At 42.3% G+C, this 68,710-nt stretch overlaps 7 protein-coding genes and 1 long non-coding RNA gene across 14 annotated transcripts in view; 3 read left to right on the top strand and 5 right to left on the bottom strand.

The window, feature by feature from the left end:
* Positions 1 to 22,601: 22,601 nt before the first annotated feature.
* ndufa4a (NDUFA4 mitochondrial complex associated a) lies at positions 22,602 to 24,279 on the bottom strand. The gene is made up of 4 exons (XM_015948776.3): positions 24,120 to 24,279; positions 23,383 to 23,471; positions 23,234 to 23,294; positions 22,602 to 22,839 (listed from the first exon to the last, which is right to left on the bottom strand). Exons 1-4 carry the CDS (start codon positions 24,159 to 24,161, stop codon positions 22,783 to 22,785), a joined length of 249 nt encoding a protein of 82 aa, XP_015804262.1. The 5' UTR covers positions 24,162 to 24,279; the 3' UTR covers positions 22,602 to 22,782.
* A 1,230-nt stretch (positions 24,280 to 25,509) lies between these two features.
* On the bottom strand, positions 25,510 to 30,212 carry slc35b1 (solute carrier family 35 member B1). The gene is made up of 9 exons (XM_015948777.3): positions 29,918 to 30,212; positions 29,442 to 29,533; positions 29,022 to 29,152; positions 28,888 to 28,918; positions 28,142 to 28,302; positions 27,912 to 28,038; positions 26,567 to 26,673; positions 26,282 to 26,435; positions 25,510 to 26,149 (listed from the first exon to the last, which is right to left on the bottom strand). Exons 1-9 carry the CDS (start codon positions 30,040 to 30,042, stop codon positions 26,097 to 26,099), a joined length of 981 nt encoding a protein of 326 aa, XP_015804263.1. The 5' UTR covers positions 30,043 to 30,212; the 3' UTR covers positions 25,510 to 26,096.
* Positions 30,213 to 31,271: 1,059 nt separating this feature from the next.
* fam117aa (family with sequence similarity 117 member Aa) lies at positions 31,272 to 40,201 on the bottom strand. Of its 3 annotated transcripts, none has more exons than XM_054740235.2 (8): positions 39,922 to 40,201; positions 39,043 to 39,173; positions 35,432 to 35,527; positions 35,166 to 35,279; positions 34,791 to 34,907; positions 34,319 to 34,544; positions 34,032 to 34,218; positions 31,272 to 31,973 (listed from the first exon to the last, which is right to left on the bottom strand). In XM_054740235.2, the coding sequence occupies exons 1-8, from the start codon at positions 40,052 to 40,054 to the stop codon at positions 31,760 to 31,762; spliced, it is 1,218 nt and encodes a 405-aa protein (XP_054596210.2). In that variant the 5' UTR covers positions 40,055 to 40,201; the 3' UTR covers positions 31,272 to 31,759. The 3 variants fall into 3 exon arrangements, with proteins under 3 accessions (XP_054596210.2, XP_015804264.3, XP_054596211.2); XM_015948778.3 differs by having other exon boundaries at positions 39,043 to 39,176; XM_054740236.2 differs by lacking the exons at positions 39,043 to 39,173; positions 39,922 to 40,201 and adding an exon at positions 35,946 to 36,261.
* A 2,678-nt stretch (positions 40,202 to 42,879) lies between these two features.
* On the bottom strand, positions 42,880 to 59,564 carry rundc3aa (RUN domain containing 3Aa). 3 transcript variants are annotated; one of them, XM_015948781.3, is made up of 11 exons: positions 59,293 to 59,564; positions 48,284 to 48,399; positions 47,955 to 48,088; positions 47,779 to 47,864; positions 47,556 to 47,645; positions 46,033 to 46,113; positions 45,791 to 45,956; positions 45,568 to 45,725; positions 45,207 to 45,320; positions 44,985 to 45,091; positions 42,880 to 43,156 (listed from the first exon to the last, which is right to left on the bottom strand). In XM_015948781.3, the coding sequence occupies exons 1-11, from the start codon at positions 59,397 to 59,399 to the stop codon at positions 43,014 to 43,016; spliced, it is 1,302 nt and encodes a 433-aa protein (XP_015804267.3). In that variant the 5' UTR covers positions 59,400 to 59,564; the 3' UTR covers positions 42,880 to 43,013. The 3 variants fall into 3 exon arrangements, with proteins under 3 accessions (XP_015804267.3, XP_015804266.3, XP_015804265.3); XM_015948780.3 differs by having other exon boundaries at positions 44,985 to 45,088; positions 48,272 to 48,399; XM_015948779.3 differs by having other exon boundaries at positions 48,272 to 48,399.
* zwi (zwilling) lies at positions 48,857 to 49,473 on the top strand. The gene has a single exon (XM_070551410.1). It carries the CDS (start codon positions 48,992 to 48,994, stop codon positions 49,238 to 49,240), a length of 249 nt encoding a protein of 82 aa, XP_070407511.1. The 5' UTR covers positions 48,857 to 48,991; the 3' UTR covers positions 49,241 to 49,473.
* LOC107378528 (uncharacterized) lies at positions 51,102 to 52,864 on the top strand. The gene is made up of 3 exons (XR_011520622.1): positions 51,102 to 51,259; positions 52,080 to 52,247; positions 52,726 to 52,864. It is a non-coding gene; the product is annotated as an uncharacterized lncRNA (long non-coding RNA).
* Positions 59,565 to 61,355: 1,791 nt separating the features above from the next.
* Positions 61,356 to 63,558, top strand: rnf113a (ring finger protein 113A). The gene is made up of 10 exons (XM_015948789.3): positions 61,356 to 61,515; positions 61,816 to 61,895; positions 61,968 to 62,066; positions 62,322 to 62,429; positions 62,520 to 62,629; positions 62,712 to 62,818; positions 62,909 to 62,998; positions 63,071 to 63,164; positions 63,234 to 63,340; positions 63,427 to 63,558. The coding sequence occupies exons 1-10, from the start codon at positions 61,410 to 61,412 to the stop codon at positions 63,492 to 63,494; spliced, it is 969 nt and encodes a 322-aa protein (XP_015804275.1). The 5' UTR covers positions 61,356 to 61,409; the 3' UTR covers positions 63,495 to 63,558.
* Positions 63,559 to 64,038: 480 nt separating this feature from the next.
* strada (STE20 related adaptor alpha) overlaps positions 64,039 to 68,710 on the bottom strand; it is an 8,163-nt gene continuing 3,491 nt past the window's right edge. For all 3 annotated transcript variants that reach the window (XM_015948785.3, XM_015948784.3, XM_015948786.3), the window contains 9 exons: positions 67,522 to 67,624; positions 67,264 to 67,385; positions 67,013 to 67,121; positions 66,810 to 66,933; positions 66,319 to 66,490; positions 66,101 to 66,205; positions 65,509 to 65,762; positions 65,395 to 65,437; positions 64,039 to 64,409 (listed from right to left, as the gene is read on the bottom strand). In XM_015948785.3, the coding sequence (XP_015804271.1) occupies positions 64,254 to 64,409; positions 65,395 to 65,437; positions 65,509 to 65,762; positions 66,101 to 66,205; positions 66,319 to 66,490; positions 66,810 to 66,933; positions 67,013 to 67,121; positions 67,264 to 67,385; positions 67,522 to 67,624 (1,188 nt within the window). In that variant the 3' untranslated portion in view covers positions 64,039 to 64,253. The remainder of the gene's footprint in view (positions 64,410 to 65,394; positions 65,438 to 65,508; positions 65,763 to 66,100; positions 66,206 to 66,318; positions 66,491 to 66,809; positions 66,934 to 67,012; positions 67,122 to 67,263; positions 67,386 to 67,521; positions 67,625 to 68,710) is intronic.

Genomic DNA, 68,710 nt, shown 5'->3' on the forward strand with positions numbered 1-68,710 from the left:
CACCTTCTTGAAGGAGGACTCCACCCACGCTAACATTACTTGCATCGACTTCGAGCTTGAAAGGCACAGAAAGATTGGGAGCAGCAAGAACAGGAGCATAGCACAACAACTGTTTCAGGGAATCAAAAGAAATCTGACACTCTGTTGTCCACTTAAACTTTCGATTTATGCTAAACATGTCCGTAAGCAGTTTTGCAACTGATGAGAAATTTCTGCAAAAACACCGGTAACCATGCCCAAAAGCCTCCGTAACTCTTTGCGGGTGGACGGAGAAGGAAAGGAACGCATTGCCTGAAGTTTGTCTTGTAGCATAGGAACCTGGCCCTGGCCTACTTCCTTGCCTAAATATTTCACGGTAGCTTTTCCGAAGTCACAAAGGTGGAGTGTTCAGAGGCTCGCGGGGTTAATGGGACTTGCCAATACCCCTTCAGGAGGTCCAAACGAGTGACATACTCAGCTGACCCAACACTATCAATGCAATTGTCCACTCTAGGAAGAGGAAATTAATCTGGTACCTTGATTGAATTTAGTTTCCAGTAATCAGTCACAAACCTGAATGAGCCATCAGACTTGTCCTCTAACAGACATGGAGAACTCCACGCACTTGTACTGGGTGTAGCCAAACCATATTTCAACAAATATTGAGTTTCTTTCTTCATCAGTTCTCTCTTAAGGAGGCCGAGCCGATAAGGATGCAGCCTAACCGAGGTCAGAGAGGATAATTTGATGTCATGAGTAATCAGATGTGTCCTAGACCTAGATGGAACATTCGAGAACAAGGAAGGAAAATATTTAATTAATAGCACCAACTCATCTTTGTGTACAGGAGCTAAATGATTTAAGCCATTTGGAAAATCTAGGAGAGCCTCTGAGTTACATAGCCTGGGCATCACAGGTGTTCTAAACCCCCAGGGAAGTCAGTAACTGTGGCCACAGGGAAGGTGAAGTGACCAACCTTAGGCTGAGGAGACCTTTAAACAGCGTCAGGAGCATTGTAGCGTTTCAACATATTAACATAGCAGAGATGGGTTTTTCTGTGGCGAAGAGGGGTTTTAATAACATAATTGACTTCACTAAGCTTCTTTATAATCTTTTATAATCTTCTTTATAATCTCAAAGGGCCCTTCAAACTTTGAGGACAAGGATGACCCCGCTAAAGGCACTAGCACAAGGACAGAGTCCCTGTTGCTCCATTCCCATCTCACCCGCAATAACCTTTATGAACAGTTTCAGCCTGGCTTCCGTCCCCACCACAGCACAGAAACAGCTCTCATCTAGATCACTAACGACCTACTCATTGCTGCTGATTCTGGTTTAATCTCTATTCTCATTCTCCTCGATCTGAGTGCGGCCTTTGACACCATTTCTCATTCCATCCTCCTCAATAGACTCTCTTCCTTAGGCATCACTCACACCCCCCTCCGCTGGTTTCAGTCTTACCTTACTGGCCGCACTCAGTTCATCCAGTTAAAATCCTTTACCTCAGAACCCTCCCCAGTCAAGTCAGGTGTGCCCCAGGGCTCTGTCCTGGGGCCCCTCCTCTTCATAGTATATCTCCTCCCTATCGGCAAAATCTTCCGCAAATTCAATATCCAGTTTCACTGCTTTGCAGATGACACGCAGCTCTACATTTCCAGTAAGCCCAACTCAACTCTCCCACCATCCTCCCTTACACTCTGCCTCTCTGAAATCAAATCATGGTTCACCTCTAATTTCCTCAAACTCAACGGCAATAAAACTGAACTTCTTCTAGTTGGCACTAAATCCACCCTCTCAACATCTGACAGCTTTTCTTTAACTATTGACAGCGCCATAGTCTCCCCCTCACCTCACGTCAAGAGTCTGGGTGTCATTCTCGACAGTTCACTTTCTTTTCAGGCTCACATTAATAACTTAATTCGGTCAGCATACTTCCATCTACGTTCCATAAACCGTCTCCGTCCCTCACTGACCCCTCACACTGCCGCCATTCTCGTCCACAGCCTCGTCACCTCCCATATCAACTATTGCAATTCACTTCTTTATGGTCTCCCCAACAAACTCCTTCATAAACTGCAACTGGTCCAGAATTCAGCAGCCCGTATTATCACCAGAACCCCTTCCTTTCACCACATCACCCCGGTTCTCCAGCAGCTTCACTGGCTCCCAGTTAAATTCAGGTCCATCTTCAAAATTCTCCTTCATACCTTCAAAGCAATCCATAACCTCTCTCCTCCATATATCTCAGACCTTATAAGTATTCACACCCCATCCCGTTCACTCAGATCTTCTTCTTCCATCCATCTTGTGGTTCCTTCTGCCCGTCTCGCTACCATGGGGAGCAGAGCTTTCAGCCGCTCTGCTCCTCGACTCTGGAACTCACTTCCCCCAGACATCAGGATCATCGACAGTTTTACCCTTTTCAAAACAAAACTCAAAACACACATGTTTAACTCTGCCTACAACCTCTGATTTTATTGAACTGTTTCTCTCTTTGTTTTTTTTTTCTTCTTCTTTGGGTTTTATTATTGTTTTATTGTATTTTATTACGTGTTTTGTGTAAAGTGACCTTGGGTGTCCTGAAAGGCGCTTTTAAATAAAATGTATTATTATTATTATTACTAACCTCAAAACGCCAAGGTTGAGCATTCTTGTCAAATTTTGCTTTCATTTTCAACATTGCTATTTTTAAATGTTCTTTGGCTAAGTGTGGAGGTTCCTCCAGCCATTTCTCAGTGTTAGTATTATTTAAATATTTTTTTCCACACGCTGGTTTATTATATCATTTTGTTGCAATATTGTAAGATGTTTACTAATGGGTGCACACATTTAGTAATTTATCTTATACATAGTTTATTTGATCGTTAACTATTTTCATTTGTTCTGCTGAGATTGGATGAACTAGCAGAGAGAGAGGACACGCCCAGTGTAACTCCAGGCAGGAAGTGGAACATTCCATCTGGCTGCTGGAAGCAGGGGACTTGATAATGAAAAAAACCAGAAACCAGACGTTCTGAAGCTCTAATTGAGTTTACCAGATTTTGTTAGGATGTATTAGTTAAACTTTTGTGGTAGTTAGTATTAGTTAAACTTTTGTGGTAGTTATATTTTGTTGACTTAGTTTCCTAGGTTTATTTACTGTTTGTCTTAGTGTTCCCCCTGTCTCTCCCCCCTCGTTGTCTGTAGGCTAGCCTGTGTGTATAAATTCCCCTGTGTGTCTCAGCTTAGGGAGTCTTGCTTGTTACTTTTAGTTAAGGTTATTTTTGAGGCCATTTTATCCTTTGGGCCCATTTTTGTTTTGATTTTGGTTAATTATTTTTTAAATAAATGGAGAAGATATTCTTTTTATACCATTTTCCTGGAGTTTTACTGCTCGGTCCCTGACACTAAGTTATTAGCTTCTCTTAACCTATTCTGGAAAGATTCCACATATTTGATCACTCTCACTCCAGAAGGTGGCCTAGACCACAAGGGTTGTCCCTTCAGAACCTTAAGGGGGCCCCATGGAACATGCCCAAAAACTAGCTGTGAAGGACTAAAACCAAAAGAATCCTGGACGGCGTCTCGGGCTGCAAAAAGAACAAAAGGTAACCCTTCTTCCCAGGATTGACAAGATAGGCAGTGTTTTTTAACATGTTTTTTAAAGTCTGATGCCATCTTTCTATGACTCCCTGGCTTTCAGGATGATAAGCAGAAGAGGTTATGTGTTCAATGCCCAGGGTTTGAGCTACTTGTCTGAAAAGGTTAGACTTGAAGTTAGACCCTTGGTCGGTCTGCAGTACCTCTGGCAACCCAAATATAGAAAAATATCCAGTGAGCACCTTTATAACAGACTTAGCGGTGATGGAGGATAGAGGGCAACCTCAGGAATCGAGTGGCACTACAGATAATGGTTTATAAAAACCTTTTTCCTGTTTTTGATGGGGAAGAGGGTTGACAGTCTACTACTATTTTCTCAAAAGGAGTAGAAATGATAGGCAAGGGATGCAGCGAAGCAGGTTTTATATTCTGGTTGGGGTTGCCAGTTATTTGACAAACTGGGCAACTCCAACAAAACTTGACAACTTGAGATTTCAAAACGAGCCAGAAAAAGTGTTGGCGTATCAACTTATAGGTTTTGTTTAGCCTTAAATGACCAGACCGGTCACTTTCATGGGCCAAAGAGAGGACCCTCTGTCTGAAACAGGTTGGGACCACTATCTGTTTTACCCCATGTTGCTCCATTTGTGTTGGGTTGATTCCAGCATCTAAACAAAATGTAATTTTCCACATTATATTTCACATTTTGATTTCCTCCAAAGGATGCTTCAACAAGATCAAGATAGGGCTTTGGAGATTCATCATTCATTTGAGCACTTTTCAGGCTTTCCCATGTCAACGGAAAGTCGGAATCAGAAATGAACTTAGTAACCTCCATTTCGCTAGGGGAAGAGAGGCTTTCATGTTCATTATCAGCCAGGAGTGGGTGCAAAACTGTGTCTTCTAAAGAGAAATATGTTGTCTTTCTAGCTTGAGAACACAAGCAGACAACAAATCAAGAGTTTCAGGAACCATGGGTTCAGTGACTACTTCAGGGAGGAGCACAACAGTTCCTCCAGCAAAGTTGTTTCCCAACGGCAAGTCAACACCGGCTATAGGGAGATCATCAACAACAGCTACGTGGACTTCAGACTGTATATAGGAACTAGGGATGCACCGATGGATCGGCATTTGATCCCAATCGGCCGATAGCGCCCCTATCGGTTTTGATCGGAGTTTTCAAAATAGATCAAAGCAGACCGATCAGGTAGGGTTGTCACGGTAACCGGTGTAGCGGTAAACCCCAGTAAAAAAAGTTGACAATAATAATAACCGTCTTGTTTTAAAAAAACTATATTATCTCGGTGGGTTTACCGTGGCTGCGGTGTAGGCACGGTGACCCTTACCAGCCACCGTATCATCTGCTGAAGTTGCCGGCGGCACATGCGCGCTTTGTTGTTTACGACCAAAACTTTCTTGAAGCTAAAGCTGAAATAATGGCCAAAGGAGGAAACGGCAGCGCTCAGGAGGACATTTATTATCCCTCAAAGAAGACAAAGTCGGAAGTATGGGCATCTTTTGGATATTTGAAGAATGCCGAGGGACAGTTTATAGAAGACGGCTATCCTGTTTGCAGCACGTGCAGAAAGAGTCTGTGAAAGGCAGCAACGCTTCAAATCTCATGACACATCTGCGTGACCATCACCCACAACTCTACAGTCAACGCAAGGCAAGCTAATGTTAGCGTTTTAGCTAAAATGCGTGATCCGAGGATATGGGTTGAGAGAGAATGCAACGAGTCGCTATATAAAGCAGCCGCAGCGCCCGCTACCTACATATAAACCGTGTCACGGACACCCCCATATTGAAATAACGCTATGCATTACGGGGCTCCCAGGGGCAGGGGCAGATAAGAGTTGGTCTCTCTCCGAGAATAATTATGAATTTAACAATGATTACTGCCTGATGACATTTTCCCAGATCTGCAAAGCTCACTGGAAGGACACAAACCGAGGACAATATTTTCCTGATATAGGGTTTATTACTCAAGTGAGGGTAAAAAAAGTATCTGATTAGAAGGCTACTATTTTTAAAATGATGACATCAAACAGACATAAAATAAGAAGTTATGGGAAAATATTGGTATTTTAAAGACTAAAGGGAAAAAATGTAAACAAATAAACAACATAATTACAAAATAACACATTTTAGGCAAAATTTAGACACAAACTGAGGACAATATTTCCTGACATACAGGGTTTATTTAATTGTGTGAAAATGTAGCACGTTTAAAAAAAATACCGCGATAATACCGAAAACCGTGGTAATTTTGGTCACAATAACCGTGAGGTTAAATTTTCACGCCGTGACAACCCTAATACAGACCATTTTAGATTAGGTTACATTTCCTTTATTCCCATATTATGTAGTTTGTAGCACTCATTATAATGTTGGAGAAAATTTCTGGCCAATCCACGTGATCGGTATCGGTGATCAGCATTCTTTGATATCGGTGATCAGCAACAAAAAACCTGATCGGTGCATCCCTAATAGGAACAGTCCAAATGTACTTCATGTACTAAAGAAGGAACTAAAGTAATTTCTAATCCTCTTAACCAAACAGAGTATCCAGCACAGCTGGATTCAGAAAAGGGCAAGCTACTCCTGCGAATTAAAGATTGAGAAGCATCTGTGTCTCTAAGTATTTTTATTTTACATTAAGTTTCGCTTCCAGGTAAAGAAACAAATCCAAACGCAAAGGTTCAAAACTTTACCTAATCTGAGGAGGTCTGTCCAGAGTTTTTAATGAGAGCTATTTCTTGGGGAGATTGACGGGATTTGTTCCTTGCATCTTCCTCGTCTCTGATGAGATGTCCCGACTTGTGACAATAGAAATATTCTCTGTCTTCTGTAGGTTTACTAAACTGATAAACCCTGTGTTTTGGGTTTCTCACCTCTTGTACTCCGAGTGAGCAAAAATTCATTAGCCAGAAGGGCAGCAGATGACAAGGTGGAAACCTTCTGTTCGTTTAAATATTGTGTGATTCTGTCAGGGAGATTTCTTTCAAATTCCTCCAATAGCAATAATTCTTTTAGCTCATTTAAAGAGTTAACTTTAGATGCTAAACACCAGTTTTCAAACAAAGTCGTTTTTTCACGAGCATATTCCACATAAGTTTGGTTTATTGGTCTAATTTGTGAGTTCCTAAATCGCTGTCAATAAGCTTTGGCCACTAATTCATGAGCAATCAGAACTGCGGCTTTTACATACTCGTATTTTCAGACAGAGACAAAGCCGAAATTTTCCAGTTAATTTGCACTGCAAGAGGCCACCCAAGAGTCAACGCAATCCGTTCAAAAGCAACAAGATATCCATCCACTTCAGTTTCCCTAAAAGGGGGGAGAAGGGTGATGCACTTACTGATGTCGATCTGGCTTGATAAGACAACCGGAGTCTCGGTTGGGACGTCAAGAACCACAGCCTCAGTCGGGGTTCTCTCCACAATCGTCTCAGACGCAATTTTTTTCTCAGTCTTTATCAAGTCTGTTTGTCTTAGCTGCAGTTCAGTGTCAGCTTTTATTTGAAGTTCCATCCTGCGCATTTCAAACTCACGCCTGAGTTTACGCTCTAGAGAGGGTTCCTCTGCTTCGATTTGAAGTCGAGTCAACCTTACTTTGAGTCGAGCGTGCTCCGTAGTTTCTCCTCTCAAAGATGTGGAAGAGGCTGTCCCAGATGTGTCATGAGCCGGGGTGAGTACTCTTCTCATTCTCACCATCTCTGAGTGTTTGGTTTCAGGAGAGGGAGCGACAGCTGTTCCTCGTTCAGCTAATCAGCGGGCCTGCTTATAAGGTGGATGGTGGACGTGACTCGACGCCGGAAGATTACTACTGACTGGTAGTCCCTAGCCTTCGATTTAACTTGTCTTTAGTTCTTGAACTCTTGTGCTTTGTGTAACCTCGATTAACTTTGGATTTGTTTTGGATCACTCACCTCAGGTTGGATCCACCTCAGGACTTCACCCAACTCTGTATGGATCACTCCCCGGCTCGCTTTTCTGGTTCACCATCCACCCGCTTGACCGTCCCGCTCTCCACCGCTCCTCGCTCCCTCTCCAACCCCTCACCGGTTCGGATTCATTCCTTCTCACCATCTCAACCGCTTTCAGTTCATCACCTGGATTATTACCCTGGCTCACTCCTCCCTAGCCCTCCTGCTCTTCCCGAACCACGCTGCTTCCCGTTTCCTCACCCGCCGGACTTCCAGCACACCTTTAGTTCCTCGTTTTAATAAAATATTTATTTTTTCCTTCAATTTGAGTCCGTCTCCTGATTCTGCATGTCTTGGGTTAGACATTTGCCCCAGAACATGACAAGATGAAGGCGAAGGAAGAAGGTCCACTGCCTCCGGAGGCCCCAGAGGATTAGTCTGTCCCAGTTACTGGGGTGAAGATGGTGGACCACTTGGGTCAGGATCCGAACACGGAAGCAACACCCCTTGGGCTTCAAAATACTCCCCCACAAATTTTCTCAGTTCCTCTTTTGAAAGTTGTTTCGGCACTATAATACTGAAGTGGGCGGCTATCTGTTGTAAATCGGCTTTACGGCAACTCTACAGGAGCTGACAAGACGGGGCCTCCACAAAAGCCTGTGTAACCGGATTACAGGATACAATAAGATAATTAAAAGAAAAAATAAACAAATGGGCCAATAATTAGGTTCGGGGAGAATTGGAGGTTGTTTAAGAATGACTGGAGTCACGGGTATAGCATGAAACGGTTTATATACTAAATTTTAATAATAATGGGAAATATAACACATAAAGATAACACACAAAAACAGATGAAAACAATCGACAATAGTAAAATGGTCGGTATGAGATTTGATCATATGAGTCACAAGTCAGCCGGCGTCAAGTCAAATCCCCACGCTTGGGGTGAAAGTCAGAGTCCGGTGGTGCGATTTTTTCCTACCGCACCGTTGAGATTGTTCACAGAAGAGAGCAGTCTGCTCTTCAGTTACTTGAGATGTCCTGGTTCGTTCAGTGGTTAAGGCTCGCCATCTCCCTCGTCAGGAAGAAATCCAGTTCTCGTTCCAAGTGAGTGATCATAGGAGTCGGGATCAAACCCAAGGAAAAAAAAAAAACCCAGCCTGTAAACAACAGGACTGTTAGCGAGTTGGCATCGACCCTTCTCGTCACATCACAGCATAAAGTCTTACAGACTTAAACAAATGCTTCACTCTATTGGCATAGCCAATCATGTTTGGGTTCACAGTTCAACTAACATAACATCAATTTGATTGTCTATTAAAATAATTCTCAGTAGCTCTGGAAATATAATTACATATGACAACAATTGTTCAGCTCAATAGGCTCAGTTAGATTCTATTACTCTACACTATTCAACAAGAAATACATTCATGACAACAAGGATACATTTAGTTGTGTTTCTATACAGCATTGTGACACCTTGTATATCTGTAACACAATAAATAAATAAATAAATAAATAAATAAATAAAATGTTCTATAACAAAATTCAACAAAATATAAATTCTGGTCCTTTGGTCCACCTTTGTAAAATAATTCCTCCCTAATCAGTTAGCTTTTATTTATTTTTATTTATCTATTTTTTTATTATTAAATGTTTGGTTAAGGGACGCATTGCTAATTCTATGGCGTTAGCTATAACGCCCCTGAGGACCTTGTACATCTAGGCCGTACCACCATTAACTGGCGGTTTGAGCCGTTAACTCCTGGGAATCCCATATGCCCTACCGCCGTTAACTGGCGGTTTGAGCCGTTAACTCCTATATGCCCTACCACCGTTAACTGGTAGTTTGAGATGTTAACTCCTGGGATCTAACGTCTAGCAGCCCACTGCTGTCACCTCGGTTGCTGTAATTAGCTTTTTGAATTTAATAATTTACTGAATTTAATCTCATTCACTCACCAACGCGCTCCAACGGTTCCCTCCTACAGAGGATTGGTTCACTCTGTCGTCTCCACACAAATCTATAAGAATGGAATTAATTTGATAAGCTATTTAAGTTTCCTTTTTTTTTTAAGTTGCATCGTTAGCTTTTTCTCTTCTTTTTTCTTTACTCACCGCGTTGGTTCCAAGTTCCTAGCTCTTATTAGAAGGAGTCAAGTCCGCCTCTCCCTCTATCTATGCGGCACCCAAATCAGGGTTCTTCACGGCCTCGACCGTTGTTTTTTTTTCTCTCTCTCTCTCTCTCTAACCGCTCAGTCTTTGCTTTCTGTATCTGCGTGCTGCACAGCCGTTTGTCTCTCCTCTCGCTCAGCTGCGTCGCACGGTTTTATTTCGCGGAGGCGGGACTTATTTCTCTCAGCCAATGAAATTTCAGATTCCCACCTGGACCAATAGTATACAGCTTTCCTCTTCTGTTTCTGTTAGGGATGTTCAAGATTCTTGTTTTAACCGATGTTTAATATTAAACTCGTTATTTTAGTTATTCACCCTTCCAATAATTCATTATGAAATTATCTATTAGTTAATTAGATATCTATTAATTAGTATTGTTAATTTCCTTAATTTATATTTTATATTTTATCTAAATTGAGGATGGATCATATTAGTAAGCCAATTAGTTAATACCTCATTAAGGTTCTAGCTTCTGGGTTACATCCTCCCCCATTAAATATCATGCACGTCCCTGTGCATTGTTTCTACGGGGTACACAACTTCTTGAGTAAGAGAGTCAATAAAAGCTTTATTAAGTCCTTGGAAAAGGGACCTAACTACGGTCACTAGTGGATTGCCCAATTGAGAGTAAGTTAGTCTTTGAGGAGGCTGACTACTTCGTTCAGATCTCCTGACATACATCTCTGGTTGCACAGTATCATGCTCATCCGTTTCGGTTTGATTCTCAACTGAGACAGGACGAAGTGAGCTCTCTGTTTCCGACAGAGCTGATGAGCTATTCTCTAAGACTTTGGTCTTTTCAGATGTATGTGTCTGATCGTGTATGATGGGTTCAAAACTTACATCACATTGCTGCGACTTTAGGACACCATCCAATTGAGGTAGGTTTGTGTTAGTTTCATCCCCCGTTTCTACGTCAGGTAAGTATACTTCGTTTTTTTTCGTTTTTTCAGGTAAGTATGTTGCTGCTTCTTTCACTCTTTCAGGTAAGAATGTCGCAGTTTCACTCATTCTGTCAGGTAAGAATGTTTCGGTGTTGATGCCTTTGTCAAGTAAGGACAATTCAGCATTTTCATTACCAGCTAAGGTTGGTTCCTTGCGATCCCCTGTGTGTAAGGATAGTGTGTTTTGTTGTTGAATATTATTTACCGGTCCTGAATCTGCTATGAGTTCCCTATTTGGCAAGGTGACCGCTATTTGATAGGATGGTCGGTTTAGCACTTGTGGAAGATCAGAGTAATAAAACTCATCTACCTCTTCGTCAAGTGGCTCATCTGGGTCAGGTTCTAAGGCTGAACTCTGTCTTGTATGAGGTCTGCTAGGTTTCGTAACGCGTTCTGTTTCATTTTCTAATGAAGAGAGAAAACCACAAGGCAGTAAAAGATCTCTGTGGAGTGTTCTGTTGGGTCCTTCTCCGTTCTCTGGTTTTACAGTGTATACTGGCAAGTTTTCCATCTGTTTGAGAACTATATACACTGTTTGCTCCCATTTGTCTGCTAATTTATGCTTTTCTCTTAAGCGAAGATTTCGGACTAAAACACGATCTCCCACACCTAGTGTGGACTCACGAATGTTTCTGTCGAACCGTTCTTTGTTCTTCCTCGCTGTTTTTTGAGAGTTTTTTATGACAATGTCATAACTCTGTTCCAGATGACTCTTCAGTTCTTTAACATACTGAGAATGAGTTATAGAGGGCTTGTTCAAATGCGGTAACCCAAAGGCAATATCTATAGGCAACCGAGGCTGCCTACCGAACATTAGCTCGTAGGGAGAGTATCCCGTCACGTCATTTTTTGTACAATTGTACGAGTGAGTAAGTGGTTTTACAAAATCGCGCCAGTGATGTTTCTCAGTGGCTTGTAAAGTTCCCAACATGCTGAGTAATGTACGATTGTACCGTTCAACGGGGTTGCCACGAGGGTGATAAGGGCTCGTTCTGACTTTACGGATACCAAGTAAAGAACAAAGTTCCTTGATTGTACGTGATTCGAAATCCCGTCCCTGATCACTATGAAGACGCTCAGGAAACCCGTAGTGGACTAAAAAATGTTCCCACAGGTTCTTCGCGACGGTGGTGGCTTTCTGATCTTTGGTTGGGATGGACACTGCATACTTTGTAAAATGGTCTGTAATCACTAAGACATCTTTAGTGTTCTTACTGTCTGGTTCTATGGAGAGAAAATCCATGCAAACTAACTCCATAGGTCTGGTGGTGGTAATACTCACCATTGGAGCAGCTTTGTCAGGGAGGGCCTTCCGACGGATACATCTTTCGCAAGTTTTAACTTTGATTTCGATATCACTAGCCATTCTTGGCCAGTAAAAACGGGACCGAATGAGATCTGTCGTACGTTCAACCCCAAGATGCCCCATATCATCATGTAGGCTTTGCATGACTGTTGAACGTAATGAATCAGGCAAGACTAACTGCAATGATGTCTCTGGTCCTAATTGGCGTCTCCGGTACAGTAAATCATTTTGAAACTCAAACCGTTTCCACTCTCTCAAAAGGTTAAGAACCACCGGGGGTTCTGCAATAGTATCAGTTGGCGGTTTATTGTCAGTCATAAGCAGCTGAATGACTCGGCCAATGGTTGGATCTTTCCTCTGCAAGGAGACAAGGTCAGCATGGTTATACTTGGGCACAGCAAAGAAACTGTCACTATTGTCTTCCAACTGGAATAGGTCTGGAATGGCCGCTGCAGACATGGCAAGTGACTGAACTAAACCACAAGGAGAATCAGTCTCATCCAAGACCATGTGCTTTTGGCATGTTGCCTTCACTGCTTCGGCTTGAAGTTGAAGCTCGACTTCTTTGACAGAGGATAAAAGATGAGATCGGAACTCATCTAGTCGTTGGCATTCCTCAGTGAATTTTGAGTTGTCTTCAGGTTTATCATGCAGCCTCCTAGACAGGCCATCCGCGTCAACGTTCTGTGTACCTGCACGGTATCTGATGTCAAAATTATAGGTGGACAACGCAGCTAGCCAACGATAGCTCGTTGCATCGAGTTTTGCCGTTGTTAAGAGGTAAGTTAACGGATTATTATCAGTAATGACAGTGAATGTGTTCCCATACAAATAGTCATGAAACTTATCTGTTATGGCCCACTTTAAGGCTAGAAACTCCAACTTGTGCGCAGGGTACCTAGTTTCACTGGAGCTTAAACCGCGACTTGCATAAGCGATTACCTGTGTGACACCGTTTTGCACTTGGTATAGCGCTGCACCGAGTCCGGTCGTACTAGCATCTGTGTGTACTAGATATGGGAGTTTTGCGTCAGCGTAGCCAAGAACTGGCGAAGTGGTAAGTTTTTCAATAATAGTTTGAAAGGACTTCTCACAGTCTTGGCTCCAACGATTCCCAAAGGGTTCTTTGGGGTTCAAGTACTTTGATCTACATGGTGGTGTTTTAAAGTTTTTCCGTTTGGGTGGATAACCAGCCGTGAGAGATGTTAGTGGCTTGACAATATTTGAGTAATCTTTAACGAAGCGTCGGTAATAACCGGTAAATCCTAAGAAAGATTGGAGTTCCTTCAAAGTCTGAGGCTTCGGCCATGTTTTGAGTGCTTCCACCTTATCTGGATCGGTTTTTATGCCATCTCGAGATACTATATGTCCAAGATAACGCACAGATGTCTGGAAAAAACGACACTTATCTGGTGATAGCTTGAGTCCGTATTCTCTAAGCCGTTCAAGAACGTGAGAAAGTCTGGTTTCGTGTTCTTCCAAGGAGTTGGAAAAGACGATCAAGTCGTCTAGGAAAACTAACACTTCCTTCAGATTAATGTCCTTCATACACTTTTCCATAACCCGTTGGAAAGTGCTTGGAGCATTTGTTATTCCTTGTGGCATACGGTTAAATTCATAAAACCCAAACGGGCAAACAAAAGCAGTTTTAGGTTTATCCTTTTCACACATCTCTATTTGATAGTAACCTGACTTGAGGTCCATCACAGAAAACCACTGTGATCCAGCGAGAGCAGAAAAGGACTCCTCCAAGTTAGGCAGGGCATATGCGTCGCGAATGGTTTGCAGATTAAGCTTTCTATAGTCTATACATAGACGTACCTCACCATTCTTTTTCCGAACTACCACTATTGGTGAGGCAAATGGAGACTCCGACTCTCTTATTATACCGGTTTCCAAGAGGGCTTCCAAATGTTTTCTCACGGCTTCATAATCATGTGGATGGATCGGCCGAGATTTCTGTTTGAATGGGGTCTCGTCTTTTAAGTTGATGTGATGTCTTATCTGTTGTGTATGACCAAAATCAAGATCGTGGTGCGAAAACACATCGGAGTAAGTGTTAAGTTTGTTGGTGATCCTCCCTTTCCATTCTTCGGACAAGGGCGAAGTACCGAAGTCAAAACTGAGAGGAGGGTTTGAAGGTGAAGTCTGTTGCTGCGAACTACACGCCGCAAGTACTTTCTGATCACTTTTGTCAGGTTCTGGATATGGCATAACACGATCGGCTTTAACTAACTCAGCGATCACACAGTTAGTGGGTAATGTGATGTCATGGTTAGTTTCGTTTCTTAGTACAACAGGTACTTTGTATGGACCATGTGAAGGTAAGGAAATGAGGCAACAGTCTACAATTATACCCCCTGGTAGAGAACCATTGGTGGGTTGTTCAATGAGTGCATAAGGCTCATGCTTGTTTTGGCTGGGTTGCATAAACCCTTCTAGTAACAGTTTTTTATTTGCAGGGAGAACTTCTTGGGTTCTCCCTCGAAGCTTCACCACACCAACTCGTCCATCTTTGCTTTGTTTTTTTCTGACTGCTAAGGCTTTTAGCACGTGTTGGTACCCATAAGAGAGTGCCTTGGAATCAGGTAAGTTATTGGCAGACAATTGCTCATACAAAGGATCGAGTGTGTTTGTGCCAATGAGTAGTGGTGTATCAGAGTTTGAGCTTATATCCGGAACCACTAACGCAAGGGTAGGTAACTCAAGTCCAGACTGATCGAGCTCTTTTGGAAATGTGACACTTATCTCTATGTATCCTAAATAAGGAACTGCTTGACCGTTTGCGCCCTCGACTTCTAACAGATTACTGATGGGTTTAATTGAGAGGTCAGGTAAGTGTTCTTGGTAAAAAGAATTGGCAATGGTGGTTACCTGGGACCCTGAATCCAGTAAACAATTACATTCAACACTGTTAACTGAGACTGTAGCTGTGCATCGCCCACCCACTAATCTTTTGGGAAGTTTTGGCACTGAATGAGCATGAACTGGCTTGCAAAAAAGTCTCTCTGTCCTTTCCTTAGAGGGACTTGGTTCTACTTTAGCACCTATCTGTCCCACGATAGGAGCTTCTACCGGTTTAAAGGAGGAGACTGAGCAATTGGCTTTGACATCTCCCACTCGCGCTGCTTCTGTCTAAGAGCAAGTCTTTTAGTTGCAACTAGTGCTGGATTTGGCTCGTTGCTACAGCTAGAAGCTATGTGCCCATCTTCTCCGCACTTAAAACAGTATCCAGGCTTTGGTCTGGGCACCACTGCTGTTATCTGCTGAATCTGTTTGGGCTCATCTGGAATTTTAGTCCCCACACGGGGTTTTGACTCTTTTTGAGTTTTCTTTGCCTTTTTATCTGTGTTGTTAACCTTAAGCTGTGCAATTTGGCTCCTGAGCTCAGCGATTTGTTTGCGTAAGTCATCACAGTTATCATCTATTTCCAGTTCACAAGTGTTTTTACTCTGAGAGCATGTTGTTTGCACATTTGAATACACTCTAGTTCGTTGTGCCCCTAAGTGTTGTTTCATGCGTGCTGCTTTAGTAGCCTGTTTGTCTTCTTCAGTGCGCAGTTTGAGGAGAAGTGCTGTAAAATGAGGCGGGTTGTCTTTCTTTTGTTCGAGTTGCAGGTTTGAAATCAGCGAGCTGTCCCAACAGCCTCTGCAAAACTGCTTGAGCAGCTGCTGGTCGGCGTCACTGGAGGAAATTCCATTCCTCTGAATAACTAGGTTTAACAAGGTGTATAACCTCTGAAAGTAATCGGAAGGTTTTTCACCACTATCCTGGTTTGTGTTTAAGAAGCGAGCAAAGAGCTCGTCGCCGTCTTCGACAGCTGCGTAAGCTGAATCGAGATGTTCAAGGTACGTTTCCGGGTCGGATTTTGGACTAAGAGCTTTAACGATGCTCGCTGCTGGGGCTGACAGACTCTCCACGATTCTTCGTACAATTTGGGACTTGGTGAGTGAAGGATCATTTATGCATAACACTACACTACTACGCCAAGTATCATAGTCAGTTTCAAAAGAAGGGTGTGGAACTCGCCCTGAGAACGGTTTTAGTCTGTATTGTGAAGTAGGCGGAGGGATAACCTCACTGCTTTTAACAATGTGTTCCACAATAACTCGCTGAACCTCAGGTGTGTTTAAAAGATTTGGTGGAATGCAAGGGTTTTGTTTTCCAGTCTCTGTAGGTGGACAATTGTCCTTTGAGTTGTTCATATAGTTAACTTCTGGTGTTAAAGGCAGGGAATATGTAAGTTGGTCACTATGGAGCATTGGCTCTAGTTCAGTGACTGGTTCAGATGCATGGGTATCCCTTCCTAAAGATTCCCCAATTTTTGCCAGTTCCTCCATTAGAAGGTCTTTAAATGATTGATTGCTACGCGCAGCTATGTCCCTGAGCTCTGACAGATAGGCATCAGTGGCAGATGTGCTAGTTTCTAGACTGTACGCGCTGGCTAGGTCTTGAATATGAAAGAAAACATCTGGGTTCCTAGTACAAGGTTTGTCATAGGGTAAACATTGTTTCTTTAATTCCTTAACAGTGGCTTCATGTTGAAACTCCACAATAATCTGATCACAGTTTGGTAACTTAATGCGCCTGTTAACTGGTCCGAATCCTTCCATAAACCCAAAGACTTCGTTATCAAGGTCTGTATCAGTTAACCCACTGATTAAAACAGCATTTGAAACTTTGACCTTTTCTGTTTTCACAACTTCCATTTTAAAACACTCAAAAGTACCAATAATGCCAAAATGGCAAACCACTGTGACCTCCAGGCACTCTTATGATGTCAGTCAATGGTTAGCTAAGGTAACAACTCTACAATTCTCCTGGCTGGCTCGCCAAGTTTTATGTAACCGGATTACAGGATACAATAAGATAATTAAAAGAAAAAATAAACAAATGGGCCAATAATTAGGTTCGGGGAGAATTGGAGGTTGTTTAAGAATGACTGGAGTCACGGGTATAGCATGAAACGGTTTATATACTAAATTTTAATAATAATGGGAAATATAACACATAAAGATAACACACAAAAACAGATGAAAACAATCGACAATAGTAAAATGGTCGGTATGAGATTTGATCATATGAGTCACAAGTCAGCCGGCGTCAAGTCAAATCCCCACGCTTGGGGTGAAAGTCAGAGTCCGGTGGTGCGATTTTTTCCTACCGCACCGTTGAGATTGTTCACAGAAGAGAGCAGTCTGCTCTTCAGTTACTTGAGATGTCCTGGTTCGTTCAGTGGTTAAGGCTCGCCATCTCCCTCGTCAGGAAGAAATCCAGTTCTCGTTCCAAGTGAGTGATCATAGGAGTCGGGATCAAACCCAAGGAAAAAAAAAAACCCAGCCTGTAAACAACAGGACTGTTAGCGAGTTGGCATCGACCCTTCTCGTCACATCACAGCATAAAGTCTTACAGACTTAAACAAATGCTTCACTCTATTGGCATAGCCAATCATGTTTGGGTTCACAGTTCAACTAACATAACATCAATTTGATTGTCTATTAAAATAATTCTCAGTAGCTCTGGAAATATAATTACATATGACAACAATTGTTCAGCTCAATAGGCTCAGTTAGATTCTATTACTCTACACTATTCAACAAGAAATACATTCATGACAACAAGGATACATTTAGTTGTGTTTCTATACAGCATTGTGACACCTTGTATATCTGTAACACAATAAATAAATAAATAAATAAATAAATAAATAAAATGTTCTATAACAAAATTCAACAAAATATAAATTCTGGTCCTTTGGTCCACCTTTGTAAAATAATTCCTCCCTAATCAGTTAGCTTTTATTTATTTTTATTTATCTATTTTTTTATTATTAAATGTTTGGTTAAGGGACGCATTGCTAATTCTATGGCGTTAGCTATAACGCCCCTGAGGACCTTGTACATCTAGGCCGTACCACCATTAACTGGCGGTTTGAGCCGTTAACTCCTGGGAATCCCATATGCCCTACCGCCGTTAACTGGCGGTTTGAGCCGTTAACTCCTATATGCCCTACCACCGTTAACTGGTAGTTTGAGATGTTAACTCCTGGGATCTAACGTCTAGCAGCCCACTGCTGTCACCTCGGTTGCTGTAATTAGCTTTTTGAATTTAATAATTTACTGAATTTAATCTCATTCACTCACCAACGCGCTCCAACGGTTCCCTCCTACAGAGGATTGGTTCACTCTGTCGTCTCCACACAAATCTATAAGAATGGAATTAATTTGATAAGCTATTTAAGTTTCCTTTTTTTTTTAAGTTGCATCGTTAGCTTTTTCTCTTCTTTTTTCTTTACTCACCGCGTTGGTTCCAAGTTCCTAGCTCTTATTAGAAGGAGTCAAGTCCGCCTCTCCCTCTATCTATGCGGCACCCAAATCAGGGTTCTTCACGGCCTCGACCGTTGTTTTTTTTTCTCTCTCTCTCTCTCTCTAACCGCTCAGTCTTTGCTTTCTGTATCTGCGTGCTGCACAGCCGTTTGTCTCTCCTCTCGCTCAGCTGCGTCGCACGGTTTTATTTCGCGGAGGCGGGACTTATTTCTCTCAGCCAATGAAATTTCAGATTCCCACCTGGACCAATAGTATACAGCTTTCCTCTTCTGTTTCTGTTAGGGATGTTCAAGATTCTTGTTTTAACCGATGTTTAATATTAAACTCGTTATTTTAGTTATTCACCCTTCCAATAATTCATTATGAAATTATCTATTAGTTAATTAGATATCTATTAATTAGTATTGTTAATTTCCTTAATTTATATTTTATATTTTATCTAAATTGAGGATGGATCATATTAGTAAGCCAATTAGTTAATACCTCATTAAGGTTCTAGCTTCTGGGTTACATCTGCAAATCAAAAGGAGCCCTTACAGGAACCAGACTATGACTCTGAAAGATAAACCCAAAATGTTTTGCTTTGGGAATTTTAATTTCCTTACCACACCACAAGGAACATAGAGAATATATCCCGGACGAGCCCCCATGTATGTTACGTCCCGGTAGAGGAATCTGTGTGGTCGGGGCGTAACACCCCTTGTGTTTAAAGGACTCAACCCTTGCGCTTGTCGTAAAAGGGTAAAAAGAGGTTTATTATGCAAGGTTTATAAGAGAAATAAGGAACAAAAGGAGCTGTCTTGTCTCATCTTGTCTTGGAATTGTTGTGAAAATAATGTTTAGTGTCATGTTAATAAACAAAGTGTTCAGTTGTGTTGCACAATGCAGAACTGGATTTTCACAGCAGAAAATAAATTTTTTGAGCTTTAAAACACTTTTGGAAAAGACATTGACGATTCTACTAAAACTTTAACAGTAATGAGTATCCTACTGTTCTGCTCAGTATGAACATAAAAGGTCAAGATTCATGGGATGCTCTCTGTCCTCATCAACCCTCCTGCACAATCACCAATCGTGTCTGCACACATGACGGGCACCGACTTTGTTTTGGATATGTCTGTGTGTGTGTGTGTGTGTGTGTGTGTGTGTGTGTGTGTGTGTGTGTGTGTGTGTGTGTGTGTGTGTGTGTGTGTGTGTGTGTGTGTGTGTGTGTTGTTTTGGACTGTTTGTGATGTAGCTGATGGTGTGTGGATAAGCTCTTGGTTGAGTGTATTGGTGGTGTGTGTGAATGCTGTTAGGTTCTGGTTGCTGGTGTCAGCGTGGCTCTAATCAACTGTTGGCAGGCGGATGAGCCGGCGGTCTCTCCCTGTGGCGGCACCCTGGGTCGAAAGCCGGTTTGAAGTTTAATGATGCCAGCTGCCATCTCCGCCAGGCTTTGAGCGCTAATGAGCTGGCACTAGCGGCAGACCAGGCCACAGCAGCAGCACCTGGAAATGTAGCACACGTTTCAGAGGGGTGGGGCTCCGGCGGGGCTGCTGAGGGGCCTGCTGGAGACCCAGGACGGCAATAAGAGGCCCGCATCTCTTTGATGAGCGCCCCAATTTCCATATTTCATTACGCACTGCTGACTGACAAGGCCCTTCCAGATGTTCTATTTTCAGCTATTTAAATTTTGACCTGCTTTCCCACCATGCTAAAAAAAAAGCAGATTTCCTCAGGATGATAGGAAGTTGGATCTGTTGTGTATGCTTGTTTTTGTCATCGTACTTTGTGTCTTTGTACCCTGACCGAACAATCACATTAATCACACTTTAACCTGCACATCCTTTGTTAGACATTTTGTCCTGAGGGCTTTACCGTCTTCCTCAAGGACAAGACTCATTCTCTGTTTCAGGAATCAAATCTGAGACCTTGTATTTATGAGACCGTCTCTAACCATGCAGCCATTCCAGCTCTGAACTGGCCCCAAAGTGAGTGATGCATGCCCTGGAACACCACATAAAGCACGCTCACACCGCCTCTGTCCCTGAGATATCGGACATGATTAATTCCTGTGGTATTCCTGCTGAAATGGCTCTTAAATTGCAGCATCCATACTCAATCCCTCATGCAAAAATACATTGACAACCCTGACCTTTTTGTGCATCTGCTGCCGATCCACTTTGTCATCCTCAGTGAGCAGGCTCAAGGATCAATACGATCTGGTAGGAATAAAACTTCTATGTCAAACTCTGTGTGCGTGTGTGTGTGTGTGCGTGTGTGTGTGCGTGCGTGCGTGTGTGTGTGTGTGTAATGAAAGTAAAAAATTCTTGAGAAAGAACGAAGGACAAATAAGTTTGCCAATGAATGACAAAGACTGAGTCACTCAAAATCAGGGTGAGAAATGGTTACATTTTTTCACACGGCTAATGTTAGTGAAAAAGGTGATTAATTTCTTTATTTCTTCATTTTCCATGCATTAATAAGTATGTTTTGTCTGAAAATACAAAGATAATTGAACAATACCCTATAGACAAGCCCGACACAAAGAAGAAAATGGAAAAAAAAATTTATTAGTCATTCTACCACGTCCATGCTATGAGACAACACTGAGGACTGCAGAAAGATGTTTTGGTCAGGGCTTTGCTGCTCTAACTGCTGCTTGATTCTCTGCACTCCCACGTTACTTGACTGCCTGACCGAAGGTAAAAGCCTTCACCAAGTCTTTGCTGCTGCTGCTACCCCACACCTCTAATTATTTTTTCATTATTATATTTTTCTGTTACTTTTACAGCCTGGCACTAAAAGGCTTGATGCAACAGGATCAGGGGTCACAGCGAGGTGGAGGGGTTTAAGATGCTGGTCAGTTCAGCTGGATTCCTCAGACTGCAATAAAACCATTTGAACTGGTACCCCCTCAGCTGTCCAAACGCTGACTTTTGATACCTCCTGTTCTCTGAGCTTCGAGAAGCTGATCCACCAGCTATTATGGGTCTGACCACATGGACCTAATATCAAGTTATTTATGTTTTCACATTTAGATCTGAAACTTTAAATAAGCACTGATGAAGTACTTCACATATGAAATTATCGTAAAAACCTTTTAAAATAGACCAACTTGAGGATTTCTAAAATGAAATGATTCAGAACTACCAACATAAAACAAAAACTAGTGATCCCGGTGTAAATGTATCCTCTCAGGATGTTATTTGGCTCAGACATCAACAAGAACTTGTTTTTGTGGTTGTAAATTAAAGTTAGAACAGTTGAACTTGAGCATAATTAAAAATTATGACAACAGTTTGTGGATTTGTTTTATTGATAAATGTTGAAATACAAAATGATTTATCAGATTTTATTTAATGTATTTTTGGAAAACTGAAGCCCTTGTCTATTACTTATGAAATTGTAAAAAAAAACAAGGTTTATTTATCCTGTCCTGATTTAAAGTAAAATCTCCCGAGTCCAGCTACATCTATTCAAATTGTTCTCTAGAAGCCATCTTGTGTTCCCTATCCCAACTCACACCACTTTCACTTTGCTATTAATGTCCTCCCTTAAACCAGGTTGTTTTAACCTAAGTGATGAATCAGTAGGAAGAAGCTGAGTCAACATTTTGTCCACAACAACTGTTTCTCTCATTTAATCTGTTGAATTCTGCACTGGAAAATAACTCCCAATTCCCCAAGCTAAAGAGGAATATAAAAATACGTTAGTGTGGAGCATTCCCGCTACGAAGAGGATGGGTTGAGCCTCAGACGTGGGCTTCTATTCAAATATGAAGTTCTACTTGACATCTTCTGCAAAGCACCGTTTGCTCATCCCTGACGCCTCTCCAAGCTGCAGAAGGAACAACACGACCCTGTGACATTTACAAAGTCATCTGGCTGAGGGAGATAACGTCCTTTTAAGAAAAAAAGCACTTCCAAAATCCCACATCCTGACGTCTCTGTATCATACAAACATGCGGCTTTGCAACATGTCAAGTTTTTGCATTAAGAGTAACTGAAGCTGACAAGTTTGAGACACTAATGCAAAGTTTATACATGTTAAAACTAAAAATTATTTTTCTCTGATCACATCTTGTGTTCCCTATAGGCACAGCTTCCACCAGAGGGAACCTAGCGTTGAGATGGAGTCAATTTCAAGTCTAATCTTTTTCATCCTGATAAAAATTTAGATAAAAGCCAAGATTTGTGTAAATAGTAGCAGGGGTAAGATAGGGCAAATGTTAATTAGGGTGAAAGCAAAGCATAAGATGTAATTAGCAAAGCATGGTGCAAATAAATACAAGCACAAACAGAAAAGTGTGAAAAGTGATGTCATAAGTTTGTGCAGCATGCTCAAGAGCAACACGATGCAAAATGAGATGGTTTTACTCTGAATGGAGTTGGAAAACTCTTTATTTGAATAAACAAATGAAAATAAATGATCAGTCTCAAAAGCCATGGGTTTAATGAAGAAGCTTAAATATGAGCTGTGCGGATTTAGCTTCTAATTCTCAGATCCTGTTCACCGTGGGATCATTTGTGCAGTTTAACCGACGGCTGGGCTTCTTGTTGATCTTTAGAAATCTGGCCGGTCCTTCTTCAGTTTGCTGTAGTCCATGTTTACTGTAAAGAACTAAGGACAAACAAGTTTTAGCTCAAACAAGCACATCTCACAGAAAATACAAAAAATAAGTTTTTACAGCTTGTTCAGAGACAACTCCACAAAATTACATAAATTATGAACATTACTCCAGTTACTTTTAAATATAGCTTCCCTTTTTGTAGAAAAACTATTTTTGATCAGGCTTCAGCAGTTAATGAGTTTATCAGATTTGTTAGCACTGGTCAGCATTAACCAGATTAGGCACTTTGATCAATCCCGTTGAAAGGCTTATCTACAGATTTGCAGCGCCGCTGGCAAAGATTCATGAAAGAGCAAATATATAACCTGTACTGTTACTCCAGAGAATTAACACATCAAAACATTATAATTAGTGTGAATTTTACTTGCATGGCACTACACATACCTTGTACTGATCAGTTGGACTCATTTTGTTCCAGGGCTCAGAGTTGTTCTTGCGATCCCAACTGCAGGGAGCAACAAAACATCAGTTAGAAGGTCATGAGTGCAACTTGAGCCTAGTTAATTATTTTGGTTGCCCCACAGAATTCTCACCAAACATCAGGGTTTCTCAAGGCCAGCCGAGCCAGGTACAGCATGGACATGGTTGCTCCTCCACCAATGAAGAAGAAAAGGGGAATCAGCTAAAACACAACAAACAGAAATCATTAATACCAGTGTTAAATTGCAAAAGAAGAGTACTAAATTTAAATCATATAACACAATTTACAACACATAACCACACAAATAGGATTGCAGGTTTGTCAACAGACTGGAGTCTCTGACAAGAAGCCAAACACACAACCCGGAGTATTTGTCCTTGAGAGTTTGTGTCCTACATTTAAAAAGGCCTATTCGCCATGTGCGCAGTTTATCATCAGTAACAACAGTATTATTGTTTACACTAATTAAACATTAGTTTAAGTAAAACGATGAGCAGCCTTGAACATATTAAAAGGAAGGTTACAACTTCCATAGAAACAGTAGGTTTCTACAACATTTAGCTACGCATGTAGCTGTTAGGAAATAGATTTTTACACAACCGACTTTAGCCCATAAATGCAGCTAAAACGAGCCTCTACTGGTTAGCGGATAGGTTATTAAAGTGCAACGTTATGCAATGTTATGCGTAATTTTAATAGATAACATTCATATGCGGTCACATGATCGGTTAGCGTTGCTAACCTGTCCAGCTAAGCTAAATTAGCAACGCAACAAAATGTTCACGGCCCCCGTTTGAGAACGAATCGTGGAAAACGAGTGTTCACTGAATAAAATGCGTGTGTACTTACAGCTGGATGGCTCCTTAACTGTTTCCGAACAATGGCGAGCATTCTGGCACCTGAAGAGGTCGATTTGTGTGAGAAAAATATTACACGCAGATATTTCCCAAAACGATGCGCAACTTAATCTGTGAGGTTGGGGGCGGAAGAAAAGACATAAAACCACGTAGGAAGCTACGCATAGTGCCTGATAAAACTTGGGATTTTGAATAAATAATTTTTGTTACTATACACATTATGAAAAACAGTTATTTCTTCTGATGGTAATAAATATTGAGGAAAGTCGTTAGATTTAATAATATGATTTTATGTCGCTTCAATTTTTATTTTAATGTAGTATTTTACTCTGGCAAAATTAGTGACTTAAATACATGGCGCTGCCTCTCTGCTCTAAACGAGTCCCTGCTCCCACGGTAAATTGATGTTCAGGTATTTTTTTTAATCCCATTTTAAACGTCTACAATATTGAATAAATTAGATTTTTTTCGAACACATTATAAGTATTTTAACGTCTTGTTAAATTGTTAGAATATTTCTGCTTTTGAATTTTAGTTTAAAAGTTTATGTATTTCTAAATAAGTTTTCTTTTAATTTGTTTATGCGGGTTAGCTAAGGGCTTTTTTTCCTTCCCTACCCTTAAGATTGCATCCTAGATGTTTTGTTATCAGTCTTCTATGTATAGTAACGGAAATTAACATTATTGGTTAGAATTTGCTTAGTCCAAGTATATTTTAATTATTACAGTAGTGTGTTTAATAGGGATGTGTATTGGTGAAATTCTGGTGATACGATACTTATCACGATACAGGGGAGACAATACGATATATGACGATATATTGCAATACATTCAGCCGGACAATATTAGCGATTTTTTTAGACTAAAATTATTGTAGGACAATTCAATAAATGGTCCAAACTGATACTTAACATGATTAACATGAGGTATCTGAACCATAATAGAGGGATTAACATTTCAGTGGTGGAAACAAACTCCATTCACACTACTGCTGACTAGCAGACGGCATTTGATTTGCACCAAAAGAAAAGAAAGTACACAAATGTTTGCACATAAATTCTTCCAAAAAAATTGATACACAGCTTTTGAACATCGATATATCACAGGAAAAAATATTGCGATATATTGCTATATCGATATTTTCTTACATTCCTAGTGTTTGATCTATAGTCTGTGCAGCATGTGAGATCTTTTAGACTGACCGTCAGAGCTGGTCATGTATCAGTAGCTCTAAACCAAGCCAGCCGAACTATCAATAACCTCACTATTAATGCAAAGGTGTTTTCTTCATATAATAATACAGATAATCATGATTTAGATTCATAACTGATGTAAAGCAAGTTTAAAAGGAGTTAAAATGGAAAAAATGAAAACCACAACAGATTATAAGAATGTCCCTTTATGGTAAGGTTTTTTTGTTGTTTTAAGAAAATAAAAGTAGAAACAATATAATAGTAAGACTGGACAAACAGGCTACATACAACTGTTTACATTTCTTCCAACAACAGACTTTGCTGTTTTCAAAGTAATAAACAAAATGTGATGGTTGCACACATTCGAGACTGGATTTGTAAAACTTTCTTTTTAGTTCAATGCTGGAAATGTATTTGTAGGCCTACTTAACTCATACAGATGTTCAGAGGTTGAGCTTAAGTCAGCTGGATTCAGTTGTACAATCTGTGTGGAACAGCCAGTTTAATTCTTCCACATACATTTAGAGGCTTGTGGTTGGCATGGTGATGGCTCATCACAGTTCCCTCTGGGCTTGATCCGATGTATCACACGTCTCTTCAGCTCATCAGCTAACAAATCAAAGTTGAAAACAAACTGTCTCTTAAGAACAGTTAAATATGAGACCACTATTTAACAAAACAAGCAGTTATTCTGGATACGAGATCTTCTGGAAATAGGATTCTAGTAAGAGTTTTTCTTGCAGTGTTCACTTGTTGCTCCTGTGTGCTGCAAGTTTCTTAGTGTGTGGTTTTCTTTGGGGCTTTTCCAAACTTTGCATCCAAACCAAGACCTGAAGTGAGAAATCCAGAGATGTTAACAATGATCTAAGGGACTTACACACCACTGAATAAATTGATATAAAAAAACCACCAAAGCAATACATCCACAGAGAACTAAGAGCCTAAGTAAAACCAAATCTCACCAAGGAACACCAGGATGGTGCCGAGCCATTGCATCCCACTCATGACGTTACCAAACAAAATAACAGAGCCGAGAATGGTGAAGAACTTCCTTGTGGTGGTGACAATGGAGCAGGTCAGAGGTCCAAAGTACACGACAGTCATAAAGATGAAGGTCTGACAAAGCAATGAAAGTAAGCAATCATCATATATCTTTAATTAAAACGATGCATGTTATTATCAAACATGGCATAGGACTTTTAAAATTCTTTGAATGACCTCATCCCCCCTTTGTCTCCTCCACCCACCTGACCCAAAGCACTGGTCAAACCAAACAAAAGAATGTTGTAGAAGATGCTCGGGTGGTGTTCAGCAAAAGTCAGGAACTTCCACACTTCTCCGGTCCACAACACAGCTGAAGGTGGAGAAAGACAGAAAATCAATGCCATTAAAAAATATAAATAAAGCCTGGTATTGATTAGAATGTCACAACATAATTTTAAAATGTGAGGAGGAAAAATATCATCTGGGTTCGGGGTTCACGAACCAAGTGCACAGCACCCCCATGTGGTTTAATTGGATAACAACAGTCAAACACGTGTGTGTGTGAGAGGGGGGGGGGGGGGGGGGGGTAAGGCATTGGCTAAACCTGCAGGACCTGTCTCCAAAAAGCATTAGGAGGAAACTCTTCCTCATACTAAGGATACCGTTACTTGCTTTAAGGGAAGAAAAATACTAAACTTGGACTCGAACTGCACTTTTGGGGAAATCAAGGTTGTTGTGAAACCTAAAGAATAATTTTCTAACACACTTTAACTGAAAAAAGAGGCAAACACTGATTAATGATGGAAAATGACTCCGAGATATCATTCAGCTGGTTAGTCGGTTTAAGGAGGAAAAGCCTCATTTCTCATCCCGACTGTGACCTTCTGATCCTTAACTTGCAGCTTATTAGTGACCAAGTTTAAAAAGCTCATCATTAAAACAGTTTGTTTTATCTGTGTTGCTCTTCAGCATATTATAGTTATCTCTTCACAGAACCGAGGGCTTTGATCTGCAGGATTTCCTGTCTTTTTAACGATAAAACTCAACACTTTGCCTTGACTGAGTTAATGAGATTTGGCTGCACAGATATTGGGCTCATTTTCAGCATCAAATGCTGCTGCTTTTGGTTTGTTTTTATTTATATAAATCACCGTAGATCAAAGCAAAACTCGTCCCAGAGTTGATTCACTCTGTCGTTACAAAGTTGAACAAGTTAACTGGCGTTGGCTTTTAGAAAACAGCCCATTGCATCAACAGCAACATCATTTTGATGATGCAAAATTGTTGCAAATGAGTGAAAAAGCAACATGTTAACGGAACTCGTCATATTTGGGAAATGGTAACTATTTAGGCCTAAGTGCAAATAATACATTTATTCTATCATTGTTAAATTGTTAGAAGAAATTATAAAAGCTTAATTTCAAAATGTTTTTCTTTTGAAAAATGTAAATATGAGCAGGAAATGCTTCTGTTTGATGTTGGTAGTTCTTAAGCATTCCAAGGTGATTCTGCTCATTAGTGTCTGTTCTTTCACAGAAATCAGAGAGGTGATTAATTCATTTGATGTGACTAAGGCAAAAGGAAAATAAAAAAAACAAGAGGACTCACCTAATCCCAGTATCAGAATGGACCACATGTTGATATTGAGCATCATGTGGTTGGCACTGGTCTGAAAGCGAGCCCTCATGTGGTCCTGGGCCACACCAGTCAGGCCGTCCAGTGTCAGAGAGACCAGCTGTAGCAGAGACGAACAAGCGAGACGTGAGAACAGAGAGGTCACAGTGACCTCAACAAAAGGCAGATACGTGTGACAATCAGTGAGACAAAAAAAACCTCACAAGCAGAATCTCTCCAAAGCCAAAAATATGGTCATCAGTCACAGCTGAGCCGTTGTTGGGTTTGTAGAGAAAGAGAGCAACACCACTCACGATCAGCAGCACACACAGGTACTTAGCCAGGGGATATTTCTTCCTTAGTATCGTTACGCCGAGAATCATCACTGCAACAAGAAGAAAAAAAAATGGTGGATCATGTGGATTTTACTTTAATACAGAACTAGGCCGTTTAACCCTGAGAGTGAAGCATATGGGACAGAGTGAAGTGTGTGCTTTGAATGCAACAAGAGATAACAAAGCTACGAGGGACAGGATATAACCTTCAGTCATCATGTAACCCATAACACGATGTCTCAGATCTGAGTTTGAGAAAAACCTTTTCTAAATGATCAAGGGCACATTTAATGAGCTTAAACTTAAAAACAGAGTTGGGATGCTGGGGAGTTTGAGTAAAGTTGGTCAATGTTGAAAAAGGAACCACTGAAAAGCCTAAAATTTGAGCCTTTTTTTGTTTTGTTTTGTTTTGTTTTTAAATGAAGGCTGACAGAACCAGTGATTATGATTACTACTTGTAATGAGTAAAAAACGCTCACAGAAGACATGAGCATCACACAAGTGTTTTAAAGTATTTGTTTCCCAAGTGATTCAACTTTTATCCCTGCATAAAGAAGCAGATGAGCAGCAGTTTAAACAGAGTATGTTTTTGATGTTCGAAATAGAACACTGACTAAAAGTTAGATGAGATTTACCTGGTATGGGCTTGCAGGACTTCCCCAGCACCTATAAAAACAAGAGAATTTTGTTAATATCTGTGCATAAATGCTTATATACAAATCCACATTAGTCTAAATGAATTAATGATGCTCCTTTTAAAAGCACACACCTGTGTGGGGTAGTTGACGTACAGAAGTGCCGAGTTGCTGGACACCATGGCTCCAAGATAAGAGAGAGAACACAAACCATATAGCCAGTTCGTAGTGTGATCTGGTTTGGAGCTCTCAAAACACTGGATTACTGACAATAAAGATACACATTATTTAAAAAAACATACATCAGCGAGCCACAACATAAGGACAATTTTTTATTTTTATTTATTTATTTATCTCAAACCATCGAAAACATGAAATTGCATATGCACTCCCCCATATTCCTGGTGCATACAATTTTTTTAATGAGGAATACGATAAACATATGCTGTTGAATGAAACAATACAAAACATACAATAACATAAAACCATTTGAGAGGGAACTGGAAGAAGCAAATAAAATAAAGGTGAGGTCTGCATTTCAAGCTCATACTCACAGAGTTTAGCAAAAATAGCACTGATGATGCACTGGATGAAGACTAAAGTACGGGCGAATGTGAATTTCTCTCCTCCATAATCACCCCGAGTGCTGCAGAGGGATAGAACTGCTGTTTAGCACACAATGTCAAAGTCACAGCAAATACGTCACTGACCGTTTCAGTGAATATTTGGCAGGTTCAAAGACTGAACTGTTGAAATTAGAGAAGAAAAGCTGTAAGTATTGTTTAATAACAATGGCTGCTTCACTGCAGTCAACGGGCACGTATGAAACCAGATCCTTGACACCAACAGAAAATACCATATTTTCATGACTGTGTGTGACTATGTAGTTGGATAACCTTTAGGACGTTATTAATATAATTTATTACGTTCTGTGGTGCATTTAGAGCTTGTTTAAAGGGTTGGAGGATTGTAAATTGGAGGACTAGCGAGCTCCAGAATCGTTGTTTAGCCCACACGCTTAGCTACTTACATTGTTTCCTGCAGTATCCCGTAATAAAAATAGCAAACGAAGACTCCAAGGAAGCAAACGATGAACCTTATCCGCATATTGTCCCACAGCGACGCGGGCTTCCCAGCTCCCTTTCCCGCAGCCATGATATCCTCCACCAGCCCGGGTACGAGAACCGACACCGCTCCGCTCCCCGCGCCTCTCACACCGGCGTCCCGCTCCACTATAACCGGTAGCACGAGCCCGAGATAGGTGCTCGTCTGTTCACGCGGACTTGGATTTTGTCCAGCAGCTGAAGATTTTGATGCTATGAGGTCAAATCACTGTTTTGCACTCGGTGATCCTAATTATAAAACCGATTTAAACCGGTGTCTAACTGGACTAGAGAAGCAAAGGTAACAAAGTATCACGCCATTGTTGACATTTTTAGATATTTTCCTCTCAAAAACTCATGGCAGACCGATAAAACGCTGAAAAGGTGTAATAGTCTGTACAGTACGTGTTTTCGTTCAGTATTTATGTTTAGAACCTGAAAAAAAAACCGGCTGAAAAAAATCTGCACAAGGACCCCGGGGTGTGTAAGTTGCGCCTGAATTTTAATCCTAGTTTAAGAACGTAAACACTGATAATAAATAAGTGTTACTTAACTCTATTCTAATTTAACAACTTCAATTTCCCTAGCAAAACAAGCTGTTATTATTTTTTTTCATTCAGCTCGAATAGCCTTTGAAAAGTGCTTCGTATTTAGTTAAACGTCCAGGGGATGTGTGGTCTTTCCTGGAAGTTGTCGCATACCTTTCAGTCGTCCTCGGATGTGGATTAAATTTATTGGTCCATGTAAGGCAGTAAAGAACCAATCACAAAGCAGATTTCTAAGAAGCAGGTGGCGCTGATGTTTGAAACGTAAATCCACGTGTCAAGTGCAGGATTAACCAGACAAGTCAGACTGTAAAATATAAGAAATATGTTGTTGCCAAACAAAAGGACTAAATCACCACCACTAAAATATTTTCATGTAGGTCAAAGTTGTATTTATTACACTGAAATATTCCCACAGATCTGGTGTTTTTGCTTTTAAAATGATAAAAAGCAATTCTTAATTGACACTTTGTGATCGGAACCCGGGCTGTAATAATGACCCAACAAAACAGAGTTTGGTTGCGGTATTACCTGGCAAGTAAAGCTATAAAAATTATTACTGTTTGTAATAAACAAACCAAGTTGACGATTTCTTCAGGAAATACATAAAAGTAACTCCTTACAAAATTACAAAAATAAATATCTTCCCAGTAACATTTTTAGAAAAGTAAGGCATCATAAACTATAAGCCAAAAAACATTTCTTTATATCCAACAGACTTAAGGAAATTTAGTAATTTCTTTTTTCATGTTTTAATCCTGTAACATTATGCTGAGTTATGATCAATAGTAATATTTGTGTCAGCATGAGTTGTAAGCGTCTTGGCTTTTCAAACACCTGTGTCAGATTGTATAAACACTAAAACTAGTTAGTTCATGAAAGCACAAGACAAAAACTCAAATATTTCAGCATTTTCTAAGGCCTTGGCAGCTAGTCTAGTCCGTCTCCTGTAGGGGAAATCTAGCACAGAATAAGTGCTGGTGGGGTTAAATCCCCTGAATCAAACCACCTCGTAGGCAGAAATGATCAAACAAGCTTCATTTTAGGCAACACTTATTCAAGAGTATGCTACCAACAAATGCTCAGTCACACAGTCTTATGATCACAGGTGGACAGTGATGAGACACTGGTCATTGTCATGCTGCATATAAAACGTCCCCATGTTGTTCAGGTCCTGGCAGTGCAATGTCATTTAGTCCTGAAAGACGCCGTTTGTAGACCCACCTACTGCATGCCCAGGTGCCTGGTAGGAGAGGCCTGACCAGAGCAGCCAGTGACCGGAGACACTGACAGGCCACGGAAGAGGAGGTCCATGGAGGGCAGCAGTGGTTTCAGGAGGCTGACGGGGCAGAAAGCAGAGCCTCCATGGGGGGTAAAGTTCACTTTATTGGGGTCTGGGCAGGATGGCTGGAGGAGAGGTTCATCTTGGCAAGCAGACCTGGAAATAAAGAGACATTGAAGTGGGCTTAGCTAATCTTGTTATTTCTATAAATCTACTGTGGTCTCTAGTATGAGTGAATGACTCGTGAGTCAAACTCTGTGGGGGGGGGGAAAAACTCTGGCAATCATGTTACAGGAAGTTGAAGTTATCCAGCAGAGTGGGGGGCCGAAAAAGTCAGGATTTGGAGTCTCACTCATTATTCGTGATATTTGAACAACTCGTCTCTGATTGGCTAACAGCAATACCACTTTCCCACAGGGTCCATTTGCTGTGCAACGTTGATGTTATCCACAAATAACACAAGCCTGAAAGAGTTCAGCTAGCGGTTAGCTTTTACTAGCCTAGACACACTCAGCCCTCTCCTGGACACTAAATCAACAACAGCCCTCTCTTTTATGAGCCAAAATGGGTGAGTCCATGAATTTGTGTTTGCAGTGTGACGTGACTTTTTTTTTTGACTTGGGTATTTTCCTATCTATTTTCTTTCAATGGCTAATGCAGGAAATATGGGCAGAAGACTAGTTTCATGTTCTGCCTGCATGTGAAACTCAGAACTGATATTATTTGTTTCTTAGAGAATTTCACCTTTAAAAAATCCCAAATCATAACAAAAGTTTTAACCACTATTTTGTACATTTCCAAAAACAAAAAAATCAGATTGCAGATTTCTCAAACAAAAAGGTATGTACAACTTCTTACTGTGGTCCAGCCAACCCCCCCCCCCCCCCCCCCCCCCCCTTTTTTTTTTTAACTGTTTGGGTTCAATCTGCCAAACATTCAGTACGGTCTAGTGATAGCTGACGAGCTTCACTGCTTCTTTCTCAAGTTTGAGGCTAAAGTAAAATATACTTTCTTTATTGGCCTCCACACAACTCTGACATCACTCCACTGGAATAGCCAAACATGAGGTGCTCTGTGCGCCGAGGTCAGCGAACCCAAAGAAAGCCACTAGACCAGATGGTCTAGCACTCCAGGCGTGTACTGACCAGCTGGCTGAGGAATTCGAGTAGTTTTTTAACATCACTGTGACACAAGCAGTCGCTCCACTCAGAAGTCCGCCAAACCAGTTGCATTCACACCAGTAATATTTAGGTGTTTTGACAAACTGGTCCTCCACCTTTGACCTCAACAGCCTATGGATCTACTGAGGACACATCAGAGTGGCCACGCTGCGTTGAGTTGCCTGGAAAATTAAAAGTGCTACGTGAGGGCGCTGTTATCAATTTCAGCTCAACATTCAGCACCATCATAACAGACGTTATATTCACAAACTGCTGAACCCAAGTTTGTTGTCCTCCTGGTCCTGAATCAAACATCTCCTCCCTGAAGCCCCAAAGAGTTGTTACCTCTTCTCCATCACTCTCAGCACCATCTGTGTACCTACGAATGCTCACGTATGATAGCAGACTCTAGTGAAAATGTGGCCCAGATCCAGCCACCGTCTTTATTACTGGTAGAGGTAAAAACATTACAACTATTGGCCACCCGTGTTCCACCGTGTTCCAAAACATCTGAATTAGGGAAATTAAAAAGTGCGATAAACTTGTGATCGTGATTTTGCAAAAACAAAATTGTGATATATATATATATATATATATATATATATATATATATATATTTTTTTTTTTTTTTTTTTTTTTCAAATCACCCACCCCTAGGACAAATCTGTGAAAGTGGAGGAAAGAAAAATAAACAGTGCTTCAGAAGGTTAGGGAAATGAGTGAAAACAGGACGGGCAGGGAGTGAGCATATCTTAATAGGGCAAGCCGTTTTAACATTGAATCAGGAATCGGACCTCTCTGTAATTCCTATTATTATAGCAAGTTGCTAATTGAGCTGAAAAAATGGTGCACAATGTGTTTTACAAAATAGAGAGAGCAAAGATTTTTTTTTCTGCTGATCTGTGACTGAAAATTGGTGTTTTTATATGTCGTTACGAATAAATGTGCCTTTTTGTTTTGATTTGAACATGAATTGAATCTCTTCTAACATCTTTTTTTGCACCGTTTGAACTTGTGCGTGCTTTGGTGTGGCATCACAGCAAATCTAATTCACCTAACCACATGCGTTGCTTCCTCGCACACTCGAACTCGCTCACAGGCTTCTGGTGGCTGACGCTGGAAGGAGAAGGTTTTGTTGGGACGAGGGGAGGAAGAGCAGGGCTGCAGCACAGGAAGTTCCAGAGCAAACGAAGGAAGTGATGTAGACGGAGAAGGACAAGAGGTTTCACAGTCCACAGGGTCTGCACAGATGGACAGAGGTATCAGCACTAGAACCTGCACAGTAGGAACCTTAACACGGGCTTCATAGTTAAAGAGGACATCACCGTAGAGACGGCTAACCTGAGACTCCCATGGAAGAGGGTGAGTGAGGGGGAGACAAAAGGGATGAACTCAGAGGACGAGGGGAACCTGAAGGTGACACAATTGATGACTCAAGAGGATACGGAGACTGGGAGGGAGAGAGGAGGGAAGGATCCAACGGTCCAGGTGAGGGCTCGCTTTGAGAACCACTGCTGCATCTCGGAATGGGGACCGGAGCTCTGTGGCCATCTGGGATATCCAAAATCTAAAAGAGGAAACAATAAAAAACGATACAAGGAAAGGCCAAAAGTTTGGATTTTCCTGCTGATGTAATAAACAATTGTCCATTTTGATTAAAAAAAATTAATTATCTGTGTAATGTATGTGAGATGATGCATACAAAACAATAATACATTTTATTAAATAATGTGTAATTTATGCACCCACTGCAAGCATATTCAAGGAAAAACAAAAATGCTTTTATTTTTGTTTTCTTTATGGTTGCTCTGACCTCATGCTGATCATCTGCGTTCTCTGACACAAACACTTCCTCCAACTCCAAGCTGAGGCCCTCAATACTCCTCCTGAGCCGCGGGGCGAGTCTGTTCAGAGGCGTCATGGACATCGTCTGCAGAGGCACGACAAGCACAGTTAGACAACATCTGATTCTTCTCAGGAGCTCGTTTGTGCTTTGGTGTCAGCACGTAATTAAACGGGATGTAATGGAGGTTTCACATCATCATTGTGAGAGAACGGCCGCCACTCAAGAGACTTGGTGCTATAAAAAGAAAATTCACTGAACAAAAATCTCGAGTCGTACCTTGTTTCTTGGTGTTTGCAATCTTTCCACGTTGGTATAATCACGACAAAAGGTGTGAATGGTTACCTGGGTGGTTCCTGCTGCATGTCCTGCTGGCAGGGGGTGGTGTTGGAGCTCATATCCAGCGGAGGGCGGTGCATTTCGGGAACGCTTTTGCAGCTGGTGCCTCAGCTTGGCCACCTGAGGGCAGAGTCGAGATGAAAATGATTTAGGACTCAGGGTTGTTTATTCTGCTCTTTGGTGCTGTAAATATTTGGAGCTAACAGCTGGAGACGGCTGTGAGTTTGAGTGAGAAACAGATCATTATTAAATTCTTTGGAGTGTATACTTACCTCCTTTAGGTGCTCTGCGCTGCCCCAAGATGCAGAGCGCTTGTGGCCACCAGCACTTCTCCTTCCACGAGTGTCCTCTGCCCAGGAACTTGGAGTCTATGAAAACACACATCACAGACGCGTGAATAAAGGATCCTGTGTTTTTTTTTTCTGTCAAAAGGGACACGTTTGGCTCTGGGTCCAAAGGTCAGCAGCAGCATCAACCATTTAGTGGAACTTTCCTTTTTCTGAGCCAGCAAACTCCTGACACTTCTTTAGGGCACCACACACAAGTAAAGCTCCACAGCTGTCTTGAACACCTGCCTCCCAACAGCTGTACAGAGGAAGGCAACAAGAAACCACCAGGAGCTGCGAAACAGCCCCTCTTCCACCCAAACCACACCATCCAAAAGGCTATAAATAGGAATTCAACACCTCACTGCACTTATATTTTACTATTATTCACAAAGTCACAAACTGTGGAGGACAAACAGCCAACAGGTGAGCACCTCTTAAGCCACCTAGATAATCGTACCAATTTCTTCACGTTGACTCTTGATCTTCTGCCATGGTGGTTGATCAGAGCTGTCTGTAAGTTAGGAGAATCCGATGTGTCATTCATCTTCAGAACGATCCCCAGTTAATCAATAGGACTGGATAATTGAAGTCCCGGTACCGCCACGATCCCTGTCCTCTACTCCCCGCACAAAGTGACCCACTCAGCAGCGTCCATTTTCACTAGCTGGTTTCAGCTGGTGACACATGAAGTCATACAGCTCTCTCTCTCTCCGCAGCAGCAGGATCACACGGGAGCTTTCTGTCCCAAGAAACTCAACCTTGTCTCCAGCTTTCAGCTTAACCTTAACTCTAACTTCACAGGGTCTACCGGTGCCTTCAGCAAAATAAAAACAGACACGTCTCTGGTGCAGTTGGCTCAAATGTCCAATTCTCAGCTAAATAAGTCACCGCACAGCATGAGTCAGTCATATGGTATTGGTATAGAGTTACAGCTATCAACCCCCCCCCCCCCCAATCATCTAAATCTAACAGCCCCACCCTCCTCAAAACACAAGCAGTGCATCGTGGGACACTAACCTATAAAAAGATTCTAAGCATTTGGTCTGCAGGGCTAATGACCGCCACTTTTGACTTTTTCCTGTCAAACACTGAAATCCAACATTTTATTAATTTGATGTTGGAAAGACCGATTTCCCAACTGGAGCTTAAAATCACATCAAAGCTTCTGCTTGAGTTCATTTCCATTCTTTTAACTGTTTTGTGTCCTGTAATTTTAATGTGTAATGCCAATAGTTATATTTAGGTATAACATCACATCCCTCCTATCATGCATACTTAAAGCTGTTAGCAAATCTACAGAACAAACACGGTCAGAAAACGCTCACCCCTCCCCTCGGGTATCTTCCCTAGACCCACGTCCACCAGAACCATATTCCCGTGATGCCGGAGGAAACGAGAGAGCGCTAAACACCAGTCCCCATTTTCTAGGTCCAAACGTTTTTTCTTGTCCATGAATTTTAATGGTGTTTTTCTTTTTGGGACTCTGGTAGTTTTATCCTAAAGTTGAAGTGGTAGCAGCCGGCTGTTTCTCCTTCTCTGATGTTACTGAGCCGCCAACCTCTCACACCAGTAGGGTTCTGTTGCTAAATGTGTGAGTGTGTGATGAATGGAGGGCCCAGGGAAGTGACAAACGGGTGGTCCAATCGTGGCTTTTGGTCCAAAACGTGTTACTGGTGCAGGTTTTTAGACAAATGCAAGAGAACAACTTTATTAAATAATTTTTTTCATTTTTTTAAATCTCCACAATATATTTATAGCTATGTTTTGTTAGAGTGATGTTAAGAGGAAAAAAACTGTTTTAAGCAGATTCGTTTTCCAAATTTGCCATCGCAGCTTTAACCTTTAAACATTATATAACTTTTTCAATTTAAGTTCGTCAACAAGTGGCAAACAAACAGAAATATCTCAAAATCTATACTTGGGATCTGTCATATTTTTACATGTTGAGTGAGAAGAGAAGTAGCTGAAGAGTTTGATGTGTAATATGTGCATGGTGTGTAAAGGGTTGGTCATTAATAAAGTAAAAACCGCGACTGATCATTTCCGATTTCTCATTTCAATGCCAACATCGACCAATAATAATGGTAGGCCGATAAGTTTGGACGTCCCTAAATGGAACGTGACATAACCATTTCACTGAAAATAATTAGTAAAATACATTAAATGTTTTATCTGAAAACTGCTTTTTTAATATATTATTTTAACCTTTTTGTTTTTGTGAGTTTAATCTCAAAAGTCCAAGGAATTTATTTTTTACTTTTTTCAAAAATAATTTAAATTAATTCATAACCTTTTTTAATACAGACACATGGTCTCGTTTTAAGGTCATCACAATTAGCCCAATAACAGCAAAATTAGATCAACTATATGCTGTCTAATAAATGCTGATAGAGAGTTTTTAAAATGTTGGTTCTCTGATCCAAAAACCCCTTTTCATTTCTTTTTTCTTCATACAAACATCCACCGATCAGACCGTTCGATCTGCAACTCCTCCACACGTGCTAACGTCCTTCAGCAAACCACTGAACCCCGGCTGCTGCAAGCAACAGGCGAGCCAGCTACGCGGCGGTCCTGCTGCCACTGGTGTGTGAGAGTGTGTTCATGAATGGCTGAATGGGAAACACATATAAAGTGATTCGCAGAACCAGGCTAAGTTTACAAAACGCTGAGCGTGTTCAGACCATTTATGTCATTTATCACTGGTTCTGCTCCCCGTGGACATGTCTGCAAGAGTTTTCAGTCACCAATGTGACTCACTGACAGTTTATTTGGTGCTTTTTTTTAACTTTTAACTACACTGGGTATCCGCAGGAGCAATGGGATGCGTCATCACCATATCAGCGCATAGTTGATTAGTTAATTTCTGATCCTTGCTCAAATCTCACTTTGTTTTCTAACACGGGAACTGAAAAAGTGCAGTAGCGTGCATTAAAAACTGAACTCTCAGGGGAAAAGCTGTAGACAAAATGCAGAGGAACTTTGGCAGAAGGAGCTGGGTTGGTGCTGTGCATGTGTGAATGTGCTTGAGGAGAGTACTGGGGGATGGGGTGCCTCTATAATGAGGTCAGGAGGGGTCTTTTCCTCACAATGGAGGAAAATGGGGGTTCGTGCGGGTTTTAAACTGTGTCAGGAGCGAAGATGAAGACGTGGAGCTTGGTGATGTTGGTCTGGGCTTTGTGCACTAGTTTGGGGGCCGCATACAGTGGAGCGAGGGGGGAGCAAGGGAGGAACAGCAGTTTAAAGAACAAAAACAACTGTTTCCAGTTGGCTGCTTTCCACTCGCTGCATCAAACTGGAACCACCAGACACCTGCAACGCCAACATCAGATATCCCCTCCTCTACATAGAGACTTGGTGTCAGCGGGAGGCAGAGCTGACAAAAACTGGGTCTCAAACCTGTCTGCTGGTTCTTCTCTGTAACACGTAGCAACAGGTTTTATGGGAGTTGGGTTTGTGAAGCAGCAGAAGCTCTGTTATGTTACCAACATGTTTTTTGTTAATCAAGCGAACCATTATCACTAATCTGAATGGATTCTTGACATGTTGGGATTTACCTGAGTAGCTTTGTCATTGACGCAGGTAGCAGCTGTGCTCTCTGCCTCTTTGGGCCAGTGCCCCTGCAGATAGGGTCCGATGATCGTGTCCAAAGAAAGCGTCCGGCGGATGGTGGGTTTTGGAGGGCGAGCTGCTTTTGGGAACAGAAATCGTGCACGTTACATGAAAAATGTAAAAACCTCTTTCTGTTGCAGAGGTGTGTGAGCACATGCAGTTTTCAGTGCCTCTGGCAGGTGAGGAGCATGCCTTTGACCTGGAGCGGAGTCACCAAGCTGCACAACCCCCAAAAACTCCCCAAAGGCTGCAAGTTTATTTACCACAAACCTGAAAGCACATCCAAAGTCTGCTGTCTTCAGCCAGCGTTTCAGGGCAGACGGAACATATAAATAACCCACAGATGTGGTCAAGGAACAGAAACAAAGAGCTCTTTAGCTGCGTTAGCGTCAAAAGCATGCAGCAGAAATCCCTCAGGTCACAGTGCAAAGGGGCAGCTGAGCGTCCAAATAACATTATGAGACGAGCGTTGTGCTTCAGGGTTCACAACCTTCAGTGTTGACTCAACTTTCACAGAGTGTTGGAATTGTAGTTTTCAGATCAAAGCCAAGCCAAAGAAACAATTAGTCAAACTGAACCTGCTCCGTTATTACACCGCTGTTTTGTTTTCTAGCATGAGGCTTCAGCCCAAAATTAGTCAATTCTGAACCTGTTTAGACACAAACACTGTACTTCTCATGATATTATGGCTCTTTTGTAAAGAGCCTTGGGGGGTTGTAGAACCCTAGAATGCCCTACAGCCCATATCAAATACAGTCCTTTTAACATTTCAGAGTGATCAGAAGCAGATAGAGGTGAATGTGGTTCTCTGTGGGTGTATTTACCCGTTTTGAGCTCCCTGCAGAGCAGAGCAGAGCTCTTCTGGAGCTGATAGGGAATGGTGGCCCTGAGGGGCTTGGGGAGGCTGGGGGTGCTGCACCCCCGGGTTGCTCTTCCACCTCCGCCTCTGCCTGACATCCCCCTCTCCTCTCCTCTGGTCCCACCGGATAAAAACTCGCGGCTTTACGTGTCTGCAGCGTTCTACACACATTCAGACGATCCGCAGCGCTGATCCAACCATCAGTTCCTTGATGCGCCAACTATTCGAGCTTCCTTCTGTGATCATCATTTTCCTTTCCTCGCAGCTGAACTCTCGAGTGGAGTTGAGAAAAAAAGGCAAAAAGACGAGATGATGGTTTCACAGCATCCAGATGAGTGGCGTTGTTCCTCCAGAACAGATTACACACGAACTCCTGAAACTCTTCGGAGCTTATTTGTCTCGTGCGCAAAGTGGAAACACAACAGTCCGACCTGCAACTCGTGCAGCGCGTGTTTGTGAGGGAGGCTGACCTGGTTGGTTGGATCAGAATATGACTGAACGCCTATTGGTCCTCGCATCCATCTGTCTGCTGAAAGAAAGAAGCCCACCACCCTGAGGTCTTCCACCCACTTTAAGGTTTTTTTTTCTGCTGCGCATCGAGAGGCCTCCACCCCCCACTCAAGTCCAGATCATCCAGAATGGTCTACGTGTTGTCTCTCAAGTTGTGGGTCAGGGTCCGTTAAAAGATCAACGCAAGGGTTCAGGAGGTCCTGGGTCATTTTATTAATGATGCCAAGGATGAAACACAGAGGCACTCTTTACTATGATCTCATTTGCAATTGCAGGCTTTGAAAAATAAAATAAAACAAACAAAAAAAATCCAAATTATTCATGAATATAGACATTTTTGGTCTTTTCTATCTATGGCAGCTCTTGGCAGATGAATTTCTCTCAAATCTAGAGAGTGCAGCAAGGGGACGCTCACCTTTACGCAGTTCGATTCAGTTTATTTATATAGTGCACGTTTCCTATAAAAGGAACCAGCAAATTGCATCGAGTCACTGACTAGTTTCAGTGACTTTACAGCAATCCTCATACTAAGCAAGCATTTAGTGACAGTGGAGAGGAAAACTCCCTTTTAACAGGAGGAAACCTCCAGAGGATCCTGGCTCAGTATAAGCAGCCATCCGCCACGACTCACTGGGGATCGAGAAGACAGAGAGCACACACACACACACACACACACACACACACACACACACACACACACACACACACACACACACACACACACACACACACACACACACACCAAGTAATGTTTCCATGGTTACATTGTGATTTCTTAGTAAACATTCTATTTGGTGAGAGATAAACTTTATTGTATTTATCCTAGTGGATCTATATGTTTATGTATTTCGCAGACGTTTTTGTCCAAAGCGACTTACAAGTGAAGAGGTAGAGAATGAGGGACACATTTGTTTGTGTGCAAACGTCTCTGAAATACATAAACACAATACAAACACGCAATAGTAGATACACCATGGTGGACCGGAGACGTGACTGCAATGCTGGAATGAACTCAGAAATGGATTTGTGTCAGAAGCTTGATGTTCGCATTCATCCATGAAAATGCCGGACCTGTGTTGCACCTTTAACTTACTTAACTCCAGCACTCATAGGGAGAGAGAAAGGGACACCCTGGACATTTTGATACAATAACACCTGTAGGTGTAAATACGAGTCGCCAAACAACCTGACATGCATGTTTTAGACTATGTGAGGAAACTGGAGTTCCCTGGTAAAACCCAAGCATTCATCAGGACATGCTAACTCCGAGCAGTAAGGCTGGGATTCAAACCCGCAACCTTCTCACTGTGAGACAACAGTGCTACCAATTATTCCATCTAAATGTTTCAGTTTGAAATGTAAATGTGAAACTTATATTTTATTTTACTAAATTATTTTTGTGCCATTTCAGCTCAAGCTATTTACTGAGAACAGCAATGTGCAAAAGTTTTAATCCAGCCCCTAGTGTCTTTACACTTTACCTGTCGGTGAGCGTGACTTCCTTGTAATGTTTGGTGTCTGAAATCAAGTGAAATAAAACTATTCTGCTCTTTATTTGCTGCATGGGTTTTACTAGAATAAAACAGAGGCTCAGAAAATCAAAGAGAAGTAATAAAAGTCTGATATTTAACCCAGGTTACAAGGATCTACGCAGGTTTAAAGTCCTTTCTAATTAGCTGCAGGAGAAAGAATACAGAACATTACAGCTCGTCTAAACTGGGTTTCATCCAAGCAACCACAGCAACCAGTTGGCAGGGGCATGCGTGCCATCTGAAATGTTACAACTCAAAGCATGTTTGATCTTATTTAAAATAAATGATAATAATGGAGCTCAGTATAAATAACTTTTCCCAGGATAACACCTCTAGATGGCGCCAGAGTAAAGCAACCAGCCACTCCAAGACTCATCAACATCCAGTTTGAAGGTATTATGTTACAACAAAAGAAAAATTAAAAAGACATCATGTAAAAAAGGCAGTTTATTGCAACAGAAAACCAACAAAAAACATAAGCATGTGATGAGAATATACTGCTGTACTGGACCAAATGAGCATCTGACGGCTTAGAACTGTATAAAATCAATAAAATAAGATGCACAGCTTTACAGATACCGTAACAGCTTGTTGTTTTAATTAGTTTAGCTGTTATGATATGAACTTTCAGAGGATCACATCCATCTCAACACCCTGTTTAGGACTGAACTTTGACATCTAACCCAGATGCACTAAAACAGAGAACATCACTGCAGGAATACTGAGATCCAAAAAAGGTGCAAGATGAAAGCATTTAATAAGGTAGACAGATGCTTCCAGAAAGGTTTGTGTGATGCTGGATGAGCAGATAGAGATAGAGATCAAAAGCAAAGAGGAGAAAAGAGAATGTTTAGCTTCATAATGGTGTCATGTACAAAAAAAAATCCAGAATGGTCCTGTTTTTATTCCATCAAAATGCAGATATGGGTGGAAGAGAGATTTGGCCGGGTCAGCGCAGCATCACCGGGCAGACAGGCTGTGGCTTAGTTCTAGGCTGTTTGTTGGTTTGGAGCTCCTAGCTGGGAGAGAGTGCAGGACTGGGTTCAGTACTGATGTTTACCAAACACTCGCTGGACTTGAGGCTTGCCAGAGACTTGGAGCTTGGTAAGGAGGCCAGGGAGCCACACAGACCCAGCATGGAGGGAGTGTTATCGTTTCCTGCAAAGAGAAAATTCAAATTATGATCATGCATTGTTTAAACTGCCTACATGGAGCCTCTTCAAGCCTGCCTTTGTGTAAAATATGTGTATGTGCATGGGTGGCTGCTACTGAAGAGCTTTTATGTTGGCATACAAACACATCCCTGCTTTAGCAGACACGTTATTCTACTGCCTGACTCTTGTTGACTCAGTTAAATATAATAACATAAATAAAAGTGGATCAGTGGCTTATTTGGAGAAGTGTGGGTAAAAATGTAATAGTATGCTACCCAGCTCCTTGTGCAATCTACTTTCATCTCCTGCCTCGACTACTGCAATTTGAAGAGGCCCTTCTAACTGGAAGACCAGTTAGAAGGGCCTCTTCAAATGGTCCAGAATGCAGCAGTGTGTGTGGTCTTTCATCAGCCTAAACAGGCACACGTCAGCCCTCTGCTCACTGAGCTCCACTGGCTACCGCTAGCTGCAAGTGTCAAATCCAAATTGCTAACGCTAGCATACAAAGTCCTGGATGTTACAGCTCCCATCTACCCGAATCCTCTTGCAAAGGCTTACGTCTCGGCCCGGCCGCTCCGGTCATCACAGGATCGTCGGCTAGCAGTGCCTACACCACGCTCAGAACAATCCAGACTCTTCTCATGCGTCGTTCCACAAATGTGGAATGACCTTCCAAGCACTACTAGAACAGGGGCATCCTTGTCGATTTTCAAGAAACTCCTGAAGACCCTGCTCTTCAGAGAGCATCTTCTAAACTAGGACCCTCCCTGCACCCGTCCCCCCTCTCTACTGTCCACTCCTTGTTCACTTCCCTCTGCGCCACCTAGGATTGACTGATTAGTGTTTGTCGTCGTAGCCTCAAGAGCAACCTGCTGGCTTCATTATCACTTATAAGTCGCTTTGGACACGAGCGTCTGCTAAAGGCATAAACATAACAATGTGAACTAGTATTGTTTAACATTTATTCAAACACATCCATTTGCAGCCGCTTATCCAGAGTCGGGTTGCTGGGGCAGCAGCCTAAAGCCGAGACGGCCTGACTTTCCTCTCCCCAGCTACTTGGGTCAAGAAGCTTTCTAGAACGTGTTTATTTTATTAGCTTTTTATTAAAGACCATCTTTACTCATATGTTCAGCACATTTGCAGTGGTTTCTAGTAGGAATGAATGCCTTGTATGTCCTAATCTAGGGAATAAAGGCTCTGGTGCACCTGCTGTAGGAAGTAGAAGTGAGCTAGGTCAGAGTTGAGGTGAACGGAAGAATTGGAGTTTTATTTCCTGATATTCGGACATCTGGCCTCTGATTGGCTAACAGCAACACGACTCTACCACTGACTCTGTTTGCCCTGTGACATTGATGTTTTATCCCCACAAATAACACAAGCCAGGAGGAGCTTCTGCTGTGTGGTGAAGTTGCTAATGCTAAAAATTAGCTTCTACTAGTCAAGACATTCTCTGCTGATTCCTGGAGGCTAAACCAACAACAGCCTTCCCCGTCGTGAGTCAAGATGGCTGAGTCCATGATTGTTAAGCGACAGTGTGACGTAGATCTGTCAGGATTTTCACATCCTAGAATTTCATCGTCTATTTTCTATCAGACGCTACTTCAGGAGATAGGTGTAGGAGACTATTTTCATGTTCGGCCTGCATGAAAAACTCACAGTGACCGATTATAATCAGAAATAATCATAAAAAAAAATTTTCAAATGAAGTTGACCTTTTAAGTTCAGTGTAGTAAGATAAGAGGACATACATGTGCTCCACCCTGTCGGTTAAAGGGTTAAATGCTGCTAACTGCTAACAAACTGTGATGCATGCTGAAGTTGCGTTCTACCGGCTGAGCTCCAGGCAGCGTCTCCATTCTGTCTCTCATCAGTCTTGTGGGAGTCAGAGTTCAGACTCACTTCAACAGAAAGCTGCTCCAGGCTGTGGAAACTCCTTCTGGGTGACACAGACATCACCACCATCCACATCACAACCAGAAAAAATGTTTTTCCCGTTACACTTAATACGCCTGAATACATCAAAGCAGAAAGAAGGTCGCAGTTGGGTTTACCTGCGGAACAGTTTGACATCTCCTTGGTTGTTTGTGACGGTGGACCACTGGTTCACCAGAGGGATGGAGAGATCTTTAGCCAGATGGGAGGAGTCACAAGGCGTGAGAGCAGAGCTAAAGAGAGAAGAGGATTTATTTCAGGAGATGTTTTCCCTCTTAAGAGTGGTTTATGTGAACTTGTTTGACAGAAGTGCAAATCAGTCAGATTTAATAAAACAAGTTTAAATAGATGAAAATTAATTTAAAGTAATTAGCAATTGTATTTTTTCTTCTAACCACATTAGGTTTACATTTTATAATGTTATTGTGTTTGTAAGACTCCAAAAAGAAGGTAATCCAGAGGTGGTGCATGCTTCCTCACAGTTGTGCCTGAAGCTCCAGCACGATGGCCTCCAGCTCCTTCTTCTCCTGCTGGCCCTGCACCGTCAGCTCCTCCACCTTGGCTCTCAGACACTTGTTCTCTGTCTCCACGTTCTTCAGCTGAGACTCCCTCAAACGCACCAGCTCCTCCAGATAACCCTGGACCACACAGAGCTGATTACACAAGGAGCTGCAGGAGGAGGAGTGAAGTCACCGGGAGTCACCTTCTGAGCGTAGACGATCTTAAACCTTTGCTCCATCTTGCGACATTTGTTGCCCCAGCTCTCCTCATCGGTCACTAAAGGGATGTAGGGATGCTCGGGGACGCTCTCCTCACTGTTGCTGCTGTCCACGCTGCGGCGGTCCTCCTCATCACTAAGATATTCGTAGCTGCACAGCAGAGAGGCAGTGGGGTTACGGCACCGATCATCCCACCGCCGTGGATCGATCAGCTGATCAGTCTCACCTCTGAGTGAACTTCAGGTAAGGCGTGTAGTCAATTACAGCTGGGGATTTCCCATCCAGAGTCTCACCTTTCAAACAAAAACTGCACAGAGGCTCCTTCATCAGAACAAGAGGTTTACGTGTTATCTACCAGTGACAGCTCTTTAATTCCCTTTTAATTAAAACACTAAACAGATGTAGCGTCATGAATGTCCTGTTTTTGACCTAAAGGTCGTGATCTGCTGCATCTGCTCGAGCAGAGACATAAAGTCTCTGACAGGCTCATCTACAGGAGATAGTGGCCAAGGTCTTTCATGCACTCTGCCCATCGGAACTGCTTCATGCTTCACCTCTGGACAGCTCAAGACGAAGAACTGTTTTGATAAATACATAATCAAACAACTTTGTTAATTACCAATAATAATGTGAGCCCAATGTTCACTCAGTATGTGAAATGACAATGTTATTACTTGATATTATAATCCTGTGATCAGTAGTATTTTACAAGTTATTATAATCTTGGACATTTGCACTAGACACTAACGACACGTAATGCTAAAGTCACACGACACATTTCCTTTTGTCTGATCCAATCAGAACCTTTGTTTCTGGCGCTAGGCGTGGTTTTCTGTGGTGTTTGTATAAACCCTTTTGCATGTCAAATTCTGATTCGCCAGTAAACCAAAATATGACAAATATAAAAATTATCCCACGCCACCTTTTCTTTAGTTCAAAGCGTTCTAGAGAAGACTCGGACAGGCCATCCGGACTTCCTCTTCAGGCAAAAAGAACCTCAGACAAGCTGGATAAAATCTGTTGCAAGTTACACCTGACCGCAACGGTTCCTTCAGAATAAAAGCTGAACCTCACGACCCCTTCAGGGTCTTGCTGACGCCAACGAATCGGCGTGACCTGGAAGCGTTCCAAGACTAGTCTGGTCAGCACCGCTGCTTTTCTACCGGCTTCGGTTCCAAGGAGGGTCCAAGAGGACCTCGGCATTCTGGATCTAACGGAGGCTTCCTCATGGGTACGTAGACCAACAGATGGCGTCTCGTGTGTTATAAATCTCCAACTAAAGTTTAGAGCGAAACATTCACTCCCACTCAGAACTAAATGCGCTGGTTCTGATAACCACGTTCCACACACATCATCATTCATCACGTCTCACTCCACCTTTGTTCCATCAGTACACAGAGTGTTAAAGTTAGTCTTGTTTAAATTGTGTAGAAATAAATTTCTTAACTATTATAAACCTGACTCTCTCTCTCTCTCCTCGGAGTTAATACGAAGTGTCGCTTAATCCCTGCAATAAAAAGTTCTGATCTTCTGGTTAAAATATTCAAAGATCCATCAAATTGATATTTCATTTTTCTATGGAATCTCACATTTTATGTTTCATAAGTAAGATGTAAACGACCCATTCTTTACACAGAAAAAGATTAGAAAATAACCAGCTTAAAGAAGTAAACATTTAAAAATGTGTTGATTTAAAATATAACATTCTGGGCTGATGAGTTCATTCGCGTGTTAAAATGAAGCCTTCACCTGAAGTCAATGGCGCTGAGTCCAATCAGCATGCCAGTCAAAACCGTAGCTTCCTCCCTCAGCATGATGGCTCCCTCATCATAGAACCTCCTGTCGGGTTTGCAGGTCAAGGGTGGCCATTATTGGAATTATCAGGATCCACACAGAGAATTTTCCAACAGAGGTGCTGCATCACACCATCAATCATCTAGATTTCTCTGAATGAATAAATATTCGGTCAGACCTGGTGGTTCTGGTGTCCCTCAGAGCAGTGGAGACATACTCAGACAGACGTTTCTCCATCAGTGCAACTCTGATCCATGCCCGACCCTGCAGGATGACACAAGCAGTCAGCAAGAACAGAAACACACACACACACACACAAACCCATTCAGAGTTACTCATATAAGGTTTTCTTGCCTTGGCTCGTGAAGTGCTGATGTTCTCAATGTTTTCGATGCTGGCGATGCAGTTGTTGTGCACCTTGCTGCACGCCAGCCGAATGTATTCCCAGAAACTGCGCTGTCCATCTGAGCTGAACCAGCTTCCCGAACCTGCTCAAATTATAACCAAGCAACCAAACCGTTAAACGTGACTGCAACGGGTAAAGTTATAGTTCAGCATTAGATTTATTTAAAACATCTAGTTCAAATATCAAACATCAACGCTCCAGCACAAGTAGCAGGTTTCTGGCATTCAACAAAGTGGTTTTCCTCTTTCGGCATGCTGAGTGTTACCTGTAGTGTTACCTTTGAAGCGATGGCTGAGGATGTGCTCTAAAATAGCAGCAAAGTTGACAAACTCCTCTGAAGAATCATCTATGGGCTCTGCTGTGTACTTTTCTAGGAGAGTCTTTACAGAGAATCTGAAACAGAATCAAAGAGAGAGTTTAGGAATAAACTACAACGTGACAGAATAACGTTTTAATTTGAAGGATCTCTGCTGGTTTGGTGCGGCACACCGCGTGCAGCTGTGTCCTTTACTTTACCAACACAGACAAATGTACTACTGTATCTAAACAACGGCAGGAAAGGGGGGGCCTTTTTTCTTTTCTTTTTTTTTTTGTTTTGTTTTAGGAACCGTGCCATCTTATCATGCTGAGGTAACCCTATTGTCTTGTGTGCTGCACAAAGCTCCTCCTTCAGTGCTTGGCTTTGTTGCCATGAAAACAACACAATTAACCCCCTGTCTGTACGGCCTTTGTGAATGCTGTGCTTCCAGGTCCTTTTGGATCTTGTCTCTCTGAGGGACCGACCAGCATCAAAGAATGACCCAATAATTCCCTCCCCTTCTTCTATACATCGTGGCCTGATCTATTTAGCCTGGCTGCTGCAGCTTTGGTTTGGCTGTTTGACCTCGCATGCTCACCCCTCTGCGCCACAGAGGGGACTGCTATGCAGCGTGTGCGATAGGAGCTGGCTTCCAGGACCAGGCTCGGGCTGACTGCCTCCGCTTCCATGGGCAACACTAATATCACAGAGGGCAAGACTGCCCTGGCAGTGGGGAAAACCTCCATCGCCAGGGGGAAAACTACCGTCTCCTTAGGCAACTCCTCAATCTTCAGGGGAGTGACCACCACCTCCATGGGAGATTCCACCATCCAAAGGCAAAAGACGACCGTGGCGCTGGGACGGGCCAGCTTCAGCCGGGGAACCACCACCACCTCCTTCCGCAAAGCATTGACAGCCAAGCGTAGGAACACCTAAATGGACACGAAGTCTGAAGCCGGCGCAACGACACCCAAAGCAAAGCAGCCCAAAAAAGACTCTAACAATGAGTGGAAAACTACGTTCTTGTCAAGCAACACCTCCTTCACCAAAGGCAGGTTTCTGATCCTGAGGACTAAGTACTTCATCGCTTGGGGAAAATCCTCGATTTCCTGGAGCAGAACCACTGTAACTTTGGGCAACAGCGGCATAAAGGTGGTCAAAACCTCGGTGACGCGAGGAGAGACCACGAGCGCTCTCATCACTCTGATCCTCACTTTTGGGAGCAAGTCTGTATCTGTGATCAAAACCACCCTGGTCAGGGGAAATGAAACGCACAGCAACATCTACTGGGACTTTCACACTTGAAACCTGCACACAGTTTAAAAAAACCATGGATATGTCTATGTGATCAGTTTTAGAAGGTCAGTAGTAATAAAACTCTGCTGCTATGTCTGGTTTTTTATGCGTTGGAGCAAAACAAAAAGGGAGTTTATGTTTTTTTCTAAATAAGAAGTGCTAATAGGGAAACTGGTGCAATATGTTTGTGAGCAGACGCGAGCTCTTCTGACCGTGTCATGCAAATGCGACAGTGACGAGATGAGACTTTATGGTGTGTTGACTTGGCAGGGAGGGGACGTGTGAACAGATGTGTGTGATGTACGCAGAGATGCAAGAACATACGTGGCTTTCGACAACGCCGCTCTGCTGTAATCTGACAACACATCCACATGACTGGTATAACTGCAGGAGTTCTGTTGCTGAGTTTTCCCACTTTCCCATAATTTAAGCTGCTCTACATCAACAGCAAATTCCCTCCTGTACAAGACTGTAAACAAGGATTCATGTATTAGGCCTTATAAAGATAACAATGTCTAAAACGGTGCTTTGGCTAATTTTTTTGTGTGCAGACGCTGGTTTTTATTAGATGTGCTAAATGTGACTAAAAAGAAGAAAACAAACATTGGCTTTCTGAACAATGAAGGAACCACGCCCAGGTGGCGAGCAGAAGGGCGATCCCGACAAGATACACATACAAGAGAAGAGCAATCAAAGTCTCAAACGCAAACATTCGGCCTTTTTTTCTGCAAATACTCACACCCAGCAGCTGACTCCACATATGGTTCTTACAGCTGTACACAAAGTCTTACAGTCTTACAATCAGAGGCTACAGGGAACAATGGTTGAGAAGAAAGTGATGTCACCGCAGACTGTCCTCTTTGCAACAATGTGTCCTTCAACCGTCTGGTGTCGTCGTGGCAATGGGACAATCGCACCACTGTCCAAGTCCTCCCAGATAGGCTGCGGCCACCTACGACTGCCTCTGTCCATTCAAAGGACACATGGGCGGTATGTGGCCTTCCAAAGCCCACGCAGACCAGCTCAACGAAGGCATTATGTGACACGGGGGTCGCACTGTCCATGCTTGGCATTCTGGTCCACTCTGGATCGCAGCTGATGCTACTATTACCTCTGGGGGCTTGCAGAGCAGGGTGCGCTGCATGATTGTGCGATGCTTTGCGTCGAGTGAGTCCCAAACCCCGCCGTTGAACCTGGGTCAGGAAGACGAGCTTGTCCTCAATGGGCAACACCAGCTTCACCGAGGGAAAGACCGCCTTGACTCTAGGCAACACCACCATAAAGAGGGGGAAGACCAAGCTCGCCATGGGAAACTCGTCCATCACCAGAGGCAGGAGCACAACGTCTCTGGGCTCCTCCACCATCAGCAGTGGGAAGACCAAGATTTCCCTGGGCAGCGCCTCCTTCAGCAGAGGCACCACCACCACCTCTTTCCGGAAGGCCCTTTTCCCCAAACGCAAGACAAAGACGATTTAAACATAAGAGAACCACCTTTTGGGGCGGGGGGAACCAAATCCGACCAGAAAAGAGCGTCATCAAAGTTTGGATACAACAACCACATCTGCAAAGGGTCTATCCCGACCGAGGGCAAAATCTGGATTAAATTTACTTTTGGAGTTTCGACTTTGTTTGGACATGCCGCAGTTTTCACGAAAACAGGTCAGTGGTCTTTGATAACCTTTTTCTGCAAGGAAAAACAGCTCTTAGGTGTATTTCAGAGCTTTAGTTTTGTTTGGGGAAAACTGGGAAAAGGTTGCAAGCAAGCAAAGCTACAGTTCGGCTAAAAACCAAAACCAAAATGTCTGTTTCTGTCTCAGACGCGACATCTTGCAAGATGAGAGCAGCAGTGAAGACATGTGATCATCCCATCAAAACGCTCCACGTTTAGATCTGTTTGATAAAAGAAAGGGCGTGGATTCAGGCAGTCACTCGTGCTAGGGTGTGCTAACCCCGTGGTAACGTGCATACTGATGAGTGATGGATTTAAAATCAAACCAGAAGCAGTTGAACTTCTGTAGAAGGCCTGTTTGAGGTGGAAGGATGATGTAGTGACTTCTTACAAAGGGAGATCAGAGCAGCTGTTTGCGGCTCTACTGAGGCTCTTTGATCTGTAGGGGTATCGCTTGTGGGCCTTCAATGCAAATGAATGGAGTGGAACAGCAACATGCTCTTGGTACGATTTGACACAGAAAAACAACTGCATGGCTCTCTGACAAGCTTCTTTTGTGCCCCCCTCTCACTCGGCCTGGACCACAGCCAAACCCACTCAGCTCCCTCTAAATGCCCTCTTGTTCTCTACTGTACTTACACCAGTGAGCTTCCTCCACAAGATACCCAAACCTCCATTTATCAGCAGTGACACCTAACCCAAATTCAGACAGCCTCACATCCACTCTGACCTGTTTTTTTTACGCTCACACACACTTCCCTGACGTCTTTCTCCTTCTCTCTCTCGTATTCTCTCTCTCTTTCCCTTCAGTCTTGGATTAACCAGCAGAGTCAGATGACACTGGCGAGCTCCAGCCAGCACTGAACTGTCGGAAGAGACGTCCTTTCCTGCACTGAATGGGCACAAAAAAGAAGAACAAGCTAAAGATTTGTGCTCTGCTGAATATTAACACGAGAATGAGCCAAACCCCAAAGCAGGGTGTGTCCCATCCTCTCTATGAATAAACGTCAAAGGAAAGTGTTTCATGGTCAGCGGAGGTGAAGATGGATCAGAATTCAAGATGGACAGTAAAGTCTGGCTAAGAGACATAAATCAGATCTCTGAATATGAGGAGGGGGGGGGGGGGATTGGTAACGGGCCCTAAACTGATTTTAAATGTTCAGTCAAACCTGCTGAACTCCACAGAAGTTAGATGGACCAAAGCAAAAATCCAACCTGCAAATTAGAAGAGATATTAACAATTATTGAAAATGTGGCAAAGATGCAAAAAGGTTGCATTTACTGTCAAAAAGGGAGCCCCTATGTTAATGAAAGCTGAGTTCATGCGTGCTTATACCGTTAAAGACATTCTGTCTTGAAACCACGCCCCAGCCAAGAGACAGAACTCGAACCTCGAGCCTCCATGTCCCCTTTGTTTACAGGAAGTCCCTCACTCGTCTCATCTACTCTCTCTTAGGTTCAGCGAGTCCACGCCAGCACCCCTCCTGCAGCCACCACCAGCTACCTGAGCCAGCTCCGCCAGGCTAAAGCAACAGAGCAGCCAGTAACAGCACGTGTGTTTGGAGGATACGGTTGATCTGTCGGCTCAACGACCGCAACAAATACAACATCTGGTCGAACTGGGCCCAGTTAACATGGCGCTGCATGTAAACTCACACCCACGGGAAGCCTCAGCCATGTCAAAAACAAACCTGTTGCTAGTTGCAACAGCGGATAGATTCACCAGATCCTGCAACACTGCTGTCGGTGTGGATATTTCAACCATCGACGAGTCTCGTCACGGCCATCGCATCATCTCGTTTTTATTAAACGTCGTAGTTTTAGGAGCAGGACGCTCCTTTACTTAATTCATCTCTCGTCATTAGAACTCATTTTTGTTCCGTTTGTTTTGCGACGCCTTTAAGCCCCGGTGCAGAAACTGTTCCATCAGATGGTGCAAAGATGCGTCTTGTTTCAAATCAAAATGGGTTCATTCTGTTAAGTCCAGCCCTGTTGCCATGGCACCCAAACACACCCCAGAGATTAATGAAGAGCTCGTGCCTGGTACTGGTGATCCACACCGTGTCAGATCAAGAGCTTTCAGACAGCAACCTTTAGAAAACAAGGAGAAAAATCTGAACTTTTCACCCCAAAACAGAAAGGAAACAGGTTTTTCTTTGCCCAGAAAAAACGATTTGTTAAGAAGTGAACATGTTAATCTCTGTGTGCGCTGATTGTATGTTAAACACGTCTGTTTTTACGGTGAAGGGGCAGAGGTTAGACTTTATTTACACATATATCAGGATGAATAAAGCTTGGCCTGATGTACTAATGAAGCACTAACAGCACTCAACTCCATCCTACTGTGGAGGTATCTGTGCCGCGGTCGGCTCGTCTGCGTCTGGATCCTGAAAGATGCACCACAGGAACACCCAGCCCACGTTACTGTCCAGCCTGCTGATTCAGGACGCCCCCTCCCACGACCCCGTGTCAGCTGAACGGCCACATAACAGCCCGTGACAACTTGAATCAACTCAGAGCACACTGGCGATGTAAAAAAAAGGTCAGAAATGTGATGAGGGAGAAGATCGGGCAGCGATACGGACACGCCTGGAGGAAAGAGAAGCTAACCGTTAGAAAAAAGGAACCAAACTGTAGTTTACACTACTGACAGGAAGCTGTTTGAGATTTATTTCTGTCTCGTCTAGTTTGTTTGTCATTAAAATGATTAATCGTGTCTTTGAATGATCAGGGCAAACTGAAAACATGAGTGTTTTTTTTTTTTTTTTTTGTATTTCAGCTAATTTGTCTGTGTTTTTCGAGTCCACTGTGAGAACTTTTCTCTTTTGGTTTGCAGGCATGCTCTGCCTCGTGTGTTTAACCTCTGAACATGTCACTAGGCCCCAAACACAGCCTTCAAAATAAAGGAACTGGAATAAAAACGCTTGTGTCTACCCGAGAGTGTGAGCTTTATTAAAAAATTGGTACAACATTCAACTAATAATAATAATAATAATAATAAAGTAAAATGGAGATATTACACACCTTTGTGATTTATTAAACATAATGTTGATGAATACGGCACACAATTGTATAAAACATAAGGTCAGGACTTGATAAGATTTGGTGTTATTATGCATCTTTTTTATCTCAGATAGGACAAACAGTAAATCATAAGAGACATTTCTAAATAGCAAATTAGCAAGAAAACAGCTGTCACTAATTTTAATGAGGTCAAAATGTTTTAGTAAGGAAAAAACGTCTGAAATCTGAATGTTTTTGTAAACATATAGAATGTAACGTGATGAAGGAGCTATTCCTCCAAGATTATTTAACGTTTTCCACAGTTCCCTTTGACACGGCGCCAGAGTGCATGAAACAGCCTCAAGGTCATGCATTCGCTTCTAAACTGTTTACTTTCCAGCAATGAAGACAGAAGAGGAAGAGACTTTTCTTTTATTAAATCAAAGAACTCTATTTTCAATAAAGCTAATCAAAACAACTGTTAGTCAATAATACAATGTGACCGATCGGTGAAATCACAATATTATGATTAATATGTTTTAATAAGTAATATGACTTATTCTAGTTCACTAGACACACTGACACACGTAAGGGAAATACAGGTGCTGGCCAGTAAATTAGAATATCATCAAAAGGTTGAAAATATTTCAGTAATTCCATTCAAAACGTGAAACTTGTACATTATATTCATGCAATGCACACAGACCAATGTATTTCCAATGTTCATTACATTTAAATTTGATATTCATAAGTGACAACTAATGAAAACTCCAAATTTGGTATCTCAAAAAATTAGAATATTCTGAAAAGGCTGAATATAGAAGACACCTGCTGCCACTCTAATCAGCTGATTTACTCAAAACACCTGCAAAGGCCTTTAAAAGGTCCCTCAGTCTTGTTTTGAAGGCACCACAATCATGGGGAAGACTTCTGACTTAACAGCTGTCCAAAAGACAATCATTGACACCTTGCACAAGGAGGGCAAGACACAAAAGGTGATTGCTAAAGAAGCTGGCTGTTCGCAGAGCTCTGTGTCCAAGCACATTAACAGACAGGCGAAGGGACGGAAAAAATGTGGTAGAAAAAAGTGTACAAGCTCTAGGGATAACCGCACCCTGCAGAGAATTGTGACGACAAACCCATTCAAAAATGTGGGGGAGATCCACAAAGAGTGGACTGCAGCTGGAGTCAGCGCTTCAAGAACCACCACGAGGAGACTCATGAAAGACATGGGATTCAGGTGTCGCATTCCGTGTGTCAAGCCACTCTTGAACAAGAAACAGCGCAAGAAGCGTCTCGCCTGGGCCAAGGACAAAAAGGACTGGACTGATGCTGAGTGGTCCAAAGTTATGTTTTCTGATGAAAGCACGTTCTGCATTTCCTTTGGAAATCAAGGACCCAGAGTCTGGAGGAAGAGCGGAGAAGCACAGAATCCACGTTGCATGAGGTCCAGTGTAAAGTTTCCACCGTCAGTGATGGTGTGGGGTGCCATGTCATCTGCCGGTGTTGGCCCACTCTGTTTCCTGAGGTCCAGGGTCAATGCAGCCGTCTACCAGGAAGTTTTAGAGCACTTCATGCTTCCTGCTGCTGACCAACTTTATGGGGATGCAGACTTCACCTTTCAACAGGACTTGGCACCTGCACACAGTGCCAAAACCACCAGCACCTGGTTCAAGGACCATGGTATCCCTGTCCTTGATTGGCCAGCAAACTCGCCTGACCTTAACCCCATAGAAAATCTATGGGGTATTGTGAAGCGGAGGATGCAATACGCTAGACCCAACAATGCAGAGGAGCTGAAGACGACTATCAGAGCAACCTGGGCTCTCATAACACCTGAGCAGTGCCACAGACTGATCGAGTCCATGCCACGCCGCATTACTGCAGTTATTGAGGCAAAAGGAGCCCCGACTAAGTATTGAGTGCTATACATGCACATTCTTTTCATGTTCATTCTTTTCAGTTGGCCAACATTAGAGAAACAAACATTTTTTCATTGGCCTTTAGAATATTCTAATTTTCTGAGATACCAGATTTGATGTTTTCATTGGTTGTCACCTATAAATATCAAAATTAAACGTAATAAACATCGGAAATACATTGGTCTGTGTGCATTGCATGAATATAATGTACAAATTTCACGTTTTGAATGGAATTACTGAAATATTTTCAACCTTTTGATGATATTCTAATTTACTGGCCAGCACCTGTAATCACATGACACATTGCTGTACTGATCCAATCACAACCTTCCTAGTCTGAAGCGTGGCAGAGTCTCTGTGTTGTTTATTAAATCTGTCAGCTTTGATTCGTCCAGAATCAAAAACATCCAGATTAACAAAACAGTTCCAACGCCATCTTAAGTTCAGTTCTCAAGATCCCATGAAGTTCACCGCATGTTAAGTGAAGTATTGGACCGGCCATCTGTACTGCTCTTTTAAGCTGAGAACCATCAAGCTGGGAAAATTCTGTCGTTGTTACCAACCAAGCAACGGTACCTTTCAGAATAAAAGCTGAACTCGCTGACCCAAGGAGGGTCTCTTTTTGACGCTGTGAAACACCTGTCGCTTTTTACCTGGAGACTATCCAAAGACTGGTTTGTCGTACTGTCGACGCTGCTTCATCGGCTCCAGTACCAAGGAGGGTCGTGGACCTGGCATCCGGATCTGTACGGAGGTCTCACTGAGGGTATGTGGATGCGACACAAATGGCGTCTCATGTGTTCATGACTACAAGTCCCAAACTCTGATCAGTTAGGAGCAAAACATCATCTCCCACTCAAACTTTGCTTCTCCAGATGCGAGGGTTGTGAATTTGACACTCATTCACCACACACTTCATTCAAACAGAACATCCATCATTAGAGTTAGTCTTGTTAAATTGTTTAAAATTATTTAGAAATAAATTTCCTTAAACGTTTGAAAGTCTCTCTCTCTTCTCTTGTCTCTCAGTTAATACAAAGTGTTATTTTAAAATCCCTGCAATAAAAAGATCCAATCTTCTAATTTAAAGGGACTTAACGGAGTTTTGAATTTTTATGCTCGCGATTGCCCCCTCAGGCCAAAAGCGTAATGGCAGCTTCAATAGTAGGCTCGTGCACGAGGCGCGCATGCTGTACCTGCACACTTCTTAACGAAAATAACAGCTGAGACAGTCCTGTGTGTGTGTGTGTGTGTGTGTGTGTGTGTGTGTGTGTGTGTGTGTGTGTGTGTGTGTGTGTGTGTGTGTGTGTGTGTGTGTGTGTGTGTGTGTGTGTGTGTGTGTGTGTGTGTGTGTGTGTGTGGCCCGGAGGACAGAGGAACGCGCAGCTAATTAATTAATTTGGTTCTGTACCTTTCTCTTCAGCACAGCCAACAAAGGTTTAAGATGGGTCAGTCCTCCTGCATGCTCAGATTATTCCCTTCCCTTGCTTGAAAAATTGTTCAAAAATGAAAGTTGAACCCACATCTTTTTTATCTGTGAATTCAATGCCTTTCGGTGAGTCTCAAATAAAAATGTGGGCGTCTTACTGTAAAAGAAATACCATAAATGTAAAAAATAAACTCTACAAAAACTATGTTCATATCCAGAATAGAACCCGGATCTTCTCTACGAGAGTCCGACGTCTTACTAGGTGAGCTAAAGCGCCAGTGACGTCTTTAGTATCTGTAACATTTATATCCTTGATGACAGCTGAAACAACGTTCAAAGAACGGTTCGGAGTGAAAATGGCTATTTTGTTGCTAATTTGCAGGAAATATCTAGAAGAAAGTAGCTAAGGGTCCTCAGAAATGTAGCTAGCCTTGTCACTAGGCGTTAGGAACAGCGACAAAGTGGCACTACCTCTCTCTCTACTGCTAAAGCTACGGATAGCAAATGCTACGGGCTATGCCTGAGCGTGAACGTGCATGAAGCAGCCTGCTCGACCCGAGCAGCTCTCTTTTTCTGTGATTTTACAGAAAAACAGGCAATCACAGTAAAAATGCCAGGGCTCATTCTACAGGACCAGGGCATTGCAGGAGACTGTATGAAGAAGACATTTATTATTTCTACACATGTTTTGGCTGTCAAACTTCCTTAATGACCCTTTAAATAACCCAGTGTCCATAAGATGGATTTCATACTGATATGAAATTTAATGTCTTATGGTCCTTAATTAAATGTAATTAACATCTATCATTACAAGAATAATTTGTAGGCTAAATGTTTGAATTGTCAACAAAGGAAGTAATCAAGTATTTAAAAACTTAATTGTAATGAAAGAGGATTTTTTAATCCAAACTTTTGTTCATAGTTTTAAAATATAAGTGCAAAAAATGCCTTTAAACCAATCAAAAAACATCATTAATAACATAATCAATGTGGATTAATTAAACCGTAATAACTACCGTTTGCAGATGAAGCGTTGAAACTACTAGTGTGCATATTTTAGAATAAATATGAGGCAAATGAAGAATTAAAAGTGACTTCACCTGCAAAACTGGTTGAGTTGAGCGAGTTACTCCGACTGTTCTCTCAGATCAGATATTTTATAGCTGCAACCTTTCTGGCAAGAGGACAGAAGCCCTTTGGAGCTATGTCCAGTCTGCACTCAGCAGGCAGGATGAAAGGAGGCCCAGGGATGTCAGGAGGAGTCCTTGCAGCTCTCAATGCTTTTGTCCCTGGCAGTCAGACCCTCAGTGCTTAGAGAGAAAACCTGCTTTAGGCTGATGACGTCTTCTGCCCCCACCGGATGCAAACATGTGCAGTGACACCCTTTTATTCTGAAGCTGAAATAACCCTTCAGATCAGATCTTTGGTTGTAAATAAATGTTTAAATCAGTGTTTCAGCAAAGTGAAGTCTTATTTCAGGTGATGGTCACAATAAGTGTTTTTTCACTTCCTGGTGGAAGAGGTATGTGAAGGTGAAACGCACCTGTCTCACCTTCACTTCTAAAATAGGCGTACATCACCGTGTATAATTTATATTCTTTACAGTAAAGAAAACCCGACCCACGTTGGTCAGGACCCGCTGAAACAGGAATGAGGTCGTGATGAATACCTGCAGACCGTGATGAGGTTTTTTCTTTCCACGGCGACGCTCCGAGCAGACGCCTTCTTCGATGTCAAACCCATAGCCATTGCTGTCTGAATGCAGCCCGACTCCATTAAGCGGCGGCGGCCCCGGGGCCTCTTCGGGATCCGTGCCCAGGCCAGGACCGCCCCCTCCACCGGTCCTGCGTCCTACCACCACCCGCTGTCCTCCGCAGGACGCCAAGGATGCCGCCGCTGCTGCTGCAGGACGACCGGAGGTATCAGCGTCAGGTTGTGCGTGATAACAAGCTGTTTCCGGTTAAGCGTTTCAAAATAAAACCAAAATTCCTATCGGTTTTTAATAAAACTGTTAGAAACCAGCAATGCTTTCATTTCTGATATTTCGGTTTGCATTCTATATGGTAATATCGAAGAATAGATTCATTTTATGCCTTCATAGACTTCGTATAGCCCCGCCAAATGAACAATTACAAGTAGAAGTGTTTATTTGAGATTCAGAACTATGTTTTATTGGTTAATGGTTATAGTTTTACTGTATTTTGTTTAGTGTTTTATGTTTTATTTTTATTTCAGTAGTTTATAGCTACATTTATTGTCCAATTAAAACGCATTATTTTCCGGTTTAAAACAAAAATGACCTCAAACATTTGTGTGTGTGTGTGTGTGTGTGTGTGTGTGTGTGTGTGTGTGTGTGTGTGTGTGTGTGTGTGTGTGTGTGTGTGTGTGTGTGTGTGTGTGTGTGTGTGTGTGTTCAAATAATAAAGTTAAAGTCCCATAGTCATCATCACACTGGTGAAATTCATCTCCACATCTGACACATCCCGATGGAGAGCAGGGAGCTGCTGCAGTGGCTGCGCTCAGTAATTTGGTTGTTTAACCCCCTAATGCAACCCTTTAAAGCTGAGTGTTAAGCAGGGGGGGGGATTGGGTTCCTTGTTAAAGTCTTTGGTATGACTAGACCGGTATTCAAACCCGATCTCCCAATCCCAGGGCAGACACCTGATAGTGGCCTAAATTGTTTTATATCTGAAATGTTTGAGAAGAAATTACAAACTTGTTAGTTAAATTTCACAATCAAAAAGAATTACTTGATGTTCCTCTGAGTCTACAGCAGAGGGACAATAGGCCACCAGAGGGCGTATGATCTGATGTGTTTGTAATGCTGCTAATAGTTTTTGTTTTAGCGCGTTAATTTAATCTTGTTTAACACAGATAATTATGATACATTTATTAAGCTTCATCGGTTGTGTAGTTTATATAACTGCAGACCTTCTGACCTCTTGTTATTTCTTTTATTTTGAAAGGATTTATAGGAAGTGCTAATTGGTTATGTGTTGTTCAACTTTATGTGAACACTGTAGTAACCGCCTCTGACCGCCAGAGGTTGGAAAAAACCCTACTCTCGAAAGCCAGAAACTAATTGAGTTCTTGTTATCAAGTTGACATAAACAATACATTTAATCACTTATAGACAGATTGTGTTGGCATCAGTTACGTCAAAAGATTATTTAGACAAAAAGCAGTTAAACATAAAATTTTCTTACAAATTTATGTCATTCGTTTTTATTTATTTTTCTTTCTTTTTTTGTTTTTTGTTGTTATGGTTGTTGTTGTTGTTGTTGTTCTTGTGAAGCGCCTGCTCATGATTATTATCTTGAGCGGTCTTGTAAAAGATCGTTTCTTCTTTTTATCAACGACATTTCTAATGGCTATTTTTGTGTATTTTGTTTATTAATCGTTTATACATTTAGTGTCCAATCAAAATGCGTTAATTATTTTTCTGTTTAAAACTAAAATTACCTTTTAAAAATTATTTCAAGTACTACGGAAGAGGATTAAGGCCACTGAAAACAAAGAATAATGATTTAAATCTGAAAATTCTGAGATTAAAGTCAGAATTATCTTTCTGTTCATTTTTTTATTGTATTTTTCTTTTGTTTTCATTGGCCCTCGTCCGTTCTAACATAATATTTTAGGTTTACCATTCTAGCCAGAGCCGCGTTGACTTTGATTTATGGACGGTTGTGAATCTCATTTTGGCAGAAGGAGCGCGTCACGTTTCGCCTCCAGAACAACAGGGGGCGCTACTGCTCTGGCAGCCACTGTTCTTACACCAACAAAAACATGGCGGACCCAGACAAACCAAAAGCAGCTACTTGTACGTTTTTGTTTAAAAAATCCACCAAGAAATTCTCCGGAAGAAAACGAAAAGCAAGTGACAGCGATAAAGGTAGTAAACTATCATTTAGATACATTTCCTTGTAATTTTCTCCTAACTAGCGTTGTCTGTCCTCTGGATAGAATTGATAGCGGCTTCTCATCAGGGAGATCAAAACCGCGACCCAAACAGTTTGTTTATATTATCCTCCATAATAAACAGGACCAAAAACATTATGGTTTATCACCTGAAAGCTACATTTAAACAAAGAGGGGAAGTAACCTAGTTTAATTGTAATAGATTTTGTAATGTTTGTTTACACCAATTGTGTGTGTGTGTGTGTGCGCGTGTGTGTTTGTTTGTTTGTTTTAGATGGCGATAGTGACACTGAACAGACTGCTGTGGTCAGAAAAGAAAAGAAGGATGCTCGAGTCAACCCCATGATTCAAAAGGTAGAGCAGGCAAGCTAATAGATACTTAGTTATGAAGCAGCAACGTGAATGATCTATGTATTCTTTGTTCAGACAAAAAAAGTGGAGAGGGACGCTGTGTCTTCTAGTGAAAGCGAGGAGGAAAAGGGAGACAAAAAGATAACGGTTGCTTACAAGTCTTCCCGATCAGCGGTGAGTTCAGACTGCATTCATTCAAAAATGTCAGAGCCAGACAGTACAAGTCAAACACTGATCTTTTTTCCATCATGGCTCAACCTGGCTGTTGAGACAAAACATACAGGGGCTGAAACTTCACCAGAAAAGCAAATTTTAACATTATTTTACAATCTACAGACCATTCTCATCCACGTACACATGACTATGTGCCCTGAACAGTTGTTTTTATTTACTTTAAAACTTTCTACTGTACCTTGCCTTCATAAAAAGAAACCCGAGGGGCCTGAAGACATGGGTGCAACTGCCACTTATCAGCTGGACACAGAGAGAGACAAGGATGCTCAAGCTATTTTTGAGAGGAGTCAGAAAATCCAAGAGGTAGGACATGCCGCTATTGGTTAATATAAAATGAGAAATAATCAAAATCTCACCTTCGTCATTTGAGCTTTCCCTCCTCTGTCTCATTAGGAGCTAACAGGTAAAGAAGATGATAAAATATACCGTGGCATCAATAACTACCAAAAATTCATCAAGCCTAAAGACACCACCATGGGCAATGCCTCTTCAGGCATGGTCAGGTGAGGCAAGAGATATTCACATGCAGTCAGAAGATGTTGTTCACCTATAGATGCTGAAGGTTACGTTCAATCTGTGCTACAGAAAAGGACCGATTCGAGCTCCTGAACACCTGAGAGCTACAGTCCGGTGGGACTACCAACCGGATATTTGCAAAGACTACAAGGAGACGGGTTTCTGTGGATTTGGGGGTTGGTGAAAACAATCTGAACTCTTAAAACGTTCCTACTGTGAAGTCAAAGGTTTTGTTTATTAATCATGATTGCATCCGTTGCCATTAGACAGCTGCAAGTTCCTCCATGACAGGTCGGACTACAAACACGGCTGGCAGATTGAGAGGGAACTGGAGGAAGGGAGATATGGAGCAAATGGTGAGTAAATAATCGAACTTGAAATCTTCTCTTTTGCTGGCTAGACTAAGTTTCTGATGTGTTTTCATCTAGATGACGAGAACTATGAGGTGAGCAGTGATGATGAAGACTTGCCCTTCAAGTGCTTCATCTGCAGAGAATCTTTTAAAAATCCCATCATCACAAAGTAAGTACTGCGATGGTTTCTCTCCTTCAGTCCTTGTTTATTACCGGCTGGTAATCGCTGTTTCCTTAGGTGTAAGCACTATTTTTGTGAGAGCTGTGCTCTTCAGCATTATCGCAAGTCAAAGCGCTGCTACGTGTGCAACACTCAGACCAATGGTGTCTTCAACCCCGCTAAAGGTAAATGCATTTGCTCAAAAACATCCAAGAGGAGCAGAAACCAAAGTAAACAGTCACACTTGATGTTTTATTGTCATTTATTCTAGAGCTGATTGCCAAGATGGAGAAACGCAACGCTTTAGCCGACCAGCCACCGTCAGACGAAGAAGATTAGAACACGCTTTAGAACCCTCTCTGTGTTTGTCTGTGTACATTTCTAATAAAGTTCATGGCCTCGGTTCCTTTTGTACAATCATGTTGAAACACTGAAGCAGGCCTGGGTTTGTAGTAAAAGTTTTACATTTGTAACACGTTGCTTTGTCCAAACTTTCAAATATACATGCAGACAAAACCAGCACCAAGAAAACATTTACATCTGACGTCAGTAACACCCAGAGAGCCGAAGAAAAGGCTAACTTTTACGCTCTTAATGCTAAACTAATAATTACAACCTGTGCAACAAAAGAGTCTGAACCGTGAGACGATGCATCTGCTGTAGCAGACCGGAGCTAAGAAATGCTGTCAGTCCTCAGAGAGGACTGCTAGGTGCCCTTATGGTCGTCTCCTGGAGCAGACGGACCAAATCGTGTTAACACAAACGGTGGAGCGTCTCCTGGTAATATTACGTAGCAGCATTTCATTGATCCGTCTCCTGACCTTTATGGTTTGGGCTACATCTACCTTTAGAAAACTCAAGAGTTGTCCTTTTGGTTCGTGGGTGTGTGTAGAGTACAATCCGTGTAAATACCTGTGTGAGATAAACCAGTGCAGAGCAAGAATCCGCAAAGAGAACAAAAGTGAAGTGAGTCACCAACAAGAGGGTAGATGACTTCACTTTTAACCTCTGAGAACAACTAAGATTCGTAAAATCCCATCCTCTGCACAGTCGCTCAGTACAATCTTGAGCTCGTCTTTCCCGCAAAGTCCTCTACTCTCAGAAGTCCCAGTCATCTACTTCCAGTTGGCTGAAACCCGACTCCAGACTCGCCAGTCCAGAAACCGAGTCCAGAGGCTGGGTGCTCTCAAAGCAGGTGATGGGCGACACGGGTTGCAGCAGCTCGGGTAGAGCCTCTGACGGTCTGCGTTTGATCTAAAAAGTCAAACATTGTCAGTCAGACTTGCAGCTTATATTTTAGCCCTGTTGTCCATATTCAATGTTTGAACTTGAAATGTGATCATGAGGAATATTTTCATGTCCAGATCGGATTTACTCTGCTGCCGAAAACACAAAAAAGTTACAAGATTTATTTTCTGAACTTTGCTTTGAACTGGTTAAGACCAAGTTCACTCACTTTTCTTACACACCTGCAGTGGTCTCTAGTAAAAATGAATGCCTTGCGAGTTGACCTCTGGGGTGTAAAAGCTCTGGTGCTCTTGTTTCAGGAACTACAGGTTAGCCAGAGGAGTGGGGGGGCAAAACACGGCAGGATTTGGAGTTTTACTTCCTGGTATGCAAACATCTCGCCTCTGATTGGCTAACAGCAACATAACTAACAATGACATCCTGCAACATTTTATCTCCACAAATAACACGAGCCTGAAGGAGTTCTGCTATGTTGTGGAATTGCTAATGCTGTTAGCTTCTACTAGCTGAGGCATGCTCTGCTCTCTCCTGGGTGCGAAATCAACAACGGCCTTCCCGGTTACGAGCCAATATGAGTGAGTCAGTGTGACGTAGATTTGACTGGCTATAACGAGCACTCTACGCTTCATCCAACTGTACTTCGGTGCTCGACAGCTGTGGAAAAGAAAGAAAAGAGCTAGAGCACTCGGGTCAGACATTTTTTTTCCCTGAGTGCTCCATCTGTTTTCTTCTCATTGTAGATCTGATTGGCTTTTCTAATGTGATCATTTCTCCGTCTATTTTCTATCAGCGGCAAAAGCAGAAAATGGAGGCAGAGGACTATTTTCACATTCGGCCTGCATATGAAACAGATCATTCTTCATAATTAAGTAAAAGAACAATTTCTCAGCGAAGTCTCTCTTTAAAAAAATTTAAAGCAAAAGAAAAGTGTCAGATTTGTTAAGCTAATAAAGTAAAATTGTTCATTAAACGGAAAATATCCTGATGTTACCTGTTTGATGAAAGGATGACTGATGAGCGTAGCAGCAGATGGTCTGTAGAGAAAACAACATGAACAAATGTTTCATGTAATCATGTCTGATACTATTTAATCACGTTTCCCCACCTGTTCACAGGATCTCGCTGCAGACACAGTTCAACAAAGTTGTGAAAGTGTGGAGAAAACGTTCGGTTATAGGGGTGACCCCCCGACGACGAGGAAGGGTCTCCGTTTGAGTGCCGGACTCCACCGGTTCTCGGACCCTCGCAGATCCCAGAGTCGGCGCCGGAGCGGGACGGCTTCAGGGACAGCTCTTCTGGTGGAATGGTAGTGGTGTCCAGCAAACATGGAACGGTCCCATTTAGCTTCTCCAGGAGCATCTGTGAGAAAGAAGTCAAACTGATCAGATTCGATATGAAACACGACCTTCTCAGTGGCCTCATGGTTGAGTGTCCGTCCTGGGACTGGGAGTTTGGGGTTCGAATCCCGGTCGGGTCATACCAGACTTTAAAAAGTGGGACCCAAAGCCTCCCTGCTTGACACTCAGCTTAAAGGGGTTGGATTGGGGGGGTTAAACCACCAAATAGTTCCTGAGCACAGCCACTGCTGTAGCTCACCGCTCCCCACGGGGATGGGTCAGATGCGGAGATGAATTTCACCAGCGTGATGATGAATTAATGGAACTTTAACTTTAATGAACAGCACAACCTCTGCTCACCTGTGTCGCTGGCATGTCTTTAAACGGCACGTGCCCATTGGCCAGTTCACAAGCTGTGATACCAAGACTGTAGATGTCTGACCGAGAGTCGTAGCCCTGCAGATTCTGAAAAAAACATATGGACTACTACAATTACTCCTTTCCACTTATGAAAGCATAACCCTTCAGATGAGCCGTTTCTGAACCTCTCCAAAACAAAGACACAACTAGTAAACTACCTGCTGCAGCACTTCAGGGCTCAGCCATGGCAGCACCTTTACGCTGTACTGGGGGAAGTCGTGGACTACTTTTGCCCTCTGGCCATTTCGGATCAGACTGAAAATGCTCCGCAGACCAGACATGCAGACCTGTCCGTCTGCAGATATCAAAACGTGGCTGGCCTTCACACTCCTGCATGAACAAGACGGTTTCCAGATGAAAACAGTACAATGACATTCAGCTTTCTATCAATGGTTAAAAAAATAATAATAAAACACATTAAAAATACCAAAAAAAAAATGTATTTGATGCTGGTAATGACTTGTTGTTTATTAATGATTAAGTTAAGAGGATTATAAGTAAATGTGGTTTTTTAAACTGCTTTATTGTCCAAAATCTCAAAGATAATTTCTGAATCTCTCATTTCATGTTCCTCTCTTGTAGTTTTTAACACTTTACTAGCCACGACCAACACAGAAAGACCTGCCTCCTCTGAGCTGAGAAAACTCACCGGTGGACGTATCCCATGTGGTGGATGTACTCCAGCGCTTTGAGCATCCCTAGCAGGATGTATGCAATGGTCAGTTCACTCATACCGTCTGTAAAATGTGTGCAGATAAGGTCTCTAGCCGATCCTGTGAGGTGAAACATAATCACACAAGTCACCCTCCATTCACACAAGATGCTTCCGTTACATCCCAGCCGTTTCCTTACCGTACGCCATGAATGGTGTGATCACCCACAGCTCATTTTCAGCTATGAAGACGCTCTTGTATGGTAGAATGCTAGAGTGATGGAACAACTTTGACACGTGGAGTTCCCCCTAGTGGGAAAAAAGAGAGAAATGCATCTTAGAAAACGGTAACCCGACAGAAGTCAGAAGAAGTTGTGCAATACAGACAGAAGAGAAGGAGTTCCCAGGAAAGCAGAGGAAGAGACCCATAGGATCCAGTAATGATGCAGACCTGCAGATAGGTCACCATGTCATTAGTGCACGACTCCAAGTCGATCCGCCGAATGGCCACGTGTTCCCCGGTGGGTTTGTATCGAGCCATATTCACCGTCATCAAATCGTCCAAGCCCTTCCCTTCAAAACACACACTGACTTTGTTTAGGTTTAAATTCTAAATGATAAAGTTCATAGTGAATTGTTGGTGGCACAGATCCGGCTGCTTTTTAAAGGAAAGTAAAAACGTGTTGCTCGTGCCTCAGTGTGCAATTACCAATAACTGTGAGGAGCTCATAGGAGCTGCTGTCAGGGAGGAAGCTGCCCATGCTGTCTGGATGAGGCAGAGAGGTCAGACTCTCCTGACTGTCCTCATGAGCCTGGAGGAGGAGAGGAAGAAATAGCCAAATGATGTCCCGACGCTCTCAAAAAAGGGCTTCCTGGGTCAGTCACTAAAACAGCAGCCTGACGTAATACCACAGCGTTAATGAAACCCAAATCATCTGTGAAATGATAAATATCAGGAAAACTAACTGCTGGTCCAAAACGATTCAGTGATCAGGTTAAAAGTCCTGCTAAACAGTGAAGAGTAGCCCAGAGCCTCAGAAAGGCACAACATTAGTGAAACACAGAGAAAATTGTGATTTTTCTATTAAAAAAAAAAACAAACTAATGTTTTATTAAAAAGAAACGTGAAGCTTGTGCTCAACTCGTCAACGACAAATGATTTTACTCATCCTAAAAAATGTGACAGGAAACGGTAAAACTGTTGGCAGTGAGGACTCCTGAATTCCATCACGTTATCACTAAAGTGATGGAAATTAACCAACCGCAGCGGCGAGCTGTGGGGGCAAATGAAGGCAAATGAATGATTGCTTGAGTTGTTTCCAAGGCGACCAAAATGAGAAGAAGCCTACAGCATGAAAAGAGCCAACTTCACCTTTGCGGGTAAAACCAAAGCTTGTTCCACGTGCTGATGATTCCAGTGAATGTTCATTTAGATATTTTGGCTTTATGCACCCCCCCCACTCAAAGTTAACATTATAACCGTCACAGCAGAGAGGCCAAGCATGCCGAGACAGCCGCTGATTCGAGAGTATCTGAATCACCAGGGCCTTCCACCACGAACTCCACTGATCTACAGGCTGCAGGAACGCTGTCTGCTTGCCAGTCATTACACAGAAAAACACAGCAAATACAGAACATTTCATCGACACCAAAAGGGTCGAAACTTTCAGTGGAGCTCCAAAAAACATCCAAACCCCAAACGGAGCGGCTGCATGGAGCACAGCATGTGTTAGCAACACGTTTAACTCACATGACAAATTAGTTTTATTTTCTCTGTGAGGAATAACAACTTGAATAAGCAGCAGGCGCTACCGTGAGTGACCAAAAGGCCCAGCTATACAAGCATGTGCAGCAGCATGTGTCATGTGCTGGGCACTCATGCATACATACATGTGCAA

This window comes from Nothobranchius furzeri, chromosome 5 (assembly GCF_043380555.1).
Source record: "Nothobranchius furzeri strain GRZ-AD chromosome 5, NfurGRZ-RIMD1, whole genome shotgun sequence".
Lineage (NCBI taxonomy): Eukaryota > Metazoa > Chordata > Actinopteri > Cyprinodontiformes > Nothobranchiidae > Nothobranchius > Nothobranchius furzeri.

Excerpts from the sequence above, each read along its gene's own strand:
- slc35b1 (XM_015948777.3), bottom strand. The coding sequence starts at position 30,042 with ATGGCTGCGGGAAAGGGAGCTGGGAAGCCCGCGTCGCTGTGGGACAAT. Across the intron at positions 29,153-29,441 it reads TGCTATTTTTGCTAAACTCT|TAATCCAGTGTTTTGAGAGC; the intron begins GTGAGTATGAGC and ends CTTTATTGTCAG. Across the intron at positions 26,150-26,281 it reads CACCATCCTGGTGTTCCTTG|GTCTTGGTTTGGATGCAAAG; the intron begins GTGAGATTTGGT and ends TTCTCACTTCAG.
- fam117aa (XM_015948778.3), bottom strand. The coding sequence starts at position 40,054 with ATGTCAGGCAGAGGCGGAGGTGGAAGAGCAACCCGGGGGTGCAGCACC. Across the intron at positions 39,177-39,921 it reads CTGCAGGGAGCTCAAAACGG|CAGCTCGCCCTCCAAAACCC; the intron begins GTAAATACACCC and ends TGTTCCCAAAAG. Across the intron at positions 35,528-39,042 it reads TCAATGACAAAGCTACTCAG|ACTCCAAGTTCCTGGGCAGA; the intron begins GTAAATCCCAAC and ends GTGTTTTCATAG.
- rnf113a (XM_015948789.3), top strand. The coding sequence starts at position 61,410 with ATGGCGGACCCAGACAAACCAAAAGCAGCTACTTGTACGTTTTTGTTT. Across the intron at positions 62,067-62,321 it reads ACAAGTCTTCCCGATCAGCG|AAACCCGAGGGGCCTGAAGA; the intron begins GTGAGTTCAGAC and ends CTTCATAAAAAG. Across the intron at positions 62,819-62,908 it reads GGGTTTCTGTGGATTTGGGG|ACAGCTGCAAGTTCCTCCAT; the intron begins GTTGGTGAAAAC and ends CGTTGCCATTAG.
- zwi (XM_070551410.1), top strand. The coding sequence starts at position 48,992 with ATGGGCAACACTAATATCACAGAGGGCAAGACTGCCCTGGCAGTGGGG.
- ndufa4a (XM_015948776.3), bottom strand. The coding sequence starts at position 24,161 with ATGCTCGCCATTGTTCGGAAACAGTTAAGGAGCCATCCAGCT. Across the intron at positions 23,472-24,119 it reads AGTTAAGGAGCCATCCAGCT|CTGATTCCCCTTTTCTTCTT; the intron begins GTAAGTACACAC and ends GTTGTGTTTTAG. Across the intron at positions 22,840-23,233 it reads GTCCAACTGATCAGTACAAG|TTCTTTACAGTAAACATGGA; the intron begins GTATGTGTAGTG and ends GTTTGTCCTTAG.
- rundc3aa (XM_015948779.3), bottom strand. The coding sequence starts at position 59,399 with ATGGAGTCGGGCTGCATTCAGACAGCAATGGCTATGGGTTTGACATCG. Across the intron at positions 47,646-47,778 it reads AGGGACACCAGAACCACCAG|GAGGTTCTATGATGAGGGAG; the intron begins GTCTGACCGAAT and ends CAAACCCGACAG. Across the intron at positions 45,092-45,206 it reads GATGTCAAACTGTTCCGCAG|AAGGAGTTTCCACAGCCTGG; the intron begins GTAAACCCAACT and ends TGTGTCACCCAG.